The sequence below is a fragment of the Sylvia atricapilla genome, chromosome Z, assembly GCF_009819655.1.
Source record: "Sylvia atricapilla isolate bSylAtr1 chromosome Z, bSylAtr1.pri, whole genome shotgun sequence".
NCBI classification, from domain to species: Eukaryota; Metazoa; Chordata; class Aves; order Passeriformes; family Sylviidae; genus Sylvia; species Sylvia atricapilla.
In genome coordinates this window covers 57,627,241-57,699,329 of record NC_089174.1, presented here as the reverse complement: position 1 = coordinate 57,699,329, position 72,089 = coordinate 57,627,241, and the positions used below count along the sequence as shown (strand labels likewise).

General features: G+C 39.6%; 2 protein-coding genes across 2 annotated transcripts; both read left to right on the top strand.

Annotated features, from left to right (window-relative positions):
- Positions 1-149: 149 nt before the first annotated feature.
- Positions 150-10,002, top strand: TYRP1 (tyrosinase related protein 1). Its single transcript, XM_066340063.1, has 7 exons — positions 150-531; positions 3,336-3,658; positions 4,882-5,086; positions 5,948-6,115; positions 7,501-7,680; positions 9,089-9,235; positions 9,765-10,002. The coding sequence occupies exons 1-7, from the start codon at positions 150-152 to the stop codon at positions 9,968-9,970; spliced, it is 1,611 nt and encodes a 536-aa protein (XP_066196160.1). The 3' UTR covers positions 9,971-10,002.
- Positions 10,003-43,869: 33,867 nt separating this feature from the next.
- LURAP1L (leucine rich adaptor protein 1 like) lies at positions 43,870-64,296 on the top strand. The gene is made up of 2 exons (XM_066338763.1): positions 43,870-44,204; positions 63,436-64,296. The coding sequence occupies exons 1-2, from the start codon at positions 44,007-44,009 to the stop codon at positions 63,808-63,810; spliced, it is 573 nt and encodes a 190-aa protein (XP_066194860.1). The 5' UTR covers positions 43,870-44,006; the 3' UTR covers positions 63,811-64,296.
- Positions 64,297-72,089: the final 7,793 nt, after the last annotated feature.

The window sequence follows — 72,089 nt, the reverse complement described above, 5'->3', positions numbered from 1 at the left end:
GTAGCCCTGAGATTTGTATCACTTGCTTTTATTCTGCTTTTTCTCTCTCCTTCTCTCTCTCTATAGGGGGAGCTGGGTGTCCCACCACAGGAGAGAGACTCAGCGTGTGTGGACAGCCAGCTCTGGGAACAAGCCACTGACCCATTGTCATGCGGATCCCCACGCTGCTCTACCTTTCCCTGATACTGCTTCTTACCATGTCGGGCCAAGCTGGAGCCCAGTTCCCTCGGCAGTGCGCAACTGTGGAGTCCCTGAGGAGTGGCATGTGCTGCCCAGACTATTTCCCTGTGTTTGGGCCAGGTACCGACCGGTGTGGCGTGTCCACGGGCCGGGGCCGGTGCGTGCAGGTGACGGTGGACTCACGGCCCCACGGCCCGCAGTACATCCACGACGGGCGGGATGACCGCGAGCAGTGGCCCATCCGCTTCTTCAACCAGACCTGCCGCTGCAACGGGAACTTCTCCGGATACAACTGCGGCTCCTGCCGCCCAGGATGGACGGGACCCACCTGTAGCCAGCAGATCAATATAGGTAAGTACATCAGAAACACGACATGGAATTCGCCCCTTGTCAGTACTTGCTTCTAAATGTGCCTAGTGGATTTGTTCTCTTTAAGGTACAAAATTCCCATTATGCTTATTTACCAAAGGTATGCTGCTAAAGGGGTCATTAAGGCAGGTGCTAGAGGAGCTGTTCAGCATGTGTATAAATCACATGTACTTACTATACATTAAAAGGAAAAAACCTATAGTCAAAGTCCATTAAAGAATAGAACATCTAAATTGAAAAAAATACATTATTTGGCTTTAAGAGTAAAACAGGGTATATAGGAATTGTGTTTGTGAGTGTGTTTGAGAATAATATGTGCCCCAATATGTTTAATACCTTGTGACTATTTTAAATGTGACAGCAGTTCCTTTCATTCAAAGTCCCTTAATACAATTTAAAACTACGTACCTGGTCTGGTAAATTTTTACTGTCCTTGCTGCTGTCAATATCTTTAAAAACACTCATCATGACTGTGGACTGTTCAAATGAATCAGTGTAGTAAGCCCTTCTTCAGTACTCCAGTTTCAGTCTAGCATATCACTGCACAGATTTTTTTTTTTTTTAAATGGAGATGAAATCCTTGCAGAACTAGAAAAATGTTGAATATTACAGGTAAATTTAAAAAGACAAACAGGCTTGGGGACAGATCGTTATTCTCATCTGAAAACCATCTGAATGGACAAGATTTCATTCTTTATTTTTAAACTTAAACACTTTTAATTTCAAAGATGTTATTGAAATCCTGTAAAATCAACAATCTCCTCAAATGTGCAATGGGTTCTGCTGATCTGTTAAACATGAATGTTTAACATTTAACTGAAACAAATATGCAGTGTTTCTCTCTGCAGAAACAGAAATCAGCACTGACATTTTCACCAGATAAGGGAACATTCTGTGAATGTAAGAGCATGTTCCAACAAAGGTTAACAAAGGACCACTTACCAAATCAAAATTTTAACAACAATTCCTTAATAATAACTTTTTGATGGTCATGGGAAAAATCTTTGCATTTTTTTTCATCCTTTGAGCTTCAAGAACCAAACTGGAAAGCAGAAAATATTAGTTGTGAATTGGGTCTGCTAAGCCAGATTGCACTCTCTGATATTCTGGCCTATTCCATTTTACAATGATACCAACTCTGAAGAACAATCAAGAGATAAATGTTGACACACAAATTTAAAAATGTAAAACTAGAGACAGACAAACAGCAGTTTTAGGTGATTTTCTAGTATGCACAAGAGCACTTTTTACTTTTCTCTCTTTAAATCCTTTACATTGCATTAAAATGCCACACAAATCAGAAATATCATGCATGAAAACATGAGTTTAAAAAACGTAAATTATTTTCTTATTATGCCTTAAGTTTCCACATTGAGGACACCTTTTTTGCCTATTCATAGACCTGGCCCCATCTGCTCAGATTTTAAAATAATTACTGGATTATTGTTCACATATCCATAGTAAATTGCTATAATATGCGGCTTGGTGTCATATCTTCTCAGTTCATGACTTACTCTAATAAGAGGAATTCTTTATTGTGGTTCAGGCACATATTTTGAAAATGAAAATATTAATATGCCTATGTAAATCAAAATTAAATGGACAATTATAGTTCTCTACTTGAAACACTACAAAAAACACCACAAAACAACCAACCAAATAACCAAACCAACAAAATCAAAAAACCCAACAAAACCAAAAAACCCAGCACTTCAGTGATGAGGGTCAGCATGTCAGCTCAGTCCTGCAAAACAAAAAAGCCCATTTCACGATATATAGTCCTTGGATGAAACTCATGTTTCAAGAAAGACTTTATTTAAATTTCCCGGAAGCTAAAATATCCCTCACTGAATCTTCTTTTTAGTGAAGCATAATTCACTTTCATTCTTCATATAGATTCATGTTGGAGATCTGTTGCTTCTTGTATCAACATAATCCACCACTAATTTGAGCAATGACTTATGTATTTTTACAGTGTTTTTTATAGAAACAATAAGAAAATATTTAAAAACAATTGTGAGGAATTCTATATTCATCTTAGTCTAAACTTAGTCTGAAATTTTCTCAGACCAGATCTAGGAAGGACTAAAATGATCTAAACTCAGTTCTCCTTGCTGAAATACTGCTATTTCAACAAGTCAGTTTTCTTCCTAGTTTCCGTCACGATGTGTGGACAATGATATTTTTTCATTATTTTGAGATACACTGCTAAAAAGGACTAATATGTGGTAACTGTTGATAATTTTAATAGATAATGTCAGATTAAAGAGATACTGTATTGTATGAAATTCAGAATAATTCACTGAAGAATCTGCCATTTTTCCTACAAAGGTTCATGAATAAAAAAAAAAAAATAATTCTTTCTTAAATTGCCAATCAGAGAGTTTGATTATTATAAATTGGTTTATAGCGTTCATTTCTTGTAGAGCACTACCACTTCCCTACCACTAAAGGAAACCTTTATTGGATGAAGTTCTGAAAGGTTTGTAGGACAAAGAACTGTCTTTGTCTTTTGTCTAGCAGGATGGAAGGATAAACTGTAACAGTACTCCTAAAAAAACCAAAAAATTGCAAGGTTTGGTGCTTTATTTTAATTTATTTCAGCTTTTCCCAAAATAATAACATCTTCTATTTATGCTCAGTGAGTTTCCCTAATAAAAAAAAGGGTGAATACTTGAAGAAAAAGGGCCTTACCCAGAACTATTAGGAAGGCAATAAATAGGTTCTGTGAGATCAGACTTCAGTGTTTACTACTTTGTTAACTTGCTTCTTCTGTGTTATCACAGTCAGAAGGAACCTTTTGGATCTAAGTGCAGAAGAAAGGAATCGCTTTGTGAATGCGTTACACCAAGCCAAGGTGACAGTCCATCCTGACATCGTTATTGCCACACGAAGACGTGAAGAAATTTTTGGACCAGATGGCAACACACCTCAGTTCGAAAATATCTCCATTTATAACTACTTTGTGTGGTCTCATTATTATTCTGTCAGGAAGACTTTCCTGGGTGCGGGGCAGCAGAGTTTTGGAGGAGTTGATTTCTCTCATGAGGGACCAGCTTTTGTCACGTGGCATAGGTACCATCTATTGCAGCTTGAAAGAGACATGCAGGTGAAGTTCCTGTTAATGTTTACTGGTATTCAAGCTATGTTGCATACAGTTAAAGAACTTCACACCACATTAAAATAGGAAAAAAATTATAGCAATTTTTCCTATGTGTGGAAATTATTCTGCTTCAATTTCAGTAACTCATTTCATATACTAATTTTAATAGAGTGCATTTAGGCTTCAGACTGTCACTTTTATAGAGATGTTAAATATAATATTTTGATCAGAGTAATAGAAAATGTAAAATTTCCATAAAAATCTCTTGGAAAAAAGATAGTCTAAATATAAGACATGTTATTGAACCAACAATGTTATTTTCAGCTGTGTTTTTAATCTCAAGGCCATTATTCTTGAATAACATTAATCAAAGCAGCAGAAATTCTGAAGAAAGTGATGGCCTAGGGATTCAGAATCGCATTTAATTTGTGTAACTGGTTAGAGAAATTAGTGGTTTGTTCTACCCTGTTCCATCAATCAGTGATTCTCTTTCTTTCCTTCTCTTTTGAGGTCCTATTCATAAAATGGGTATAGTATTTTATGGACCATCATCCTCCTTAAAAAAGCAAGAATTAAGTTTTCAAGGTCAGGACTAAATAGTGTCTGAAATCACTTCAGTGTTTACACTAGCTTTAATTGCCTTACATCAGGCTGAGGCACAAACTCTGTTCCAAAACACACATTTGTCATCGCTGGCATTTCTCTGCGTGGAAGCCCTGAGAAGTTCTATCTGTCTCTAATTTAATATATATTCTCATTTATGTCAGTAGACTTCATCATTAGTCAAAGTAATTTTGCCTCACTTCCTCCAGAACTGTTTAACTCCAACCCATACTAGAACCAAACAATGCCAATTGGAAAAGCTGGTATCCCTATTCTTTACATTTTCTTCAGTTCCACAGTTGACATAATTATTATGCGCACTACAAACACTGCATTTGGTGACAAGACATTAAAAATATTTGTCTAATAAGGCACTAATACTGTCTTATTAATGGGGGAGATCCAGGATTCAGTTTAGTAGAACAGCTCTGTTCTGCTGAACAAAAATATCAGTGTGAAGATCTACCAAAAGCTTCTATGTGAACTTTCCATAGAATGGTTCTCTCCTACAAGGCAGGATTCTGACTTTTGCTAAGAAGTATTTGGCTGTTTTAGCATTCTTCTAGCCATAGATATTATAGCTGTCTGTATCACACATTTAGTAACAACATATTTTTGTGGTTTAGAACATGTTGCAGGACCCCACTTTTGGACTGCCCTACTGGAACTTTGCAACAGGACAAAATACATGTGATATCTGCTCAGATGACTTGATGGGAGCCAGAAGCAATTTTGATGTCTCTCTTATAAGCCAGAATTCAATCTTCTCTCAGTGGCGAGTGTTATGTGAAAATGTAGAAGATTATGAAACCTTGGGAACCATCTGTAACAGTAAGTATGAATGATGGACGATATCTGGAGACAAAATTCTCTTAATAATAAATAAATATGCTTTACATTGCAGTGGCTTTTTCCAGCCCAAAGGTCTTAAAGTAGTTTTTGAATATTGTTGATCCATGTTTCATAGGTCTGTTGAGATAATACATACTATCAGGAGCCTGTAGCAGAAGGAAGATTAAATGCTTTCCTTTCCCTTCTTATGCAGTACCAATTCATCTCTTGAACCATAAATAATTAAATCTGGCAATGTTATTTCTTAACTGAAGCTTAACTTTTCTTCTAACTACTCCACTTATCACCTTCATGCCATTCTGCTCCTAAAATGAGAACATCCAACAAATCCCCATAATAACTGTTTGGACTATGTTTTGAAAGCGAGTAATACCAGATTTAACATACATACCCAAATTAAAATAATTTTTAAATACCAGCAAATTTTTTCTACATTCACATAAGCATCATCATGGAAATAGGGGAAAAAAATAGGACCCCCCTCCAATATTGGGTTAGTTATTTACATAATCTTTTCCTCAGCTACTCTACCAGGACATCCTCAATAATCTTGGCCTAGGTCTCATCAGGAAATCACATTGAAAATCTGTAGGAAATTTCCGTGAATCAGTTGGTGAACAACAGACTTCAGTAAGAAGCCTCTAGATTGCTTTTTACATCCTGAAGCGAGAATCCAAAAGGGTCACAGGGCCCCATAAGGTCTGACATCGGGAACTGACCAGCTCATTAAGTGTAAATGTTATTTGTGAGGGATTTCTTTTTTCTCCATGGCTCAGCTACGAGAGCAATTCATTCTGCGGCCTACTGTTCTCCACCTTGTTTTCTCTTTTTTATTTGCAGGTACTGAGGGTGGTCCCATCCGAAGAAATCCTGCTGGAAATGTAGCACGACCTATGGTACAGCGTCTCCCAGAGCCTGAGGATGTTGCTCAGTGTTTGGAAGTTGGTGTATTTGACACTCCTCCCTTCTATTCCAATTCAACTGACAGTTTCCGTAACACAGTGGAAGGTAAACATGGCAAATAAAAAGCCCTGGAACAACACCAAATAAGTCAGGGAACAGACTTGCCACATTTTCCTGTTGGAAGTATGAGTTTTGAGACAGGCTATTGGACAAGAAGAACACATTGTTCTTAGCGTTAAGTATTAGCCCAGTATTATGTGGAAATAAGCTATAGGTAAATTACTTATAGCTTATGCCTCAAAATGCATAAAATGCATAAAAGTCTCAAAAGTCTGCTGCTAAGTAGAAACTAACTTCAGGTCCTTGACATATGATTAGCAAGTTTGTTGAAAACAAACATGCCTTTGTTGAAAACATAGTCCTTGTCTGTGGATTGATGCCTCTGCACCCCTAAATGAAGCAAACAAGTACTTCTAGCAGTTATTCTTGCATCTAAATTAAAACAAATAAAAGAAAGCAAAATAAATTGAAAGCTTTGGTAGTACTTAGCGCAATGGTATTGAAACAGTAATTGATGTCTGGGTACAGGATTTACTGCTAGACATGCTAGACCTACTCTCTGGGACATAAAACTCTGTCCTTCTATAAGCTCTGCACATTTAAGACTAAACTCTCCATCACTGACAGCAGAACACACACACACATCCAACAGAGAAAAGAGCCCAAAGATTTGATTTATACTGTTCAGACAGCATCCTAGCAACTTCTTCTATACCCTAATGAACCACAGCTTTTACCAGGAAAATATTAAAAAGTGACAGTTCAAATCACTGCCTATCAATACCTAGATATCCAAACATGGCTTTAGAAAATTATCTGTATGTATCCCTCTCTGGAACTATTGGCTAAAGCTTGAACACAGGAGTTTTCATGATGCTTCAGATCCTAACATCTGATTGGGGGTTATAAGGTTTTGGGCACAAGTAAAGCTACAGTCTATCTTCACTGAAAAAATAAACAATATCAGACCACGTAAGGCTTCCCAATATGTGTTCCTAGTATGCATGGAAGTGAAGTCAGGGAACCTAACAGCTAGCTCATTAGAATAAATGGCAAAATACATCTGCTTTAGTAAGCAGTTAGAAAACTTATGCAACTATTACAGTATGGTGAATGATATGTAGGGCCTAAATATATACCTCTGTTTTTATGCTCTGATGATATTTTGGTCATTTTTGCAGTAGAACCCAGCAGCTTTGCAGTCCACATTTCCAGCATTCTTTCATAAAGGCTATTTTAATCTGAAAATTATGCATTCCAGGAACATTTCTTAAATGTCAATAGGCAGAGAATTAGCTTCCCATTTGTTTTAAGCAAAGCAACATAACAACATGAAAGTCTTTCAGAGAAAAAAGAAAAAGTATTCATCTGAGACTGCAGCTTCCAAACAAAATCTTCATTGGTATTTTTCTTTTCTTCTTTGTTTGCAGGGTACAGTGATCCTTCAGGAAAATATGACCCAGCAGTTCGAAGTCTTCATAACTTGGCTCATCTATTTTTGAATGGGACAGGAGGACAAACTCATTTATCACCAAATGACCCCATTTTTGTCCTCCTGCACACATTTACAGATGCTCTTTTTGACGAGTGGCTGAGACGGCATTCTGCAGGTAAGATGTTCTCATGGACAGAGGCAGGATGGGTAGTTGTTAGTCTTCGTAATCACAAGAACTCAACTCCTTCTTCTAGGACAGTGAGATGCCCCTAAATTTAGGAGAGAGGATTGGAATATTGAGAGTTAATATAGATAACAAAGACAAAGTAGTAACAAACAAGCTCTCTTCCTCACCCCATTTACATCCAATTGCAGGTCACTCTCTGTGAAGGGACCTGGTCAGAGACAGCAGGCACAACTCAAGAAAACAGTATGTGCGAATACACTATCTTCATAGACCAAAGACATGGTAACCCTGGAAGGACATTCCACTGTTGTGTGGAGTAAATAACTATTTTCTTCTTGTCAAAGGAAGAACAGATGCCATACACATTCATTTTTACCACCTCTGTGATACACTACCAGCATTCAATTGCCATCTCCATATACTTCTAAAGGATGGTTACTCTTTCTGCCCTTGCTTTTTTTTTAAAAAAAAAAAAAAAAAAAAAAAAAAAAAAAAAAAAAAAAGGTAACACAGGAGAAAGTGAAAAAGAGGGAGAAAGGAGGAACAGAAGGAAGGATTTGAAAGGAATGAAGGGGAAAAAAAAAAAAGGAGACTTACGTCAGTGGACAAGGGGGAGAATTCAGTCTAACTCTTATGTCTATGCATCATGCAGCAACTGTATTCCTCCACACAATGCAGCACTTCTATTCTCTTAGGATAATCTATACTCCTCTTCCTTCTTCTACAGAAGACAGCTGTTTCTGCACAACTGAGACTTCTTTGTGCAGCTTCCACAACCCGCCTCACTGAATTTTCCCACATCAGCTCTCAGAGAGCAGTTGTATCCCCTTGTGGTTCTTACATGATCTATCACAAGGTTTGGCATAATCTTACCACAAAGTATTTTCTTTCTTTTATGTTTTGAGTTTTGTTGTAGTTGTTGCTGGTTGGATTTGATTTGGTTTGGTTTGGGGATTTTCTATTTTGGTTTGGATTTTATTTCAGTGGACTTCCTTCTGATTTAGCATAATGTTGAAAAAAAATTGGACTGGAATTTACATCAACTGTCTTCCTCTTCATCACTGCTATGATCAGGCAAAGCAAGAATGTGGAAAAAAGTCTTTGCCATATTTCTCCTTTTCCAAGTGAGAAGAAATAAAAAGCCCAACACAGGCAAAGTTTTTAAAAATTTACTGATGATTTCTATTCAAAACCAGAGATAACATTAGTGGCCTTGGTTTTGGACAATGCAGAGATTCCGCTTTGTATCTGTCACACTAGGAAACAAATTCTTCTGGAAGAATTGGAAAAGAATTCTGGAGAATCCAACTCAAATCCCTGAGCTGGAAACAAAAATTAAGTAGTGCAAGTTATTTTGAACTTATTTACAGAAATGTGGTTTGACTTTCAATTTCAGATATCTCAACATACCCACTGGAGAATGCCCCTATTGGACATAACCGACAGTACAACATGGTGCCTTTCTGGCCTCCAGTAACCAATAATGAAATGTTTGTTACTGCACCCGAAAACCTGGGATACAGCTATGAAGTCGAGTGGCCAGGTAAATTGTGCAGCCTACATACTTCCTCTCCTTTTTTTCCTTCGTATCTTTGTCTCTTGAAGTTTATTCAAATTTCACCAACAATATTTGCTGTCTTTGTAAAGGCCTTTTTCTCCCTTCCTACATTACTTTTCAGATGTTTTTTGGGATTTACAATAGATACCGGTCAGAGATTGTTCCAGCATGAAATTTCCACTACCCATCCTAATTTTAGGAGAAGTTCTCATTTGCATCTTAACCTTGCAGAATGTCCTTATTCCTATGTCAAATATCTTCATTAACTCACTAGAGAGAATGCAAATCCTTGCTAACAAGGTGGCAGAAGAAATGTCCAGAACAGATTTTAGAGTGGATAGACCAAATCTTTTCACATTTTTGAACAAGAATTATCAAACAAAATTTTAATCACTTCTACTCCCCAACTCAGTGAATAATGACAAATGCTGAGTTTCAGTCTGAACCTCTTTTATTTATCCATATACTTGATATTTGCTGTTAATATCTTTGCCTTTTGTTTTTCTTCTTTTAGGTCGGGCTCTCCGTGTCACAGAGATGATAACTATTGCAATAGTAACTGCACTGGTTCTTGTTGCAATCATCTTTGCTGCTGCTGCATGTATTGTACGTGTCAAGAAAAATAAAGATGAGTTGCATCAGCCTCTTCTTACTGACCAGTATCAGCACTATTCAGATGATTATGATGGCATACCAACACCAAGCCAGTCTGTTGTTTGAAGAGTTGGCACTTTCTTTTGCATCTGACTGAAACTGGGGATCTTTTTGCTTTATTTCATAAACGGTGGTCATCCACCTGCTTTAAAATAAAGAGCATAAACCGTCAGCTGTCTCAATATGTTTCCTTCAGGTTTCACTTCCACTTTCATCACACCTAGCCATCAATAAATCATCTTCTTTGCAATGGTAATTCTATGTTGATTATAATAAAATCTTTCAAGGTTCACCTGCAAGCCTTTCCCACGCATATTTCTGTGAAACCTAGCAACCATTAGTTAACTTACCAGTAGCCAGCATCATCTGGCTTCATCTAACCTTTATACCTAGAATTCTTTTACGAGGTACTTTAGTGAGAAGGTCAAGTCTAGAACAGAAGGAGAATATGAAATACAAGTAAACACCTTGGCTAGATGAGTAGAATGTGTTTCAAAATAGTCATCATGCCAGACAGAGAGTGACAATGGAATTCTGAGAAGATTATATTTGAAATCCAACTTTATTCACAAAATACAGTTATGAACTAATTGCTGTTTTTAAGTGGATCTACAAAAAGAGATTCATCATCAAAAGAGATTCATTGTTCACTAGCTGGACACATCGAACAGGTGTTCAAACACAACAGCCTGGAAGAGCATCCAGTTGAAAGGACAGCCGGCAGCAGCCTTTGCTTAATTTTTATTTCCATTTTTGACATTCTCACTCCCTTCTTCTCTCCCACTATCCCCACAGCAGAGCATTCTTCCAAGCAATAAGAAAATTTGCTTCAGTTGTCCCATGCTGGAATTTAAACACACTCCTGTATTTTGAGAGAAGGTTCTAAGTATTAGACTGTAGAAAAGACTTGGAAAAATAGCCTTAAGCATCAGCTGTTGAATTAATTCAACATAAGCCAACAGGAGAGCAACAAACTGACACCTGCCGTTACAGCCTGAAGTAGAAGTTGAGGAATCTGGCTTCAAGCCTCACCTCCTTTCTCTCATCCTAGCTACCAATAAATCATCAGATTGTCTTCCTGTGATCTGTTATTGAATCTAATTTAGTAGCCATTACCTGAAAACAGAGATGTTCCTGGTTTCAGACTGTTGACTCCCACACCATGCACCCAAATTTAATTGAATGTAACACCAACATGTTCTTTGTCTCTCTTTCTGTCTAAGCAGAACTTCACAGAAATGGCAAGTGACTTGGACTGAGCTCCTTCAGTCTGAGGCAGCCCTGCTAGACACTAAGTTACCAGGTAGAAGTAAGGGTCACATGTCATTCTAACCTCAGGGGTTTAAGTGGGTACCAGGTGTGCTCAAGGCACACGCACTCAGTTGCAAGGAGATATGTTGAAAATGATGCAAAAAGGAAGAAAAGTACTCTTGACTAGGCAAGTGGAAGATGGGTTATCATCCCAACGCAGTTTACCAAGCATGAGTTATGGAGAGCAAAAAAAATTTACACACATAGCTGATACTGAGAAAGAAAAACTTCCCCTGTAGCACCCATAGCACAGCTAATTAGAAACAGGAAATTTTTGTTGTGCTCTTGTTTTTACTTACAGTCTAGCCACTAACTATTTCACATACACAAGCAGCAGCTTGTGTTCCAGCTTAAATGCCTTTTCCTGCCATTCTTTCTTTTCCTGACCAGCAACTTAACAAGTCATCCACTCTACTGATTTCAATGGATTAACGTAGGGTGATCCAACACAATTTGGATAGGGGTCAAGAGACCTGGATTATTATTCTTAGCTGTTGCTGACCTGAGGAATGTTCTTAGCATGCACATTTTTACCTCTGTGACTCATTTGATTCATTTATAATCTGAGAGAAAACAGAGTTTCCTTTAAAAAGTGCTTTTACTTCAATACATGAAAAAGCTTGACAGGAGAAGGAAAATGTCAAGGCAAAATCAGATTTTGAGAAGAGGACGTTACTCATTAAAGCTGTTCAGTCCTTAAAGTAAAAGCATACACTCGTGCTTTGAAGAGGGCACAAGTCTTGAGGGTCAGAGATTGAAGACAACTGCCTGCTAGTTACAGCTACCACATCTAAATGAAAGAAGCAAAGTATATTTTCATACAGAGATAAAATAAAATGGACACCAAGCACAGGAATTAGAGAAGCAAGAAAAGTAGAGAACTGTGTGTCTGACATTCTTGATAAAAGTCTCCTAAGTCCTTCATTTGGTCACTATTTGAATAGCCTGGGTGTGGAGAAGCTCCTGCCATTCATTGAAACTGCCTGGTGCTTGTTCCAGAACTAATATGATGAGGAAAGAATAGCTTGGATTTGAAATCTGAGATGGCCAGCATATGAAAAAAATTAAGGAAAATAAATAAAACCCAGAAAATTGATGATGTCATAATTATAGCTTTTTCTATGGAGACAAAAACAAGTACGAAAGGTCACAAGAAGAGAGGAAAGGAAAATGTGGGGAAAAAAATTCTAACTGAGAAGTCCTAGGTGCAGCAATTATGAAACACACGATGTAATTTCCCCCGACTTTTCCTCCGTGTTCTTCTGAAGGTTTGTACATTAAAAGTTGTATAAAGCAACTGTAAAGTATACCTGGAAAAGGTATACTTGGAAATGATGAGAACATAGAGCAAAGTTCATGGTGAACTGATGACTATGACAAAAGGAACTGTGACATAAATAGCAAAAAGTTGGAATCATTAAGGTAAAATGAAAGGAGTCTCAGATTTGGCTACAAGTATAGTTCAAGATATACTTGTAGATCAAAGATTTCAAAGATTTGTCAGGCAGGAACTCCCACACAAATTAGAATTGTGAATTTTCCATAAAATTTGGAGATTACTGAATTAATAATTGATAATAACACTAAGGGGAAAAACCCAGGGATGTAACTGCTGATAGTTACACAAATAAATATTGGCCTAATCCTACACCATATTATTATTCTTTTTACTCACATTGCAGTGACAGTATCACAAAACAAAAGCAAAAAACCCGACCAAATACACAAGCAATTTAGGCCTCTTAAGCATCCCCTAAAATTTGGGATATTAATGAATTTTACATTAATTTGTCCTCTTAGCACCCTAACTTTGGGTTTCAATATTCATTTCTCTTACAGAAAACCAAATTAGAAGACAGAAGCTAGTGAATTTAAACAGTGAAAGAATAATTCAGGTTCTTTCCAGACAACATTAAATTAATAGAGGTTTTGAGAAAATTCAAGGCAAAAAAGGAACTAAGGTCATGAATTTTAGAAACAAAAAGAAGGCTGCCAAAGGTGCACTTGACCTTGGAAAGGAAATACTGAAAACATTCTTTAACCATTTAAATCAAAATGCAATAAATGCAGAGTCAAGATTAGCATGATATAGACACATTTTCCTGTGCCAATGATATTCTAGCTCTGTTATTGTAAGATGAGCTATGCTTCTTGAACAGAAAGAGTTAAAAGTTAATGGAATGATAGACTGCCTAACAAGACAGGCACTAAACAATACATCTGCATCAAGACAGCAGGCAATTTTTATTCAAGAGACTAAAAATTAGTTGTGAGAATAAGTATGTAAGTCCATCTGTAAGGTGTCCTAATAATTTTATCAGGTCACCTGGCATGTTATGCAATTGGGAGTATAAACATTTTGTGAGGGATGGAAAGTATAAATGTTCTGTGCAATTACTTCTTAAATTAGATTCAATAGCAGATAGTCTTCAAAACCATGGAAATATGATTTGGATCTAACATGACAGATTTATCAGAGCAAGACCATACTAGCCAGCTGACCTTTCTTTGATAAGATAAACCAAAGATTTTATTTAGGAATTATATTGACTCTGAAGGCTTCATAAAATGCCATGTGCTTAAGCTTGAAAAGTTAGGAATTGAAAGAGGAAGTGTGTGGACTGGGAAGAGAATTAGTGAGAGGAGAGGTAGAGATGCATTACTTAAAGATGTACCAAGGCTACAGGGCTAGTTCCTGTAGCAGAATTATGAAAATTGAATCAGCCTTATTTAGTTCTTTCAAGAGAGATGTGATGCACAAAAATGCTCTAAGTGAATGGTGATCCCCCTTAGGACAGTACTGGAAGAGAACATACAGAGGCACAATGATAACCTGCAAAATACTTGGTGGACTTGAAATTTGAAGAAAGGTGACAGGGAGCAAAACAGCACAGCAATGTCTCCTTTCTTTCCCTAGATTCCAGTAAGAAGAGTTTCTATTCTCACATCTAAAATTTCCAGTAAGGAATGAAAGTATTGCAAACAAGCTTGCAACAGCAAACTCAATGCCACTAAAGTGATGCTCAAGTGAAAACAGAAAAGGCAGCTGGCCCTAAGATATAGCATTTTTCATTCAATAAATATACTGTATAACCTAGAAGTTTAAAAGATTCCCTGAGTTGGCTGCCCACAACAAAGGCAGCATCTGGGGAAATTTTTTCCTTAAGCAATTGGTATTTCTACATGAAAAAAAGATTTCCAAGGGCAGATTAAAGAATTTAGTGGAACCAGCTAGGTGATTAGGCTGTCCAGTTAACTTCCTCTTCATGGTGGATAGTAAAATCATTACTTTCGTAAACATTTGCTTTGGGGACAAAGCTGAACTATTTTTGTAACTTACAGAAACATTTCTAACTCCAGAAGTCTCACCTCATCTATGTGTGGGATGGTTAAGCAGCCCTTATTAATAATAGCTTCATTGACAGAGGATTAGAATGACTCCTAAAACAAGATTTATTGTCAAAGTGTATTCTGATTGCCACCTTAGTATTTTTAGTGTTCAAAACATGCCCACCAGCTGAATATTTGACTATCAAAAGAATAAATTGCAAGGGAGCCTGATAAAACTGAGACATTTAGATTCAAAATGTTAATTTGAAACAAAATGTATGAATTTCCTCTACAGAAACTAAATTTTAACTCCGTATCTCATTTAACCTCCACTTCAGAATGAAAGTGCAGGCTTTAGCAGATGCTTTGTCCAGGTAAAGTGAAAGGAAAATCACATTCATTATATTTGCTGCTTGGTGCTCACTGGAGAGAATTAAATTAGCACAATTTCAACAAAGAATAAATCTTAGATTGATTACTGTGTATGCTGGGGGCGCCTGTGTTGCCTGTCCGGCCAGCCCTGGCACCACAGCAACACAGTAGTCCTTGGCTTGTCGGGAGTGCAGCGTGGCTGTGGCAAAGGAAATGAAAGGAGGGACTCTCGAGGGGTAAATCCAACCGAGTTTATTGGAGGCTCCAGACGTGCAGTCCTCACCTCAGGACACCAGCCTCAGAGAGAACACGAACCCCTCTGTGCTGTGACTTTTAACAGGGGGTGTGACACAGGGGAGGGTTCAGTCAGGAACCAATGGGGTATATAATATAGTCTATTATGTCTTAACATAATAGACATGGGCAACAACCATACAATACACCATAGGAGGGGAAAGTCTCGATCCTGCCCAATCACTCGACGCCTTCCCTGGAAATTTCTGGACACAGGGAGAGGCCCCAGAGTGACAGACAGGACCAGAAGGTTATATAACCAATGACTGACATAAAACTGAACATGGGGTAAACCATACAGGGGGAAACATAGGGGGTTACAGAACAAACCATTATGTAAAATCTTATCGAACAAATCATACAGAAACTTGAGCAAAATACACCACCACATGCCCCCCTTATTTTATTATTAAAATGAGAAGAATTGCGGTTGAAGTACTCTGAGTTAGGGTACAAGTTCCCAAACCATTGCTGGTTAGTGGGCCAGTTCTCAAAGGGGACTGGCCACTGCCCTTCTTCCTCTGGGACGCGGTTTTCTTTGTCCTCCAATTCTCCGGACGCTTCCACCTCTGCTTCTTCTGGTGCCGAGGGGACTGCAGCATGGTTAACGTCAGGGGGTGTGGTGGAAACGGAAAGCAGTCTATAAATAAGTCTTTTAATTAGTTCAAATGCAATCAAAATGATAATTATTATAAACAAAATCAGAAGTCCAGTCTTTATAATTGAGCCAGTCCAGCTGGAAAGACCCCAGTTCCCAAGAATCTGGTCGAACCAGTCTCCTGTCTCCTTTTTTATGGAGCTGACCATGTTCTTGATTTTCGAGATGGAATCATGGATGTTCTCAGCTTTGGATGATTTGCTTTCAGCTGAGGAACAATCCATGGTTGGGTCAGCTGCAGGAGACTGGTGACGATTGCAGCTCGCAGGAGGTAGGCTGCTCTGGGGGTCCTCATCTGGACTGGTCTCGTTATCGCCAACCTATAGAGAACTTAAAATTAAACACAATTAAAGGGAAGAGCCACACCTGGGGTCAAATGGAAAAGGAACCCTTACTCCACAGAGATCTCCTTTTTCCTCCTTCTCCAGGAGGCCACCGACACCTGGGACACCTGTTTTTCAGAGGCCTTGGGGACGTAGGGCCTCACCCACTTAGCGGGGACCCACTGCAAGCCGGCAGGTGTGGAGACGCAGATGTACCCGCGCCCCCAGGTAACCAAGTCATTTGGTCCCTCCGTTCCCAAGGTCTCCAGGTCCTTGATGAGGACCTTCAGCCTTTCCCGGAGAGCCAGTTGTCCGCTCACCCCAAAGTGCTTGATGATGGGCGGGTTCAGGGACTCAAACGAACAGTTCAGAAAATTTAGGGTGAACAAGGCCCCGGCAAGCCACACCGAGGGAGGTTCGATCTTCAGAACCTGCTGCTGTTGACATAGGACTCTCTTTAGATTTAAATGAGTCCTTTCCACGATTGCCTAGCCTGTCGGGGAGTGGGGGATGCCGGTCTTATGTTCCACACCCCACTGCTGCAGGAAACTGCAGAATTCCCTGGACTTGTACGCAGGGCCATTGTCGGTTTTGAGGGACTTTGGGATGCCCAAGCAGGAGAAAGCCTGAATTAGATGCTTAATAGCATCTACAGACTTCTCCCCTGTGTGGGCAGAGGCGTAGACAGTGCCTGACAAGGTGTCCACCGAGACGTGCACATACTTCAATTTCTCAAACTGGGGGAAGTGTGTGACGTCTGTCTGCCACACCTCACAGCTGTTGAGTCCCTGGGGATTCACTCCCGCACTCATGGTGGGGAGGGCATGTTTCTGGCAATTGGGACAGGCGGCCACAATCGCCTTGGCCTGGTCTCGGGTGAGGCAGAAACGTCGAACCAGGCCTGGCGCGTTCTGGTGGAAGAGCTGGTGACTGATCTTGGCTTGCTCAAAGATGTTCGGCAGTGGGGCCATTTCGGCAGGAGCAGCAAGAGCATCCGCCCTCCTGTTTCCCTCCGCAATGAACCCAGGCAGATCCGTGTGCGACCTGGTGTGCATCACGTAAAATGGGTGCTCTCGGTGGGAGACCAGCTTAACCAATTTTGAGAGCAACTCAAATAACACAATGTTGGGCACCTCCTGCAGAATGGACCTCTCTGCTCTGGACACTACTCCAGCTACATAGGCCGAATCACTTACTAAATTGAACGGTTCAGAGAACCTCTCAAAAGCCCTGACGACTGCGGCCAACTCAGCAACTTGAGGTGATCCCTCAACTTCTGCAACATCTGACTCCCACTGCTGAGTTTGAGGGTCTTTCCAAGTCATCACTGACTTGTGGGACCTTCCGGACGCGTCTGTAAAAATGGTCAAGGCATCCAGAGGCCTTTTACTCTGAACACTCTCTAAAACCAATTTGAATTGTGCATCCTGATTGAAAATTTTATGGGCAGGCCGATGGATAGAAATTTGTCCCGAGTAGTTGTCCAGTGCAAACTGCAGTGCTTCATTCTCTTGAAGCAAATATTCCAACATTGCCTTAGTAATTTGGCCAGATCTTAACCTAATTGGCACGTGAATACACTCAAAATCGCAGCCGGCCAGTTCTCTAATCCGGACTCTGGCCTTCCGGATTAGATCCGCCATCAGCTCCTGTGGCCGCATCATCCTTTTGGACCTCTGGTGGCTGAGAAAGACCCACTCTATAATCAGAAGAGGATCTTCTCCGCCTCGGTCCTTTTTAGGAATGGTGGCAACTTTCCCGTCCCATTGGAATATCACCCCGTGGAGGTGTGGCAATTGTCCTAATATGATGAATCTGAATGACAGGCCAGGGTCACACCTGCTGGCCTGCCTTGTGGATATGGCTGTCTGGACCCTTTCCAGGGCTTTCCTTGCCTCTGGGGTGAGTGACCTAGGGGAACTCGGCCCCTCTCCCCCTTTCAATAAATTGAAAAGAGGAGCTATGTCTTCGGTGGATAGACCCACCAAGGCCTCACCCAGTTTAAAGCCCCACACAGCTGGTGGACATCCGCAAGAGTCATAATTTTGGTTTTAATGGCCAATTTTTGCAGAACAATGGTCCGCTTACCGATTTCCAGCCCCAAGTACTTCCAGGGCGGCATCTTCTGAATTTTAGACTCCTGCAGTTCGAGCCCTGCAGCAACCAGTGCAGTCACTGTCAGGTCAAGCGCATGGGTCAACAGGTCGTAGGTTGGGGCACACACGAGCACATCATCCATGTAATGATGGATAATGGCCTCGTGTGCGGCTGCATGGACTGGGGAGAGCAGGGAAGAGACATACCACTGGCAGGTGACTGGGCTGTTTTTCATGCCCTGAGGCAAAACTTTCCAATGGTACCTCTTCCAAGGGGCCTCTTGGTTAATGGTAGGAACCGAGAAGGCAAAGCGTGGGGCATCGTCAGGGTGTAAAGGAATTTGGAAGAAACAATCCTTAATGTCTATAACAGCCAAATTCCAATTTCGGGGTAGCATGGTTGGGGAGGGCATCCCTGGTTGGAGAGAACCCATATCCTCAATAACTTCATTAATTTTCTGGAGGTCGTGGAGGAGGCGCCAGCTGGTTTTACCTGATTTTTGAACGACAAACACCAGAGAGTTTCACAGGGAGGTGGTCTCCTCGATGTTGCCCTTCTTGAGCTGCTCCTCCACGAGCTCATTAAGCGCCTTCAATTTCTGATTTGATAGCGGCCACTGTTTCACCCATACTGGGTCATTTGTTTTCCAATTCAGTTTCTGGATGGGGCGCTTCTCAGTGACCGCCGCCCAAAAATCCTTGGGAGGGTCGGGTATGTCAATTGTGACCCCCCACTGGGCCATCAGGTCTCTCCCCCACAGAGGTGCCTCATAGTCCAAAACGAAAGGACGAAGGGTTGCCAATTGTCCTTTCGGCCCCTCAATTTGTACCACGTTCTTTGATTGTCTGGCCAATTGCAGGCCCCCTACACCTTTAACGTGTCCAGCCACTCTTTGCAAGGCCCAATGTGACGGCCACAGTTTTTCCGGGATAATTGTCACATCCACCCCAGTGTCTAGGAGACCCTCTACAGTGGTGGTCTCCCCACCCACCGTAAGCTTGCATGTTTCTTTGGGTTTGTCCTTCCCAATCCCCCTTACCACGTTCACCTGCGTGGTGGCATCCACCTCTGCTGGAATGACCTGGGCGATGATTTTCCCCTTGGGGATGAAGGTTGGTGGGTTTAGACAGTGCAGCCATAAGATGAAGCGCTCAGGGTCAGATGTTATCAACCCTGGAGCAACTTCTATCTCCTGAGGTGTATGTTTACAATCCCCAACGACGACAAACTTTCCCTCGATACGATGCCATGTACCTTGCCGTTCTCTGGCCACCACAGCGGTGTGCCAATCCCAATCCCGCAGGTGGAGCGGCTCAACAAGGCTCAACCGGAAAGGCTCGTACCGGGAGTCAGTCGTCAAGGTGACGGATGGAGATGGTAATATTAGGTGTCTTGTCCGGTTAGGTGGATCCTGGAGAGGATCTGTGGAAAGAATTGGTATATTGTCATGTGCGGATTTTTTACCCTCCCCCCACCCCCCCGCCCTGTCTCGGGCCACCCGATTTTGGTCATCGTGCTGGGTGGTCCCGCACTCGCCCCCTAGTTTTTTTGATGTCTAGGACGGTTGCCGCCATTCCTCCCTTTTCCCTTTTTGTCCCTGAACTTATCGAATTCCCTTTTTAAGGGACATTTCTGGCACCAGTGTCCGCCTTTCCCGCACAGCGCGCAAGGCCTGTCAGCAGCTCCCCGGAAGGAGCGCTTCCTTTGGGCCGGAGTGCGTGGGGCTGGTGGAGCATTTGATGGTCCAGCATCTACGGTGGCAGCAGCAGCAGGTCTCCCTTTCCTCTGCTCTCCTGAAGGGCCTATTAGTGGAACTCTCTGTTCGCAGACCTCCAGCATATCGTCCAGTGTGGGAGGAGGGTTCAGTGGCAGTGTGAGTATCGATGCTCGACACTTCTCGTTAGTGTTCGCGAACGCCAATTGCTCCAAGACCTCCTCACAAGTTGCCTCTCTGCGGACTTGGATTTCAATGGCCTCTGTGAGACGCTCCACAAATTGTATAACCGGTTCTGCTGTGCCTTGAAAAATCTTTGAATGGTGAGGGAGGGGACCCGCGGGCTGCATTTTGAAAAAAGCCCTTTCTGCTGTCTCTGTGATTTTTACAAGGATGGGGGGTGGGATATCTGAGGCCTGCACCCTTGCCTCTGCCCACTGGCCTTCACCGCTCAGATGGTCGAGGGTGAGGTCAACCCCTTTCTTGTCTATTGACGTAGCAGGATCCTCTAATAGACTCAGGAGGGTGTCCTTTAAAATACGTTTCCACGATCTCTCCCAAGCCCTATACTCCGTAGCATTCAGGAGGGATCGGAAAAGGTATTTTAGATCATATGGGACTACTACACTTCCGGTCAGCTGAGCATTCAACACTCCCCTGAAATATGGACTATCCCGTCCATATTCCTTGAGGGCCTTACATATATCCTTCACTACATTAGGCGAGAGGGGCTGCCAGGACGGGGTGGTAGCATTTCCACCTCTTGACCGCCAGTGTGTAACCAGAGCAAGAGATGAGATCAGGTCCTGGCCTGAATCTTCCAGTTCCAGCTCATCCTCTTCCAAGCTCCAACCTTGGGAACCGGGAGGGGGAGTGTGGGAACCGGAAGGGCGAGCATGGGAACCGGGAGGGGGAGCGTGGGAACCGGAAGGGGGAGCGTGGTAATCGGAAGGTGGGCGTGGCCTTGGGCACCCAGGGGGAGTGTTTTGGCACCCTGATGACATCACACAAGGGGCCGGTCGATGGGAGGGACGCGAGGGAGGAGACTGCCAAGGAGGAGGAGCCTGGGGGAAGGGTGGAGACAAATTCTGTGAGGTAGGAGGGGCTCCAGAAAGGAAGGGGTTGGTCGGGGAACGAAAAGGGTTATGGGAAGGAGAAGGAGAAAAGGTGGGAAGAGAGGACAAGGAAGAGGACCTTGCCATGCGACCCCCGCCATTTTGAGGACCAAGGCTGAGGGCGCCATTTTGTGGCAACTCACCCCCAGCCAAACTAAAACGAACTCGGGGCTTATTCATGGGGTAGGATCAGGGTAGGGAAAAATCCCGAGTAGCCTGGCCAGGGCTACCACAGGAACCCCGAGCAGTCTGGCCAGGACTGCCCGGGTGGGGGGACTTCGGCATTCTAGGGGAGCCAGGGCTGACGGGGGCTCGGCTCCCTGCTGCTCCCTTGAGAATGCCTGCCTTGGGACAAGGGGGTTCAGGGTTAGGAGAGAGAGAAGGGGGATTTGAACTTGAACTAAACCTGGGAGAATTGCAGGTTTGCCCTTTCTCCACTCCTTTTGCTCCTTGTAGAGCACTCCTAATTTGCTGAGGCCAAAACGAAAATTTTGCTGCTTTTCTGTCCCCTGACCAAGCCAATTCAATGAATTTAGAGCACACACCATCCCAAAATGGAATGGTGCTTACTAATTCAGAGGTGTGAGGGAAGTGGAGGAAGAGCAGCCTGACAAACCTTTTCAGTTCTCCCTTTGAAAAATTAACATTACCAACAGTCAAAATACCCATAACTTTACACAAAACTCCTTTCTGGGCAGTCGAGAGCCTCGCACCCATCTCGGCTCGAGGTTAAAGTTGACCGCCCTTCCGACAGGAAAACTGCTACTACAAAAGTCTTAAACCAAAAAGCAAAACCCTCAACACACTAAAAACTGAGTCGGGCACCTAAAGCCCATGCCCTCAGGGTGTCGGTTGTAACGAAAACAACCAAATTGAGAAATCGAGAATTAAACAAACTAAAGCAAAAGAAAATCGCGACCAGACGGAAGAAACTGCTCAGAGAGGGCAAAAAGGGAAAGGGTCTCCCCCCTTTTTCCTCCCAGGGCCCGCGTGGTCTGCCTCCAAAGGCTAAAAGCCTTGAGGCTTCCCAAGAAGGGTGCTATTACCCGGGGCGGGGGGGCTGCACACACTAACCAAAACCTCCGGCACGCTGACAGAAAGAAGCAGTCCTGTGATTTCCTTGCCGAGGAAGACTCCTCTGGGTGCAGAAGGAGCTCCCTTCCCCCTCCACCAGGAGCACACCCAAAGAGGGCTGCTGCGACTCGTGGTGTGCAGTGTGCTGCTGGCTCTCTCCGGTCCTGGAGCCGCTCTGCAGGGTCCCACAGCTGCGGGGCCAAACTGCGTCAGCCACTACACTGCCATGCTGTCAGAATCACTCCCTGACAGCCCCACGTTGGGGCGCCAGCCTCTGCAGGGGTGCCTGCGGGGGGCGCCTGCGTCGCCTGTCCGGCCAGCCCTGGCACCACAGCAACACAGTGGTTCTTGGCTTGCCGGGAGTGCAGCGTGGCTATGGCAAAGGAAATCAAAGGAGGGACTCTCTGGGGTAAATCCAACCGAGTTTACTGGAGGCTCCAGACGTGGAGTCCTCACCTCAGGACACCAGCCTCAGAGAGACCACGAGCCCCTCTGTGCTGTGACTTTTAACAGGGGGTGTGACACAGGGGAAGGTTCAGTCAGGGACCAATGGGGTACAGTAAGGGTGTGGCTCTTAACATAATAGACATGTGCAACAACCATACAAAACACCATAGGAGGGGAAAGTCTGGATCCTGCCCAATCACTTGATGCCTTCCCTGGAAATTTCTGGACACAGGGAGAGGCCCCAGAGTGACAGACAGGACCAGAAGGTTATATAACCAATGATTGACATAAAACCGAACATGGGGTAAACCATACAGGGGGAAACACAGGGGGTTACAGAACAAACCATTATGTAAAATCTTATCGAACAAATCATACAGAAACATGAGCAAAATACACCACCACACTGTGTAAATTATTAAACATAGAGCATACTGTGCATTGTTTTCTGGCATTCTCCCAAACCCACCCTTAATACCCAGGTATTAAGGTGCTTAGGGGTAAGGCATTTCCAATTCCAATTACATGCATCTCTGTTCCCTCTTCACCCCTCAACTGCTGAGGGCAAAGGACAGGGTATAAACAGTAATTTTACAGTACGTTAGGTTTTCATGCACATAGAAAATGACTTCAAGACCTTTGACAATCAGCCAAGAATGGATTTAGATTTTATAATTCATAACAGGTCTTCGAGGAATAAGACTGGGATCTTGCTACGTCCATGCCCCTGTTCAGTACAAGAGGGACCCATGGTTCTTGCTTGAAGCTAGAAAATCTGCAAAGGAAGACAACAGCGATGCTGTAGAATCTACCAACCTTAATTTGAGGCTGACCTGGCGACAGGATGACTGCCTAAGAGAATTTTTAAGTTGACCATTCAACCTTTCTGTTTACCAGTGATGTTAAGTTTTATTTTGCTTCAGTTCAGAAAGTTTCAGAGAAAACTACTGCTATAGATAAAAGGCCTTATGTTGAAGAGAATTTCTCCAAATAAAACCTTGAGGGGGAACAGAGAAGGTTGATAAAATGTTTGTATAGAAACCTAAAATTGTGTTGTAGCTGAAATGGACTCAGGGTATGAAGCTTGTAGTTTGCAGGAAGAACAATATTACTCTCTAGAACAGAAAATATACTATGAAAAAACCCCAATAAAACTCTAAACCATAAAAAACCGTCCAAACAATATCACAGCATCTAAAGCCTCCAACTTTGTGTTCTTGTAACACCTCATAGGAATCAATACATAGGAACATTTCTCAGTATGGGCAGCAAAGAATGAAATAAAATTAAATAGCATTCAATGATTGCACAATTATGTCTATAATCAAAAGCAAGGGTGGTGATTTCAGCTGTACTTTGAATGGTAAGGATCATCCGCACTTCTTATTTTTTAATTTAATTTAATTTTTAACATCACCTCTGGTAACTGCTACTAAGAAACTGCATTTAATATGACCACAAAGCATAAGTCTTGTTTAAAATAAGGTGAGTTTTACTCACACCACGGCTCCAAGCCCGCAGGCAGTGAAACCCCAGCAGGCTGCAGCCGGCCCCGCAGGGCGCGCACAGCGCAGGGCGCGCTGAGGGACACACAGGAGCGCTCCGCCCGACAAGCCGGGCTGTCCTCCGTGAAGGAATAGAGAACCACCAAACCAAACAGGCACTTCAGGTTCTAAACAGAGTTTTCTGGAGAGGGAGTTAAGGGCCTCCATCTTCTTATTCCACGAGAAGTCTGTCTTCTTTTTCATTGGGACATTATTTATATTGTTGCAGAGTCACTATTTTAGGAACAAAATCTTAACAGAAAGAAGTCATGCCCAAATGTCTTATATTTGTAACTGCATTACTAGTTCACAACGGTAAGTAAACACTGCCTACTCAGGAATGCAATTATTACTGTTGTTGTTATTATTGTTAATAATAATAATTTTTTTTTTGACAGACATAGAGAAGAGATGCCAGTGCCATTTTTTTAATCCCTGCATCTCAAGTGATAAGAAAATGGTGGCCTACGAAATACTGACATGATTTGATATCGGCAATTTAGTATCTGAATTTGTTATTTTAATACTTCTAACTTGATATTTTTCCGGCAGTCTTGGAAAACAAATCAGCAGCTGAAGCAGCAGGGCCTTCAGAGAGAGTAAAACTTCTTCAAGTGAATAATAACTGCCCCCATTTGAGTAACTTTTTCAGATGTTCTGTCATCAGTCTCCTTATCTAATTATCCTTAGTTACTATTTAAAATGTCTTTTCTAGTAGTGGAAATTTGGGGTCAGAGAAAAGAGTACTTCATATTTCACCTTCCCACACACAGAAAATGTGTATTCTGTTCAAAATTGCCCCAAAACTGCTTCTGACTCAGAGGAAAATAGTCATAAATGTTAATTATGGCTCTTTTCCTTCAGGTGTTGGGGAAGTGACAGGAAAAATAAGTCAATTCTCTTAGCTATGGAAAGTAAGATAAGGCAAAATGACAGACAATGAAGGATAATGATGACATAGAAAGCAGAGTTCAAACATTGTTCCTGGTAATCAACCAATAGTGGATATCTGGAATGAATTCTGTGAATTTTAACATCTCGGGGTCATGTACTTTATGATCCTCAGAGGTTACATTTTCTATGATTCTATATTTTACATCTCACAGAGAAGGGGCCTTAGCTTTTACATTTGCTTGAGCCATGTAAGGCTAGAGGGGCTTCTTACACCTGACTAATTGGTGATCAGTGGTTCACCTGCTTTTACTGGTTTGGTTTTATTGTTTTGTTTTGTTTTGTTTTGTTTTTTTTTAATGCTTTACTGCTTTTACTCAAAAAGATACCTCTTGTTCTGCCTCATATCTCAGTCTTTATTCAGGTGAAGCTCAGTAGCACTGAGGCTAATGTGTCAGACAAAAGGAACAGTGAGGGTTTGCTTTTCAAACCTGTCTCCAGCCTGCATATCGGAAATCTCTGCAAAAAGTTACTGGTCATGTCAGTAATGGACAGATGAACAGGTAAGAAGAGCTCCATAAACAAGGGAGAGAGGGAGACCCTAATTACTTCTGGGGGAAAATTTTCTTCAGGCAGAAAATTATCTTTTTGCATGATGTCTGTTCACAGTCTGTATCTTCAAAGAATTTGGGATAACTGGCATCCTGCCTCACTGAAAGCAGGCCCTCTGAATGTATATGAACTTAATCTATTTTGTCTTCTGAAAAAAACATTTTCATCCAAAGTTTTGACTTGAAAATTTCCATCCAAAGTACAATATTAAATGTTTTGCTGACCAATGAAATAAATATAGAAAAGAAAAAAAAAAGATGAAAAAGGGAAAAAACCAAAAAGAGACTATTACAAAAGCTTGAGGAATGGGAAGCCAGAAAGAGAAATGAGAACTAAAACCTAAATGATTACTGCATGTTTTAATAAAGTTTTTGGATTATCTTTAAAAAAGGATGAATGGGTATTCTATTGTGGAAATACCTGTATTCAAATAGCTGTAGATTTTTTTTGCTTCCTGCATGGGTCTTTCTGTTTAAGTAGCTCTTCCAATATAATTCTAACACAGCCTTCTTTTCACGATAGCAGATAATCCTGTTTAGTGTTTCATATCCATGAGTTTCATGCAAAGATAATGTGCTTTGCCTTCCACTAAATTTCTCAAAAGACACAAATCCAAACTGAAAAGCAGCCTTATCTTATCACCCCTTTCTGCAGGCAGTAGCATCTCCTACTAGCCCAAGAGAAGGCAGACAGGCAGCACAGCACTGGATGTCCATGGGTCCTCCCAAGGAGCTGGATGTAGCATCCTGAGCAGCTATTTTGTCCAAGGCCACTTTCAGAGACACAGCCTGGGACTCTCCAGGCCCTCTGAATCCTGCTGTACAGTCATTAACAAGCAGACCAACTTCAGCTCCTGTGCTCAGGCACTTCTAGGCATGATTTCTGGTTTCTCAATCACATTGTGCTGCTCTTCCAGACAGAGAAGAAAATGTAGCCCAGTAATTCTCAAGTAACATTGTGTTGATGATCCAAGTATGCAGAGCCTGAAGAGAAGAGTGGAATTTTTATCATCTACAGCTAGACGTAGGTGACATTGGAATTTCACTTATAGCCACCTGTAGGATGCAGAGGCGGCATTCCCTGAGAAATGAGCACATGATAGGTGATGGTATGTGCTGACATGGCTCCTCCAGCATCTGGAGCAGGGAGACCAAATACTGGTGTGAGATCACAACTGCAGCTTAGCTTCCTCCAGGAACAAGGGTCTGGTAAGACATCTGTGACACCACAGAAATAGTCAATGAGGTATCACATTTTGTTCTGGATTTGCACTTAATTCAGTGACAAAGGTCTATAGATCAACGACTGTGTTTTAAAAATAAAACAGATTTTCAGAGTAACATTCTGGGGCCTCAAAAGCCAAACATTTTCTTGACTATTTGCTTGATATCACCAAGTATTAAGTGAATAGATCCTTCCCTAAAAATTTAGTTCTTTAAAATTGTTTTATCATTGTATAAGAAATATACTGTTAGTCTCTAAGACAAAAGACTTTCTTTATGTCTAAACAGCACATAAAACCAGCCTGTATAACCTTCACATTTCTGTGCCCCAGGCTATTTATTACAGGCATCAACCATGTGCCGGACCTCTTTTCAAGAAGCGTAGAGGGTAACTGCCATACAAAAGAGAAAAATAATTTAAATTCCTGATTAGAATTAGGTTAGAATTTGGGATGACACATTCTTCACCTATGGTTAGGAATGGTGTCTTTCCATCTAAAATTAGTGCTCTTAGCCACCACCTTCCTAGATAGAGCTTATCAGAGAAACAAACATACAACAGAGAAGACCAGCTATAGGAAAGGCTGGTGTCAGGAGATCCTTCAATAACTGCATTTAGGGCTATCTCATGGACAACAAAAGTAAGCTTGAAATATCTCACTTTATTTAAGACCCTCAGCCACCTAGAGAAATTTCTATCTGTTGTAGCATCATCTGGCAGCAATTAACCTGAGCCTGAACTCAAACCTATCTGTAGCCTTAGTCACCTCCTGAGGCTGCAATTCGCCCCTTCTCCTGAGGCAGGTAAACTTTAGTTAGGATCAGGAAATAGCAGGTTATGTGATTCACGCTACAGTCTCTGCTGTCTTCAGAGGCTGTTAATATTTTTACTTGCTTAACTAAAGCAAGCTATGGATTAACCATTTCAATACAGAAGTAGAACCACTTCAATACAGTATCAACTGGAGTTGGAAAGTTGGGCTTTGTAGGGGCTGCCCTAGAATTTAATGCTCACAGGGACTTCTGTTAATGACATGATTTGAGGTCTAGGCATGTAAGCACCACCAGCTAAAGCAAAGCAGTGGGGATGACATCACAGTGCCTCTGAGTGTAATTGCAGATTACTGCTGACAGTCGAAATCCAGCTGGATTCAAATTTAGCTATATCTGCTCAGAGGTATGGGGCTGGACATTGGTAGGGGACTCCAGGTAACAAGAATTACTGGCTTGAGCTGTACTAAAGATTTGATGCAGACTTCAATAATTGTGCTTCAAAAATTTGGAAGTCTACATCCATGCTTTACCTCATTTTATAGAAAATCAATGGGTTAACTTAATACTTGTTCCAGGAGGGAAGACAAGCAGCAAAAATTACTTTTTTGAAGAGAAAAGTTTTCAAGACTACATGTGTGCTTTGTAGAGAGGTATGTGCTAAAGTGTAGAATATGTGAGGAACGGATGTGCTAATATGGATTAAAGTTGACTGTCCAGAGAGAAAAAAATTAAAGCAAATCAATATTAAAATAAGTAAATAAAATAACAAATACTATAATTTACTATGAGATTAGGTTTCAAACCACTAAGGACTGATCTGTGATTTTGGCAGTCAAAATCAGGTTTACCAACTGAAAACATCCCACATGGTAAATCTACATTTTGTGTCTTTGGGTTCAGAGCAAATAATACTGCTAGACCCATGTACTAAATGGCAGATGGAATGGCTAAAAGTGGTTTTGGGCTGACCATTGGGACCAGGAATCAGTCAAAGACCAAGGTTCAGATGAACATGCAAAATTGGTTACTGGAGGTTACTGAGGGTCACTGAAACAGCGCCACAGATTATCCTGCTTGAATTTGCTGGTTGGATGGAGCAGAGCCACTGGAAGGAATGGAGCTGATGATGCTGGAGGTGTGCTGCATGCTTACTTACGTTTGGAAAAGATCTTCACTTCCTGCAAAACCAAAGAGCATCACTGGCAAAGAAGGATATTTTGCTTGACCTCAATGGACACTGGTGATTGCCATTAGTTTGTTTATACTTAATAAGGGAAAACTGAAAGTATTCAGATGAAAATTGTAAGTAACTGTCAGGGTCCGCAAACCTGCAAAATATGCAGGAAACATAATGGTTTGTTTTAAGGATCTCAGAGCGCAAAAGACACAGTGGGGGCCAACTCAGTTTACTCAATCAAAAATGCACCTTTATTTAGTGCCAACAAATGTCATAGTGGGGAGAGAAATAAAGAATAGTAAGAAAAGAGGTGAAGGGGATTATAGCTCCCAAACGTGGAGAGACGAGTCCTCGAGGCCGAGATGCCTATAGACACAATCTTCTCCAGTGGGGTGTACACGAAAGTGAGCAGGGGTCTCCAGAGTTTTTATAGGTTGGTCAAGGCAGGAACCAAAGCGAGGGGCACAGAGCCAAAGCAGGAGTCACCTGTGTTGAGGTTGGGTGCTCAGTAACAGGCTGCACACCGTACATGTCCATACTCTGGTACGGACAGATCAGTTTGGACAAGCAGCCTTGGCTCAGTCCACTGGGACCAGTTTCATTGCTCTCGCACTCCGTTCTCATGGAGATGCAGACCAGTCCTCCAAGACTTGGCAAACGTTCCACCTCAGGCAGGCCAGGGGCTCCTTTCAGAGTCTGGGGTCTCCGTCCTCAATCATTGGAGACAGTTCTGAGGCATATCACATCCTTGGACAGACTCTGACAGTAACCAAGCTGGAAATAGGCTAGGGTTTTGGTGTGCTTTACCAATCTAGATAGGAAATAAATCAACCTAGGAATTTTAAGGCTTTTTACCCCTTGCTCCCTACTCATAAGTGTTGGTGAAGTTATTGTTAAAAGCTCACAACAGAGATATTATTTTTGTCACTGTGTTTATTCCATGTTAAATATTTTCCTGGTAGAACTGGGAGGGATGGAAAGCAATTCAAGACACTTAAAATAATAAGCTATTTCCTCACCTTATAGCACCTAAAGTAATTGTCTTGGGGAGGGTGAAGAGTCATTCCTTGCAATAATTTAATGTGTTCTCTTCGTATTATTCCTTTCAATGATATCAAGGTTGTCTGTAATAAATGACTCTTCTACAGCTGACAGCTTTGAAAACACAGTTCACTTCCCATAATAGATAAGATCAGCCTTCAATGCCACTTTCATTGACATGTATCTTGTGACACTACAGGTTTTTTTTAATCACTGCAAGGCCAAACACAGACCTTACTGTGTTTGTGAGAGATCTTGAGCCTGACTGTACAGCTGCTATTGTGGTGAATAAACATCTGCTCCCTTTACCTGATAAAGCAAAGACTAGTGACATCAAGTGGTGTGCAAGCAAAAATAGAGGGCAGAGGCTGCATGAGCAACGCCTTTAAGATGTTAAGTGAATATTTCAACAGCAAGATAAAAAGTAGGACAGTGATTATGACCTGCTTTGCATGTACTTCCTGACCTCCCATGCTTTTCCACTGTCTGCCTAGGGACAATGAGAAGCTCTGTGAATCAAATAATGAGTGTGGTATCTTTCTAGGAGAGCCCAGAAGATTCATGCCAGATCTGGGTTTGAGTTACTGTCATTTCCCTTGGAGATACTATTTATAAAACTCAGAACTGGCTGAAGAGCTATTAATAGGCCACAAACAAAAGGACTGCTGTTCAGAAGACCCTTCTGCTATTGTCTTGAAGAAATAAGGTTGGCCTTAGCAGCAAGCGAATACATAGTTAATAGCTGTTAATACACAGTATGAAATCTGTAAACCCAAGCAATTATTTTAGCTTACATACTGAAAGAAATCTAATTCAAGGCCAAAATTGGAAGGGGATTTGAGCAACCTGTTATAGAGGAAAGCATCCGTGCCTATGGCAGGGGGATTGGAACTAGAGGTTCTTCCAGGTCACTTTCAATCCTAACCATTCTAGTAGCCTATGAATTCTTGAAGTGAACTTATAAAAAACTACAATCTAGAGGAATTAAAAAACAAAATAATACTATATCTTGTCTCAAAAATTAAACAGCTTCATTAACTTACAACTTTAACATAAAAATTAAGGTCCATTATACTTGAATTATAAATAACTTTTGTTCAACAGAATTTTTTTGGGACAGGAAAGTAAGAAACTTCTAGAAACTTTTTTAACTTCACCTTTAGAAACTGTGAAAATTGACTGGTGGTGTCAAAAACCTTTTGACCCTTTTAAGCCTTCCTTCCACCACCTATCCTTAAACTTTCCCACAATGGATGGGCACAGGAACACTTGTGTTGGAAACTGGACCTATAAATCTGTTTCTTGTTGATGTTCAAGAAAATGGAAATTTAAAGTTAAACACAGAACAGAACAGACTCTCAAAGTTTTCAGCTTTTATCTGGGATCCATGGCCTCGCAAGAGCAATCAAATGTGAGGATGGAAGATCAACAACAAGTCTAGAGATCTGGTGAGCTTCACTGTATGGAGGCCCTCCTCCATAGAAAGGGTTGAGTGGCAGAAGGAAGTAGTGTGCAAATGATCAGCAGCTTTCTGGGACAGTGGGGAGAACTGACAAGAAGTAAGGGAACAATACCTAATTTATGGACTTCACAAGTTTTTACATGGAACTTCGTGTGATGGGAAGCAACTGTAAAAGAATTTAAACAGGCTTAATGGGTGTCTGTGTCAAGCTACACAGCGTCTTCACTGTGCTAAGAGTTTTACTGCATGGGCCTAAATAGTTCATTAATATACAAAGAACTGGAAATTACCCTCTCTAGAGACCGAGTTGGTAGATCTTGAGAATAATACACCTTAGCTCCCGTCAAAACTGTGTGGAGTTCTGGTGATATAGTTTTGCCTTTTACGGTTGTGATTTTTTTTCTTTGAGTTATTTTTGCCTTGAATACATGATCAACTTCTCCTGTTAGGAATATAGCTAACCTGAATCTTTTTTTTTTGAAGTCTAAAAATATGCAGACTGCTGATGATAAATATATAACTAAGAACAAGCCTATCTCCCACTCCTTAACATGACAGATGTGTAGAATACCTTACATCTGTGCTGCAAACAACAAAAATAGGAATGAGCAGTTTGTTTCCTGACATTCTCCTGAAAATGAAAATAGGCACCTTCACATTACCCAGTTTCATAAGACAGAAAAATTTCAGGATCCTTAATGTCATCACTGCTCCAGCCATTAGTCATACATTACAACTGGCTTACAAAACCAGAAAGTTTAAACTGGCTATCCAGGCTGAACAAAACAAAAACAAAAACAAAAACAAAAATACAGAATCACAGAATCACAGAATGTGTAGGTTGGAAAAGACCTTCAAGATCATCGAATCCAACCCAGTCCTAACACCTACACTAGACCATGGCACCAAGTGCCACATCCAGTCTCTTTTTAAACACATCCAGGGACAGTGATTCCACCACCTCCCCAGGCAGATTATTCCAGTATTTAATCACTCTTTAGTGAAAAACTTCTCCCTAATATCCAAGCTATATTTCCTATGATGCAGCCTGAGACTGTGTCCTCTTGTCCTGTCAGTTGCTGCCTGGAGAAAGAGACCAACCCCCACCTGACTACAGCCACCCTTCAGGCAGTTGTATAGAGTGATAAGGTCACCTCTGAGTCTCCTTTTCTCCAGGCTAAACAATCCTAGCTTCCTCAGTTGTTCCTCATATGGCTTGTGTTCCAAGCCCCTCACCAGCCTTGCTGCCTCCTTTGGACGGGCTCAAGAGTCTCAACATCCTTCCTAAACTGAGGGTTCGGAACTGGACACAGCACTCGAGGTGTGGCCTGACCAGCACTGATTATAGGGGCAGAATGACCTCCCTGCTCCTGCTGACCACACCATTCCTGATCCAGGCCAGGAGCCATTGGCCTTGGCCACCTGGGCACACTGCTGGCTCCTGTTTAGCCGGCTACTGCCTAGAACCCCAAGGTCCCTTTCCTCCTGGGCACCGTTCAAAATGTTCAAAAATGCTCAAAAACATTGAATGGCTTTACAAAGTCACGTGTTCTTTATGAACCAATCTAATAAAGAGAATCTTACACTAACTGCCCTTTGTTTATCATTCAGATTGGCACAATTGTATGTGCTATTACTGTAGCTCTCCACATTAATGCTGTCACTTCACAGGCTTTCCTCTTTTAATTTCTACTTCATTTAAATATAACATGAAAAGATGCTTCCATTGTAAATGCTTAAGGGTATGGTATCTACATACTGAATTAACTGGACCTAACTGCCCTCTGCTTGAACCCAATGCTATATAGATGTTTTGGCATTTCTCACACTTCTAGAATGGCTATGCTCCCAGGAATAGTTACTGAGCATAAAGGTTCCTTTTACCAATTCTAGCCCTGAACAGAGTCACGTTTTCTGTGGTCTATGCCTAGCAGCAGTGATAGCCCTTTCGTAAAATACAGCCTTCCTTTCACCTCAGTCCATCTTGGATAAATCACTGAAAACTATTATGCTAACTTTCAAAGGTAAAAACAACTAGTTAAAAGGAAAACTAGTTGTTTAAACTTCTCAGCAACCTACTATATCCCAGAGGTATAACTTCAGCCATTTAATCTAAGTTCTTTCCAGAGTTAAACCACAAGTCCTGAAGCCACAAAATGGTTTGTATTTCTATAAATATATTAGAAACTCTGAACTGTGAAACAATGAGAGCACCAGATGTCTGTCCAGTTCTATTAGCAAAACTTAAACTTGGAACAATATTGGAATCTCTAAAATAGGAAGCTAGATACAATGGGTATCTGAGGTGGCCCAGGGGCAACAGTCATGGCACTGATATTTGGCCTATTGAACACAGCTCACCTGCAGGAACCTTGGGCAACTTTATGCAGTCTGACATGTAGTAAAACAGTAGATTTTCATGGCCCCTACTTAAATAAGGAAAGTTTTAAGAGTGTAGGTTTTTTCCCTCTTTTTTTTTAACAGAGAGGTGGAAAAGATGTGGAAACTCAGAGAAACATTTTTTTTACCATAGGATAAAAGTGGGCGAGATTCTAACAAAAATACACCTAACAAACTACAAATCCATTTTTATTTTGCATGGATAAATACAATATTTTTTTCTTATAAAGTGTTGCTTCTCTTCTACCAACCCTTGGCTTTCCAAGTAAGATACGTGCAATACACCCAAAAAACTTATAGGTATGACTGTTATTGAAAATATTACTGTACCTATGCTCAGCTGTCTTTCTCTGCCCTGAACCCTTAAAGCCCTCAATGATTTATATGCCCTCATGCAACATGTTCCTTCAATGATCAGAGGGTCTTTGCTATGCCCCCTTGAAACCAAATGCAATGAAAAGGTAGGTGCACCCATTAATCCTGTCACTAGCTGCTAGGTCAGTTATGTGACCTTATGCTTGGTTTTGGTAAGTCCAACTGTGTAGTCAGATGCCAGATTACACTCAAAGTAGAAAGCAACTCTTTTCATTTTTACTGAGCCCTCCGAGCACAACAAACAAAACAGAAATGAACAATAAGATAGCATGCCTCAAATCATCCCTGCCTCCCCTCAAAAAACCCAAACCAAATAAAACACAAACCAGAATCCAAGAAGTCAGGTGTAGATTAAGGACACTGGAAGAGACTGAGTGGAAGGGAAACAGACAGAAAAGGAGTGGAAAAGGTGTTATGTGGTGAAAAGTGAAGGAGATTCTTAAGAATTCAGCAGGTAGAGAGTGAACTAGATTGGATCTCGGTTCAAGCAAAGAGAGATGGGAAATAAATGGCTTCTTGGTCTTACATGATGGAGTTCTTAATGACTTGGAGTTACAATGAGGAATTTATCAGCTGACTGACTGTAAGTAAACGAGGAGAAAGAGAAGAAATTAATTTTTAAATTAATTTTGGCAACTTATTCAGTAGAAGGTGCCCCTCCCTGAGATTGGAGGAATGAACTAGGTCTTCTTTAAGGTCTTTTCCAAACCAAATCATTCTATGAGTCTGACATCATTGAACTTCAACTAGCACTTCAGTAACAGAATGGAAATTAGACATCCATTCATAAGCTCAGGACTAGCAGAGTGAAAAAAAGACTGAAACAACAAAGCTCAGAAAAGAGGAGGAACTGAAAGATGTGGCTGAGAGAAATTATGAATCAGGAATTAAATGAATATAAGAAAGAAAGAAACTGAATATGAAAAAGTAAGATGTGGTTGAAACCAAAGCCTATGACCACATAATTAAATGTTATACTGAAAATACCGAATAAGACAATCTGAGCCTCAAAGAGTTGAATTTCTGATACTTTTTGCTAGAAAAGGTAATTTTGCTAACAAGGAAATCGTAACTGAATTCTTCTGCTGCCTTTTGTCTGCCCTTTAATTGCAGTTGTTATGGCATTATTGTTATTTTGTTGTTATGTTATTTTCTCCAAAAACTTGAACCAAAGTTTAAAGCCACTGAGTTCCAGCATTATAAGCCACATGGTTAAGAATATTTTCATCATATGCTACAAGGGTTTATTATTTTGTCATGTATGTTAATCTTGGAAATGGTAAGAAAAACTTATTTGCAAAAGTATGTTTATCCTATTTCCCACCTTCCCAAGTCTTTTTACAGAGAAAAACTTCCTACATAAGAAATGAAGTTGCACTAACAACCATGATAATTCAGATAACTAGTAATTTAAAAATAAAAGTTCAATCAAAGGAACTGTTTTTCACAGTTAAAAAAAAAAAAAAAAAAAAAAAAGTAGAATCATGGAATTGTCTAGGTTGGAAAAAATCTTCAGGATCACCAAGTCCAACAACTCGCAGCAGGCACAAAAAGGAATCTGTTCAACTAAAATTATAAAATAATTTTAGAATAGGTGCTTTCCCCCACCAGTGCTATCCATGTGGGGTGCACAGATGTTGGCAGAGACCCTACTGAGAAAGCAAGCTAGAGCTGTACAACTTATCAGCATCCACAGGCTCTACGGGGTAAAGCTGAAGATCCAACATGCATAGATGGACTGGTACTTTGGCAAATGACCAGGAAGTTTAAAGCACATAACAGAATACACGAAAAACACAGACTGTAGAAATCTCGGTCCTTGGCCCCCACAAAGCTTCATAGCATTCCTAACCCAATATGAATTGGTACAGCATTTTTCACCCAACCATGACCCACTCACTCAGCTGAGCCAGGGCATAGCACAGACCTGCTCATGGCCAAGACTCAGCTGAATAAGGCTGAATTTGAGTATGTAGCACTGCTGAAACACTCTGAAAAGAAGAGGAATTGTAAAAAGACATATAAGGTGTAAGTTTAGTATGTTCCTACGCACTCAGGACAAGCTCTCCAAAATAATTTCTGTTTCATGAACAGAATAGTTTATAGTTTCTGGGACCACCCTCTTGTACTTTCAGCCAATTCATCTGTTCCTTTTCTTTACAAATTGCTAAGGAGATTTTAGATAAACATGCTTCTTTTACTATTTGAGTTTGTCTTGCTAGAAGGACTGAAAGTTATAGCCATAAAAACTAAATACAAACTGTTGCTGCATGGAGGGATATTTTTGGTATTTGGGTGGCATATTTTTGATTCCATGAGCATTATATGCAGAAAGACATTGACGTTTTGGGTCACAAAGGTGGTTGTGCTTTTAGTCACAAGTAAAATCCTTCCCTGTGGACAAAGATTGTATTTTGGAAGCAAAGTACCAGAAACTGAAGTAGTGATTACTTCTGATAATAACAAAATACTTCATAATTCTACATCCAGATAAGCAAAAATAAGGTTTGAAAGTTTCTGAGAGACAAAGTTAAATTCACTCTACATGTAGGAACATGTTCACTCTACAGGTAGAACATGACACATAAAGGCCTGAAGTGATTTTTCTGAGAGCCTCAGAATACCTGGAAAGAGAACTACACTCTTCTGAACACTAATTCAGTATTGTTGATGTACCCTGCTTTTTCCCAGAGGTTTCTTCTCCTCTTCAGGACAAGAAATTATCCTTACATAAAATTTCTGCATCAATATGTAACAGACTAAAAATCGTCCCCACAAATTTTCTCTAATGTGTAAAATATCTTTTACCTGATCTTTCCACTATGGATGCTATTTTCTCACTCAGGCTGAGACTTTTAACAGAATAAAACTACCAGTGCTTGTGTGTAGGTCCAACTCTGTCAGCAGTAAACATGAAAATGGCTCCAGAAATGTGGTGACATTTGGAAGTGATGTCACAATAAAATAACATTCAATTTCATAGCAAAACCATTCCCATATTTAAGCCTTATGTTATGATGTATCTGTGATATTAAAAGGGCAGACAGTCAAAGGATTTATAACTATGACTAGGGAACTCTCACATTTCCTCCTGTAATGTGTCAGAACTGCAAAGAATGAGCATGATTCACAGGATGCTGTTATTCTTCTCCTTCCTTATGTGTCAGATCTGACTGACTCTAGAAGTTTAATCTGGGGTTTTTTTTAATGTAAATGCGATGTAGCCCAATGCTTGGGTCTGGTGGGAGGGTTTTGTTACAAAAACATTAAATGGTTGAAAGTTTTTTGTCCGAAGAAAAAAGACTTTAAAGTTTAGATTGTTGCATTGAGTAACATTCACTTGCTCACTTAATCTATAAAACGACACACATTATTAATTTCACAACAGCTAAAGGACTATGTTCTGTTGGTACATTGGGATCATAGCTCAATGAAACAGTTTTTCAATCAGTGGCTTGAAATCTTTGGGAGGTCTGTGGCCTGTTTCTTAGGGCTTCCTTTCACAACTTGTCTGTAGAAACTACTGTCAGTAGGTTTCAAAATATTGTGCAATGATGGATCTTTCTGCAGGAAAATATTCTGAAGTTCACAATTGGGAAAAAAGATTAAACCACTGAACTTGGAAGGTGTTGAGGTAGCTGCATACTACTAGGTGCTGAACAGAAATCTACACACAATCTCCAGTGTTGCTTACAGCCTCATAAAAATCAATACCACTGTAACTCTGAGGTGAATGTGCACCTTTAAGGGCCTTACACTAAACTTGACCCACAGGTGCAGTATTTAAAAATGCATGTTCTATGTATTTTTAAAGTAAAGTCCAGATTGCATAAATCGTATTTACAATCTCTTCCCTGGGGCAGTAATGGCTAAGGAAATTACACACGTACATAGGTAATGCAACACAGAAAGAATAAGAATGCTTTAGATACACTTATATGCTCCCTGTGTGCAATGATTAATGACTCTGGAGTCAGTGCATAAGCAATTGCTCCGAACACATTGAAAAACTGAACATGTCTTCAGGTCTGATTCATCTGGGTTCTTGTACAAGCCTGTGAAACAGCAAATGCAGCAGTCTCATCTCCTCCTTTTAAACCAAGCCAAGAAAATAATAATCAGTGTTTCTGAATGTTTTTCCTGCATTCCTTTTCCTGCTCTCTTCTCCTATAGCATGACAAGAAGTTCCAGAATGGCATTAATAGCTTTTAGATACCACTGAGACAGTGTGTCAAAACCGACAGAAGTGTCCTGCTACTTTCTTACCACCATTGTTCACATTCCACTGTTCACCAGATTTTGGAGACAGGATAATGCATAGCAGTGGTATTCCTCCTGAGGCTGCTGGAGTGGTAACAGTCTGTAAGTGTAAGCTACCTTTGACAACTATTTCAGACTTTCTCAGTTCTTTTTCTTACACCTGAATACAGTGTTAAATGTGGGGAAAGCCTGCTTTCTCAGGTGAATGTCCTATATACAATGCCCCAGATGGAAGTTCTGACTTTGGTTGCTATGACCCAAACTTCTCCAATAAACATGCACCATTCATTTTGTTAGTGATTTGAGGAATAGTCACCTTGATGATTATTAATTCTTCCTGTTAGTCTACCTGACCATACTCACTTTAGTTCTAGAGTATCTTCACTCCTTCTAAGGGAACTACTTAGGAAGCTCAGTTTTACTCTCCCCAAGTAAAAGTCATGCAATATGACATTGAAGCATGACCAACAAACATCCTTCTCAAAACACCTCACCCTTTTCTGGGTGTTGGTTTGAATTAACTGATAAAGATTGCTTCCTAGAAGCATCTGACAAAGAATATTGGCACTGTGAGGTAACTGGATGAAAGCAGGAAAGGCAAGACTCCTGTCTACCACACCCTATGTTGTCATGTACTTGGAACTCTCTTAACCCTCCTGCAGCCTTTGAAGAAAAGTCGAAGGTCCCGTTTCTGTAGCCCAAACTCCACACGTAAGTTATTATGAAAAGTACATTACCACAATATGAGAAATTACTCCCACAAAACTGGCGGTCCTCAAGAAAATTATTTTCTTTTAAAATCCTTAAGTATCAGTGCCACATGATGTAACTCCAGGTTAAATATCAATCACATTTTAAAATCCTTAAATATCAGTGTGACATGATGTAACTCCAGGTTAAATATCAATCACATTTTTGCTGTATTGTTGGAATCTGCCTGAGAGATTAAGGAACTAGAAAACTTCTATAGGCCTAAGGCACCTGCTGTCTGCCTTTCAACATATTCTTCCAGCATTATTTTTATAAAGGGGAGGCAGAAATGACAGTATCTGAGCATTCAGCTCAGTACAGTAGAGCATTTTATGTTGGCCAAAAGTTGAGGTCTGTCTGATTGTCCAATCAGTCAGCTGAAAACCTTGAGTAGTTTCTGGATTGGGTTAGTATTTCCACATCTCTAAGTCAAACTCATCTTGGACGAATTCTAGCTGAGAGAGGGCGTGACTATAGGCGAATAGCTTTGCATCTGGCTTTGGGAAGTTTCCAAAATTTCAGAATACTACTACAACATTTTTGGTCCTCTAAAACATCCTATGGACTTGTACTCAATATAAATGGAAAAGAAATGTATTATAAAGAGAAACATAATTATTAGAATAAATTATGTAAATAATTTGAGTTGCTCTGCCTGATCCCTTAAATATAACATCACTGTAAATAAATTTGCATTTATGACAAAGTCACCCATGTAGTTGTCCAAGGAAAGGCATGTGGGTTCTTCAATTTTAACAAAGCTATTTATACGGTCTCTCACAGCATCCTTCTGGATGAAATGTCCAGAACACATTATGAACTCAAGTTCACACATAATGAACTCAAGTTCATTATGTGAGCAATCAGCCGACTCAAAGAATTATAGTAAATGGGGTCAATATGAGGCTGGCAGCCAATCACCAGTGGGGTTCACCAGGGCTCAATTTTAGGCCAGTGCTCTTTGTTGTTCTTATAAATTACCATGATGTGGGCATTAAATGTATATCAACTAAGTTTGCAAGTTGTACTAAAATAGGAGGCCCATCAAAGGTAGAGAGAATTTACAGGAAGACGTGGATAAACTAGAGTGATGGTAATCACCAACTGCATGAAATTTAACAAGAGCAAGTGCCAGATTCTCAGCCTGGGACAAAGTAACCCTGGTTATATGTAATTGGTGGATGAGAGACTGAAGAGAAGTACCAAAGAAAGACATCTGATGATTTAGGAAGATGGTGAGTTGGATATGTGTCAACAATGTGCCCTGGCAGTCAAGAGACAGATATGTCATGGGGTGACAGCATCACCAATTGGTCAAGTAAGGTGACTGTTCTGCTCTGGTGCACTGGTGTAGTCCATCTCAAGACCTGTTTGCAGTTGTGGCAGCCCAGGTACAAGGCTATCGAACTATTGAAGTGCATCCCAAGGAGGGTGACCAAGGTGGTTAAAGACTTGGAGGATAAGGCACTCAAGAGCAGCTGAGATCACTTCATTCACCTTGGAAAAGGGAAGGTTGAGGATTTTCCTTAGAGACTACAACTTCTTCACAGTGGGCAGTGGGGGAGGTTACTTTGTTAACTCTGGTGACCAGTAACAGGACATGAGGAAATGGAATTAAGATTCATCAGGAGAAACTCACTGACATTAGGAAAGTGCTCTTTATCAAGAGAATGGCTGGTCACTGGAACAGATTTCCCAGGGAACTGGTCACAGCACCAAACCTGTCAGAATCCAAGAGTGTTTGGATGATGCTCTTAATCATATGGTTTAGGCTTATGTAGTCATACAAGGAGCAAGGCATTGGATTAGATGATCCTTATGTACCTCTTACAAGTTAATGACACTATGATTCTAAAATGAAAACAGAGGATCTGTCCCATGAGACGAAAATGGAATTTACATAGTGTTTACTGGTTTTGTTTACCTAAAGAGAAACCTGTTTCCTTGAAACCCTTATTAGTTTAGCAAATCTGGTAACCTTGAAGATTCAATAAGGTGACTGCAACATAGGCATATCTTTTAATCTTTGCAATTCAAACGTATACACATTGACTTGCTAGCTGCTATACTAATGCACAGTGGGAGGTAAGAATCAGGCCATCAGATGGTAAAGCATAAATTCATGAAGGCACATGTAGTTATGTGCATAATGTAGGGTACATTAAACTACATTATGTAGTTTACTTTCTGGATGTTGCTTATCCAGAATACCAGGACGGACTTCTTTTCATTATGTTTAGATTTGTTTAGAGTAGGATTTGGGAAAATTTTCTGTCATTGAAAAATCTTTTTTCAAAGTAGCATAAATTCTTTATATTATTTTTTTTTATTCAACAAATCACTGAATTAAAGCCCTGGGAAAAATCTCCCTAGTTACAGTGAGAAAAATTTCACCCTTAAAGGTTCATGGGAGCTCTGTCTGTAAGTAGGACTAGAAAGTTTTCTGTTCTCTGTTCTACAGTTGGTTGATTTTTGCTGCAGTAACATACATGTTGGTTATAGTGCTACGTTATTGGACCCTATCCCTCAGACTCCACCCAGATCCTACCTTACATAAGTTGTTGTAACCTGTGGCCTTTGCCCCTTTTGGTGTGCCCCCACGTCCTGTTCGGATTGCTGTTTGTTGTTTTGCATATTAAAACAGTGTTTCTGTTTTGGGTTGCATCGAGGTGGGCCCAGCCTTCTTTATATTATTTTGCACATACTTTTGTTTATTTCAAATCTAAAACCTTTTCAATAAATTCAGATGGAAGCTGGGGGCGCACAGCAGCCACAAGCCAGGGATCACAAGCCAGAAGGATGCAGACAGTAAGTAGGGACGGGACTTGTTATTTCATAACGCATCAACTACCACCTAATTTGGACCAATTTACTGGATTTATCCAAGATGGACGGGTCACCTTTACTTAACCCAGAAAAGAAGCATATATGTTTATACGTGCTCAAAAAATAGCTACTGCAGGTCTTACCCGACTAGAGGTTGCAGACACTGCCCAGCTCTATGATATTATTTCTCTTCCATTTTCATTTTTAAAAGCTTGATAATTCAAGTCATCTGAAATATCTAAAGAACAAAATAATACTTCAGAATTTTTCATAAGTTTCTTCAAACAAAAAGTCTGAATTCAGCTGAACCATGATCTTTTTTACAGGATGCTGCATTTAGAACAAAATAATTCCACGGTTCAAAGTTGTAACAATAGTCAAGTAAACTTAACAAGATGTTCAAAACTCACAGAAGAAGAATTTCAGTGTGATCCCTAATAATTTACAGAATGGCATAAATCAATATTAACATGAGATTATATAGAGGCTACTCTGTAAATACCAATATATTAAAACTTCAGGAAATATTTGGGGGTGGCGGCAGTAAGACAGAAGATTCTCATCTGGTGTGAGCAGTTGGTCATGGCTTTCTTTTCTGAGAAGAATATTAACAGAGTTTTAATATTAATTCATCCATCATATGAATTAAACATTTATCAAAAATATGAGAGAAATAAATGTCTTTTTATATGTCTCTCACACAGGACTTCCAGATGGTTATTTTATCACTATAAAATAAGGGTCCTGCCCTAAAATCAATGCACCTTTTAAATACCAGATACATCTATAGAGTTTTTAGTTGACTGTACTAAACCCTTGCAAAGGTCTCTGATAATAAATCTTAGACATTAAAGTGCTAATGAAATTATTTCACCAGAAGCATCCTCTTTGTTGTAAAACCACTTTGTTTTCCCAAGATAACCAGACCACACTTTGTGATTCTAGCTGTCATAGAGGACCTGATACCTAGAGTGGCTAGCCTGACTTTCTCAATCCCTTTGACATGTGTCAGCTGTAGCTCCACATATGCGGCTATTCATACTTCAATGCCTAAAATGTTTTTCGGTGTCATGTGACAAGGAGAATCAGAGCATATCCAGCACTGCTATCTGCACAGCCAACATCAGCTGGATATCAGCTTGATATCAGCTGGAGCATCTGACTCAGCTCGCAAGCTTTGCTTCTTAAAGAGGAGGAAACAAAAAAATAATAGATATAATAAGGAGGGATGGGAGGAATGCACTTGTCTGGAATAAAATCTGTTCGATGTAGGAATACCATTCACATTGTACTTATGCTCCTATCCCTGTTAGCAAGGGGTGACTCTTTTCTCATTTCCGTTTTTTTCCTCCCACTTTCTTTCCCTTTTTCTTTTCCTAGATATTCCCCTTCCCTTCCCTTCCCTTCCCTTCCCTTCCCTTCCCTTCCCTTCCCTTCCCTTCCCTTCCCTTCCCTTCCCTTCCCTTCCCTTCCCTTCCCTTCCCTTCCCTTCCCTTCCCTTCCCTTCTCTTTATATTAGTTTTCTTCTCTTTTTTCTTTTTTTCCCTTATCCCTTTCTTTTCGGCCCTCCCCGGCCTGCCCGCCCGTGCTGCCGCGGACGCGCTGTTGCCGCCGGGCCGGGCTCCGCAGTCCCCGCCGTGCGGGGGCGCCCCGGGGCCGCGGGCGAGGCGCGCCCGGCGCACAGGCAGCGCGGTGGGAGGGCCGCGCCGCGCCTCTTCCACCTGCCCGCGGCTTTAAAGTTGCAGCCGGGCGGGACGCGCGATGATTGGGGCCGGGCTGTGCCGGCCGCAGCTGCCGGGGCCCGTCGTGGTCTCGTATACGAAGCCGGGCTGTTTTTCTCCATCGCCCTCACTCGGCCGCTGTCGCCTTCCCCCGGCGGTCGGGGAGGGGGCGGTCGGGGCCGGTGCGCCCCGGAGATGCCCGTGCCCGCCGTCCCCGGCGCTGCCGCGGTTCTCCGCGCCTCCGCGCTCTGGCAGCGGCCGGGCGGGCGCGGGTAGTGCCGCTGCCGCCTCGGGGCCCTGCAGGGCGAGCCATGGAGCCCGGCTCCTCGCCTGACCTCCGCGACGTCGAGCAGAAGCTGGGGCGCAAAGTGCCCGAGAGCCTGGCGCGGCCGCTACGCGGGGAGGAGCTCCCGGCCCGCCCCGCCGCCGCGGGCCCCGGCCCCCGCCGCCGCCGCGCTGCCGCCCTGGCCCGTCTGGAGACAAAACTTCAGCTCCTGAGGCAGGAGATGGTGAGTAGCCGCAGCCCTTCCGCACCGCCGCCTCCCGCTCGGCAGCGGCCCGGGCCGGGGAGAGTGCGCTGCCTGCGCCCTGCCGGGCCGGCCCGCCGCGGGAAGGAGTGCCGCCTGCCCGCGGGAGCAGCGGCTGCGCGCATCCAGCTCCCGGTGGGGCCGGGTGACAGCCAAAGCTCTGCTGCCGGTCGGGAGAGCAAGAAGGCCGCTCGTCGGTGCGGTGTAGAGCGAGGGACTTGTCGGCTCTTTTCCTCGCAGCGGGCCAGTTGGCAAAGGACTCGCAGTTGGCTTCTGGTCCTGTCAACTCGTTAGAAGTGCTGAAAGCTGGAGTACCAATAAACGAAATAATGCACTACTCTCCTGTTCTTGTAACTGTATTTTCTGCATTGCACCTGTTTCCTGCTCATGACTAACACCTAAAGACGCACAGGATATTTTCGAGTTGGAAATTTGGCCTGGAATTCAGGGACTTGATTGCTGGATTTTAGTCTTCAGAGACTTAATTAGTTCAAAACAGGCTGCAGATGATGCAGAGTAATTATTGCAAAAACAACTGTTTATACTTTGGTTGAATGGTGTATTTTCTTTTGCCAGTGATCCGTGATGGGACTATGCTGTATGTAGTTCAGGTCCTCAAACTTGTTTACTATCTTAGTGATATATTTTGTATATCACTATCTCAGTAAATTTATTTTGCCATATAAAATGCGTAATATAAAATGATGGCATAAAACTGGCTTAATTTTTTCTAAGCCAAACCAATCGGAAACTCTTTGCAAGCAAATGACCAGTGATTAGTGAGCACTCAGCAGATACAGTCTTGAAAATTCAGGGCATCTCAGATACCTGAGCATAGATAACTTCCGTTTTTATTTGTGTGTGTTATGTGGCTCCCAAAAGACACTTCTTAGTAGCAGTTTTTTTACATAGCTCCTGCCACTATGGTTATTTGAAAATGGGATGAAATTTGATCAGGTTGGGATGGAGATTTTTCTGGCAGAGTGTTGAGATAACTTTATGCAACAGTTTTGGAACTCAGCCATTCACAGTAAATAAATTGATGTAGTCCTGTGTGAATGAGTGTACCATACCACAAGTTCCTCTACAGTGCTACATATAGGTGTATAGGTGTGTGGGCTTGTAAGGGTTTTTAGAGACTAAGTGTGCTGGGCAAAAAGGGGAAGAGAATGGATATTCTGAGAGTTAAGGGGCAAGATGTTAATGTTAATCTTGAGGTGTAAATAATAAATTACGCTTGCTGTTGTATAGCCTCCTGTTATTTAAGAGATTTCCACAAATCCAACTGTCAAACTGCGGAGATCTTTTGGCCACCTTTCAGTACCTTTTGGCCAGGCCAAACAAGAAAGCTAGAGAGGGACTTCTGACAACATGGAGTAATAGAGTGAGGGGGAACAGCGTTAAACTGGAAGAGGATAGGTTCAGAGATGTTGGGAAGAAGTTGTTTACTCAGAGGGTAGTGGGGCACTGGAGCAGGTTGCCCAGAGACGTTGTGCTTAGTATTTGGAAGGCTGGAACTAGATGATCTTTAATGTTTCTTTCAACCAAAACTATTCTGTGATTCTATGATTTTAGGGTAACAATCACTGGGAATTTCAGTTTTAATATTGAGTAACACACTGTCTGCTTCTTTCATGCTTTTTTTATTTTAAGCTTGCACAGTGGTAGTTCAATGACTCACAGGTAGCTTATAGTGCATGGGATGTCGGACTGCAGAGGAAGCAACTAAGGTAGCCAGAGCTTTTGCACAAATGTTATGTGTCAAGACAACTAGGCCTGTTAAGGGAGGGAAAAGCTGAGTCAGTTGCCAATGTCATCTATTCCTTTCACGTTGATCTCTTCAGCTACTTCACACTTGCAAATTCCACATCACAATTTTTCTTTTGCCTCTTCTTCTTCCCACCATCCAGTTTCTCTTTTTTTTCCCCTGCCCTAAGCATAAATATATTTTAGTCCCAAAAGCTTTGACTTCTCCTGTTCTTTTTCACTTTAGTGACTGGCTGGCTTTTCTTATCTGAAATTATTTCTCACACTGCGTGAGAGGAGTGAAGTTACAATGCTGTTCCCATTTGACTTCTGGTCTGTATGTGTCCATTAAACCACCAATACAATGACTAATTGTGAAGTATTGGTACCTTTTTCATGCTCTCAGCTGTATTCTGTAATCCAGAGTGTGAAAGTGAACTACCTTCCTGGATTTTTTTCTCTAGTCTCTGGCATCTTCAGGATTTTACTCAACCCTAAGGGTTGCTTCAACCTCTTAATCAGTCACTTTCCCCTCTGCAGTTTTCTTAGTGGATATATTTTATAAATTTAAGAGCAATATCAGGTAAAAATTGTGGTTCCTCTTTATGTTTCTTCCCCTTTTTTTAACTGCATATAATTTCTAAAATGGAGCTGAAACCTCTATTTTCTTACTTCATACTTCTTTCTAATGCATTATTCTTAGGCTTTGCTGCAAGGCATCAGAGGTCTTGGACATGTAGAAAATATTCTATAGCTGCTGCAGTAGTGAACATTCAAAAAATGGAAAATACTAGAAGTTTGGGAAACCACGTGTTACCCATTAAGCTTTCTTTTTCTAGTTATACTATGATGGCAGCTTCTACAGCCCAGTTACTGAATTTTGGATAGACTTACCTCTGTTTTTTTTTACTTGCTTGTTCCAGACTTGAGACAAACTTTTTGTAAACATAAAAAACAAGGTTACTCGGGTGCTTCTTTTCTAGTGGTATATGAAAGAAGATGATATTTGACTTGGAAGTGCTGGGTTTGACTGTGAGCTACAGTACTTGATAAATAGGTGTGGTGTGTGGCAACAGGCCATCTGTTGGGTGAAAGACTTGAGGCTTTCCCTTGCTCCTTCAGATTCTTTTGCTGTTCAAAAGGGTTTGTTTCACTTCACACCTGATTTTGCGTAATGATCTCTGCAATCACACAAAGCACACAGAATACTGTTCTTGAAATATGGACCTGCTTAGCAAGGTTTACTTCCTTTTTCTTATCCTCCATTTTCCCATGAAGGCCATGGTTGAGACTACCTTGGATCCTGAAAACCTTTGAGTTTTAAGTCCATAAATTAGAGGAGAAACAAGATGTAATTGCCAGCATGAGTCAAAACACTGTGCTGTGGTCAAGCTTGGGTGGAATGAATACCTCTCACTATTTGACCTTTGATTCAGTATGAAATTTGTCACAGTGCTACTGTTAAGATCTTTATTTCTTTGGTCTTTTAGGTGGAACATTCTGTTGGGGAGTTGATAATAAACCTTTATAGCTGCGGCCTTTTTTCTAGTCTGCCGTGCTCCTGAGGTCACCATTCAACACATAACACCTTCACTGCAGTAAATAATCTTTGAGGCTCATTCTGCAGCCAGAAATGATACTGCTGCTAAAGCCTCATTTGTCCTTCACAAGTTCTGGGGTTATTCAAAGGGAGGTTTTCTTTAACGGTCAAAGAATGAGATTGGGTGGGGTTTTTTTCCTTTAAATTCAAAAGTTTCCAAAATCAACTCAGTAATGCCTCTTTGCAAGCTAGAAATTTAAACACATACATAAAAAATATGGCCCACATATAATAATAATAAAAAAATTTACAGCTTTTCTGCTTTAAGTATTTTTATGTATCTTGGAAGTGAGAGGTGGATGGCAGTGCTGGAACTTTTAATGAGATTCCTTCCAGTGAAAGCTGCCGAGAATCAAATTTTGTTAGTGGGTCCGAACATCCAGCTGCGTATACTGAATGTTGCCGTTTTCGGACTGAAAGATAAAGTAATTGAAACAATCCTATTTCCAAGGAGCTGAGCATTCCAAATTTAAGCTAAAGCCATTTGACATAGAGGCATATTCCTATGCTAACTCATTAACTGAGTTTTCTTCTCCTTTGTTCTTCTAGTTTAATTTTAGTGTAACTATTTTTTAAAGGCAGTTAACATTGATCCTGACAAAATGAAACTGGGATTAAGGCAAATGGGATCATTACAATGGTGTAATTGCAACACCTCCTTGGTGTTTTGATGGTTTGGTTTGTCTTGTTTTCTTTATGCTTTTTTTATTGTTTGTTGTTGTTAACTGTCCCTAGCACATTAATGAAGTTTCAGGTTGGAGGGCAGAGCTGTTGTAACCCTATTCTTCCAGATCTAAGGCGTCTGGCAAACTTCATATTTGCTTAGATTTGTTAGATCTGTAGTTGTGGGGGATCTGCATTTATTAGTTTCTTTGAAGAACTGATTTTAAAAAGTCTACAACTGTGACTTGAAATACCTCTTTAACACATGCTGTAGGTGCAGGCTGCTACATTCGCTATTTTGTTATGATAACATCAGCCGTCTTAACTGAAGCCAAGAACTGGCTCCAGTGTGCCTAGTCAGTAATGCAAAGCTGTGTATCAGATGCTGGTTTTTGATCAGATTAATTGTAATGTTTGGTTAAATACTTGACTGAAGATAAAATCTTAAATATAAAATTGCTAGTGGCTAAGCCTCAAACCTGTGCAGGAGAGTTTGATTAACCCATGTTTCTTAATGAGCCGTTATTCAGTGAATCCCTGAAGTGAGGCTCTTAGACATACAAAGAAGGCATACAGAAATAGAAATTAACTTGTTCCCCCAAGTCCTCCTGAAGTTGACTGAAAAAGGGGTTAATCCTGTGTCTTGTTAGCAAGTTCGCTCCATACTCTCCAATTTGCACGATGTAGTAGAGGAGTTTGCAATTTTTGCATATTACGCAGATTGGGCAGTGATCAGAACAGTGGCTCATGTTAAAATGGAGTTGCAGGTTGATCCTTAGGGAAAATAAATCTAATAAGGAAAACCTGCAACTTACAGTGCCAGGACTTTGCCAAGTTCTCCATCTTTTCACTGGAAAGGATGAGGCGACCAAGGTTATTTAAATTAATGCATATTTAAACATATGTTTTGACTGGCAAATGCCTCTCAGTGCCTAACAGAAGGATTTGTGGAACATCTTGATGTACTTAGTCAGAGTTTATGTCCATTCTTACTCAGCTAAAGCAGCTGCTGAAGGGTTTAAGTCCCCAAGAGGTACAGAAGAATGAATATGTGCTTACATTATTAGCTGCTGTATGGCCAAGAGTCCATGAAACAATGCTGGTACCTCACTGAGCAGCATCAGTGTGAGATACCTTGATACATGTGCATCTGTCTGGTGTGAATGATCACAGAGTCAGGGATACTGCCATCAAGACTTCCAGCTAGACTGCCCATGTGCTGTGAGACTTTTTCCAGCATTTATTTCAGAGATTATAATTTCATGATTCCTTCCTGATTACTTTTTCAAGTGGAGAAGAATCATTGAAGTTGATTTTTGAAGTCTGATTCCTGACAATTTGTAATGAGACAAAGTGAATACTAAACCGCTTCTACAAAATTTTAGAGTTTTAGCAAATAGATTTTAACCTTTCTGATGAAATCAGCTTAATAGCATGGCTTTCATAGAATGGCCTGGACAGGGTGGGGTGGAAGGGCTATTCCATAAACGGACTTTCAAAGACTATATGATTTCACCTTTTGAAGGAAAGGAAGTCTGGGTGACATTGTGAGGCACACTGTCGACTTGAAAACCTCAGCCATGTAACTGGAGAGGTTGTTCTCCTTGTGTTTGCCTTCACTGAAAAAAAAATTGAGCTTGTTTTAAGATGAAACCTCTCTTAGTCCTCTTGTATCCGCCCAAATTACTGGAATGCTCTGAGGACATACCCCTGTTCCCAAGACTTCTTTAGGGAGAAAAGACTACCTCCTTAAGTCTTTCCTCATATGGCAGATTTCCAGCCCTTTGATCATCATACTTTTGTGTGGATGCTTTCTTTTATGTGGTTACTTATGACAATGACAATTTAAAATTACCTTTTGTATACAAGCAGGAAAAGCTTGAAATGCACAGTACCATATATAAATATATAGAGAGAGAGAGAGAGCAGAGGTGGTGGCCAACAACTGCATTTCTACTCTTCAATACTTTTTTTCCGTAACAAAAAAAAAATAAATACTATTAGTAAATACTAAAAGAAAAAGAAAGCATTTTCAATTCATGTTTTAAAATTACTAGATTATTTGTCTATTCATAGTCAAAACGTAGTAAACTTTTAGCAGTGGACATGTTTATTTTCCATGTGTTTATTTTCTGTGTCCTGGAAGGGAAGCTAGTTACTGGAATGTGAAGCAGATGAAGATGAATTTACAGGAGTAAAAAGACAGAGGATCTGAGCTGTTGAAAAGCAATTGGAATTCAGTTAAACTGACTGCAGTTTCTCTGATGGATTTAACTTACATTTATAAACATGGAAGTTACACTAAGTATATGTAAGCAGTTCCAAAAGATGGTTCTCAGTTTACTATTCATAAAGATGAAGAACTCTGATTATAAATTTACAGACAACCTCATTGTTAAAAGGGAAACTGTTTTGTTGTGAAGACAGACTTATAACCTTTGTTATCCAGCCTTACTCCCATAAATGTAGCTTCTAATTATAGGCTTTTTCCCATGGTGGAAGTGTTTGTGGCAAGCAACTGAAATCACCCGTAATCTGGAGGGTGACCAAAATAAGGGACAAAAAAACCCCAGAGGGTCCATAAGCCATCTTGAATTACCTCTTTTAAAGATATAAACAGCCTAATTTAAGCTTTCAAGTTTTTTCAGATCTAGAGGACATTAGGACAGCCATTTATTTCACAGGTCATTTGCTCTGTGTTTCAGTGCTGAGTCCCTCTGGTGCCTGGCTGCAGATGAGTGTGTGGAATAAAATGTGTCCGAGGAGCCTCCTCTTTGAAGTCATTCTCAAGGAGGTTTCTCTTCTTCCATAAAAGAAGATAGGGAAGGACTCTAGAGCATGTATATATGTTAGGTATGTAAAGTCAGCTTCTCTGTTTTGTCCAAATATGCAACCCCTGGAGCTTCCACACTGGAAGGTCAATACTGGCCTCAGCAATCCAATCCTTGTCTTTCCCCACCAACGTAGCCTTTCTTAACACTTAACAGTTTGCCAAGACAATGCTATGGCACATTTCTTAGTTGACTGTAAACACAAACTAACCAAGTTGCCAGAGAAATTACCCGAATGTTTCATTTGCTTTGCTGTACGGTAAACTCCTCTCAGTGCTGTATGGCTCTGCTGGGTACAGTGTCAGATGAAGTGAAAGCATTTAGTGACTTTAAAGCAATGATAAATTTCTATTTAACTGGTGGGGGGCTCAGATTCTACAAACACTTCACTGGCATAATTTCTGATTTTGTTTGCTGCTGTTAGATATCATTCATGACTCAAATGCTTCCAGAAGAAGAGTCATTTTACTGCATTCTGGTTTGACTATGAAACCTGCTTCTCTATAGGTATGGAAGGAAACACATCCAAGAATTATAACGCAACAAGTGTTTCCAAGCTCGCGCATTTTTATTTTTATCCCAAGGTAGAAACAAAAATAGAACAGCTTGATTGCTTTGTATTTTTCTTTCTTTATTTTTTTCTGTGTTCCTACCAAATTTCCATTGGTTTAAAGAAGTGTTGTATTTGAGACAGTTGCACTCTTTTGTTACCTCAGACACTTGCTTATGAGATACAGCAAACATTGGACTTTCTTAATATTCAGTTTAAAATAATTTGTGATTTAAAAACTTCATACTCAGACCTTGATCCTTCCAGTAATTATAAATGACTAGACAAAAACAGTCCTGACACCGAGGAGGAAACTATAAAGCATTTCTGTGGAAAGAGAAATAAGATCTGCATTGTTTAGCCACCTCTTTAGAAAACTTGCAAAAATTATGTACACACCCTACCTCTACTCAGCCCTGGTAGATACAGGCCATATCTGGAATGCTTTTTGGGGATCCATTTTGAACTTTCCAGGGAATGGAAAAAAGACAAGGAATTACTGGAGAGCTGGTCCAGCAGGGGACTGTAAAGGGGTCTGGAGCATCATCTCTCTTATGAGGAAATGCTGAAAGAAACTGGGCCAGTTTAGCCTGGAGAAGAGACAGCTGAACAGGGATCTTACCAATGTGTACAAATATCGTGAGGGTAACTGGCAAGAAGATGGGACCAGACTCTCTGCAGTGCTACTGAGTGACAGGACAAGGGATAATGTGCACAAGCTGAAATACAGGAAGTTCCATCCAAGTATAAGGAAAAGGTTTGTTTTTTTCTTTGAGGGTATATGAACACTGGAATAGGTTGCCCAGAGAGGCTGTAGAGTCTTATCTCTGGAAATTTTTAAAACCTGCTTGGACTCGATCCTGTTCAACTTGCCATAGCAGTGATGTGGGTTTAAATGATCTTCTGAGGTCCTTTCCAACCCCAACTCTTCTGTGATTCTCATTCTGAATATCTAGTTCTTCCTGGAGTGAGATTAGTATGTACCTTTATGAGAGTACCTGGCCTGTTCTGGTCACATTGCAAGGGTGAAGTTTGGCAGCTAATACAGACCATTTTCTTTGTTAGACAAAGGCAAATGGTGCATGTTTAGAACAAAATGCTTAATAATAAAACAGTGGCAATGTAGGGGGTTTATGTTGGTTTTGGTGTTGAAGAAACGTTTCCATGGGCAAGAAGGTTTTCTGACTAATGGGGTTTAGATGGGTCTGCACACAAACATATCAACTTGGGGAAGTCATTCAAGGAGTCATTGTAAACTTTAGGATATTTTTCTGGTCAAAACTATACAGCTATAAGAGGAGCAAAAATGAAGCCAGAATGATAATTTTTACAAGATTTTTCCTGTTATGTGACTTAAGCTACATTTTGCCTTCACAGGACTATTTCAACCACTGTGAATGTTAATGACTTGTCCATATGTCTTGGCAGAATTGTGCAGTGCACTGAAATATTTTTTATTTCAGGTGGTGGTGTGTGGCAGGGTTCTAGTGTTGCAGGTTTGTAGGAGAAAAGTGTAAATCCTGCTACAGCAGAGAGAGGAGAAAGCCTCTTTGCAAGAGAGGAGCAGTACTACTAGCGTACCAAAGCAGCAGTGATATTCTTCAAAGGCCTGTGGAATTTACATCCTCCTTTGTTAGCACCTGGCGCTGGTTGCTGTGGCTGAGGCAGGGGAGTGAAGGCACTGTTGCTGTTTTCCAGTTGAGGAAGCCATCTGTGACGATAACTTCATAAAGCTATTTAGGCATTCACCAGTGCAGAGCATCAGTCCATCTGTTTCAGACAAGAAATAAAATGCAATCAAAGCAACACTATGATCTTTAATATTTTGTAATTTCTCTCCTTCATTTTTATTAATTTGTGCTCCGGTGAAGTTTAATAACAAAATTAAATCAGAAGAAGAGTTGTTACGAGCCCTTTTCAAATGCAGCTGAACTTCTCTTGTCCAAATCTGCTGTGTTTTCCTTGACTAGCTCTCTCTTTTCCCAAGTTACCCTTGATTCGCAGAGGCAATATTTGTCTTTTCCTAGCCATGTTTTGCAGGTCTTAAACCTGTTCTTAGCTAAGATTTCTACATAGAAGAGCACTGGGGCATGGTGGTGTGATTTTAGTTCAGCCAAGAATGTTAATCATAGCTATCAATGCAGTTAACAGATGAGTAGATTTAGAAAGAATCAAGGTCATTGCTTACATTTCCCATATCTTCTTCTACTAGCTATGAAGCTAAAAACACGGTTCTAGTGTAAAAACAGCACTCTATGAGCTAGAGTGGTATAGAAGAAGCTACACTGTAGCTTCTCTGAGGACTGAGCTGTAGTGAGGACTGCACTATATGGCATGGATAATAGTTATTGGTGAGAGAAGGGATCAAATAATATGGAAAGAAAATGTTACCTTGGGTGCCTGGTTTTGCCTTGCAGATAGTTCAGGATTGATTACTCTTACTACCTTCTCACATCTTTGTCTGGAAGCATAGGATGTATCTTTGTTTAGTTGTTAATATATGTGGATAATCATGCCTTGTGACCTCCGGAATAAATTGTTGTGGTGTGTTCTGTGGGAAACAAAGAGGTGTGTGGGTTTTTGAGCCAAAAGGGCTCAAAAGATGCAGCCTGTGTAGTTTTCAACAGCCTGCTTGGCTCGTTGTGTTGGCCCATTTCAGTGTTTTGACTTGATAGACATGTTTTTAGCCTGTTGTTTACTCCTAGATTCTTAATCCGTAGATCCCAGATGCAGGTTAGCTGCTAGCTGTTTGGTACCTTCTTAGTGGTTGAGAAAGAATGAAATTACTTAATTTTTTGCAGATACCAGGAAGTTTGAAAGGGTGTTCTTGTTTGAAAGACTCCAAATAGGCAACTTGGTGTTATCTGAAAGACAAACATGCTAGTACTTTCAGAGATATGTAAAGACTCTGTGTAGGGACCATATTTTAGAAGAATGATGATTACACCGCTGAGGAGATTTGGATGAACTTTTGCATTAAAAACAAAAATTAAGCTGAATTTCAAAGACATGGAACTTTAAATAGGTCACAAAGTAAAATAAAGAAAAGAAAACAAAACTCCTTATTTTTTAAGACACTGACTCAATTTTGTTCAAAAATTTAGTATGGAAACATAATGCTCATAATGTTTTAATACGGGAAATATCACAACGATCAGCAAATCGGTTTCTAGGACTACTAAAGCGTTTTTGGGAGTACATGTGATCATTTATAATACCAAAGCTGTCTTGAAGTTTTTTATTCTTATCTAGATAAACCTTCAGTAAATAGGACTGCATGTTGGCTTTGCCTAGAGATTTGATTGTTAGATTAAAAATATGCTTTCAATAGGATATACCCCCTCTCCAGGAATACAGAACTGTTTCAAACAGAATTCCATTTTGAATTCTGGGGAGATTGAGACAAAGATTTAATTTATTTTAATTGTATGTGTCTCTCCAGTGGTATTGTGCAAGCAGACTTGAATTTCAAGAGAGTTCAGAATTCTCCCTAGTATTACTATTGTTGCATGTCAGTTGTGATTTAATGAAATAAGTTGGGTGTTTTGATGAGGATTTTTTAAGGTTTGGAAGTTTTTTCTTTTTTTTTTTTTTATGCTTTAAAATGTTTTCAAACTTAGCTGTTATCTCTATAAAGGGAGTATTTTCAAACTTTGGATATACCTGTAAGCAAACCCCATTATCTTCTTTTATTTTAGTTACATGCTTTTGAGTATACTTCCACATTGCCAGTATTAAAAGTAATTAATTTTGAAGGGATTAACAGGTATGGAGTAGTTATTATATTCTTTCATTTTTTTGCATAGTGTTGCTAAGACTATGTTTTGGTCAAGACAAACATGAATAAGGCAGAGAGTGAATTCCATTTAAAAAAAGAAGAAATTAGATGTGTTCTTGAGCCCCAGCGCTGTCACATATTGGTCAGAAGACAAATGAAGTCCTGCATTGTATCTGGTGTCCAGAACACTTTATAGGGATACTGTGATCGTCCATCTGCTGTAACACTTTCTGACGCACACAGCCAAACGTTACAGCTTCATATTGACCTGAATGTTTGCAGTGGAGTTATCTTGTCTGTCTGCAAATGTGGGTCCATATTATGGATTGTTCTGGACATGTTCACCTTTGTCATAGATTCATTTCTAAGGTCAGACAATGCTTTTATGTCAGTAGTATGGGATATTTGAAAGCATTCAGTAAAACCTTCCAGCAACATTAGAATTTTTTCCTCTTCACAAATCCCTACATTTTGTCACTGCTCCCTTTCAGGTTAATTGAACTAAACTTGAAAAGAGTCAGGATTTTCCTTTTGTATTTTTCATCCTTCTGAGACTGTATCTTTGAAATCTGTAGTCCTTCCATTTCTTTAACATTTGTTTTACTTGGACAGGAGGTGAGGAAATAAGAACCTGACAAACTTCTTTTTTCCTTCTATTTGCTCTCACTTGTACATCATGTTTCTTTTTGACAATCATTGTTGTATTTACTTAGGAGTTAAATAGTTTGTTCTTTTTCACAATGAAATAAAGAGATGGCCAAAACCCTAAAACAAATAAAAATTTTTTTAAAAAATTTTTTTTAAAAAAATCGCCTGGGGATTTTTTTGTTACATTTAAACATACAAGATACCTCAAACAGTATAATGTTAAAAGAAAGAAATATACCCTACTGATCAAATTATTCCTCCTAATCGTTGATGTTTTATTATCAAAGGTATTAATACACTTGGCAGGCTGCCCACACATTCTCCTCAGACAAGGACCCTGCGTATTTCAAGGCAGTGAGAAAAGGCCTTGAAATTCACTTTTTTTTTTTTTTTTTTTTTTTTTTTTTTAAAAGATAATATGGCCAAACAATTGCACAACTTGTTGGTGTGTATTTTCTTTATTTTCTTGTTCAATATAAGGGAAATCATTAGTATGCATAAAATTAAAATATTAAAATAGGGTGTTATAAGAGAAATGTAAATCGCCAATACTGTAATTTCCTGTATCAGATTATAAATATTATTAGCATGATATTTTGTTCATATATTTGCAGGAAATGTTCTTGGAACCTACTCATTGAGTTACTTACTCTCACTGCCTACTGAACGAACTTGCTGTCTCTTGAAGTTGCTCTGTTTCCTAATCATTCTAGTGTATTCGCCTACCTTATTCCAGTGGTGGCTCAGACCTGACCTGCCTACTTCTTTACTTCAGCTAGTGGGTTGGTAAGCTTTCCTTACAGTAAAATCCTTTTGTGACTGATGTGGAATCACAAGGTCTCTCTTCCTCCTTCCTAGTCAAAAGTCACTGTGTTCAAAGCTGTGTTATATGAATGCCAAATTTTACAGACGGACCTGTGGAAATATTTATTGCAAGGACTTGGTGAAGGGTTGCAGTGGAAATGCAGGAACTTGAAGCAGGACAGTGACTAGGCTAGAGCCTCTGTTTAAAGTAGAGAAGAGTGCAGACAGAAACTAAAAACCCAATGACTACTTGCTTTATGAGCAGCTGAGGGTTCAGCAGTTGTAACAAATTCTATCTAAAAAATCTCATATGAGGGTTTTAACAATTTTGGAGTCTTCAAAAGATGCAAGAGTATAAACAATCTCTTGCAAAAGAAGTCAAAAATTAAGTGATCAAAATTTCTGGTCTGCCACAATATTTTTATTGTGACTCATTATGGAAGAGCATGAGTCAGTGTAACTTGCTCATTTGGCAGAAAGAAAGGAGATCAGCAAAGCATAACTACAAATCAACAATGGATCACATAAATTTAATTTTCATATATATGTAAAAATACATATGTATATGTAGCTTTTGTGTGTGCTCTCTCATTGTCTGAAGCTTACGATAAGCCTAAAAACCAGGAGAGAAGAAATGGGAAAATGATACAGGAATACATTATAACACAAGTCCATGCTGAAAGAACCCAGATGCAGAAAAAGCTGTTGATCTACATTTATCACTGTTGACTGAAATTTAATTTAGCTAAATCAGTGTGAGGTAAATCACAGTGAAGAGACATAAGGCATAATGATGAACATTGCAGCACCTACCTCGACTGACAGTCTCATTCTCTGCCAGGCTTTGGTCTGTTTTGAGAGAGCTCATACAGAGTTTCAGTTGGGTTGGTTGGGTTAGCTTGAATTATTGTGGTGTCTGAATTTACCACAGTTAGTTGGCTTTGCCGTGGAGAGCATGTGGCGCATTCCCACAAGCAGTTTCTGTTTCACTGGTGCATAGAGGATGCCTTCTAGTTGATGACAGTAAACTTGTCTTTTTATTCCCATGTAAAATTCCCTGCATTTGTAACAGGAAATCCTGAAGATTTAAATTCAGGAGCAGTTGAAATTCAGAAGTCAGCCTAGGTATTCTAATTTTTTTCATCTTGATCCTGAAATATCATTGCCTAAAGCAGCATAATTATATGATGAAGCCAATGCAAACCCCTTTGAATCAGTAGGACATTTTAGAAGCAAGCAAGAAGTTTAAAGACGTGCACTTGCATATGTTTTAATTTAAGTAGGATGTAGCTCCTGCACAGCCTGTTAATCATTCTGTGTGTTAAAGGGGCAGACATCTATTATTTGTGGGGGTTTTTTTGTTGTTGTTGTTTTGTTTTTTTTTTTTTAATGTGTTAAATACGAAAAAAAAAAAAAAAGAGCATCTATTTTACTCACTGGTGTTGAGAAGCTGTTGTAGTATCACTTTGAGCCTGCTCACCTTCAGATGGCATGCTTCATGTTTAATAAACAAATCCTATCTGTGTCAGCGGACTTATCTCTGTTGTGTAAGCATGTTAGCTTGGTGACTGCAGTTAAGTAACACTTGGATTTTGGATTTGAATAAGTTGCTTGTGGTGTTTACCTTGTTATGGTCTCACAGAATTAGTCAATGAGGTCTTATTACAGACCAGTTGTCTATCCTTATATATCTCCTTACTATATTCGAATTATGATAAGACTTGAGTAATTGCTAACCACTGTTTTATTTTCCTCACCCTCATCTTTTCCCTTGTAAACTAGTTACTATGAAGGTTGTTATTCAGTGTTTCTAATAGTAAAAGTAACACTAGGTGAAAGTGGAATAAGGTTAACTTTTTTGAAGAAGAGACATCTCAGTATGGAAAAGAAATTATTTGGAATTGATTGTTAGATTTTTTTGATTGCATGTTGATTTAATGTATGGAATTTACTATTTTATGAGAAGCTGAGGTAATCTCCCTTTTAAAAATGAAAAGGGAGGTGGGCATAGCTGGCAAGCTCTTAATGATATGGGAGCTAGAAGAAACTGAATAGGAAAGCAGGAAGCTATCTCTGAAACATCCTAGGAAGTGGAAACAATAGTAGCATTAATACTCCTGAACTGTAGTGGTCATGCACACCTGTTTAGTATGGAAAACTTCAGCTGGTTTGAAATTCTGTTTGTAAGAAGTGTGATAGAGATGAGTATTGTAGCGTTTAGCAACAGATGGAATTGGCTGCACTTAATTTCATCTAACCTCTTCATATATGTGTTATCTTCTGCAGGACTTCCCAGGACTGAACCTGTGGGGCCTTTCCCAGGGCTACTGTACTTTGCTGCTGTTTCTATCCACTTCCACTTATCATGGAATTTGTGCCCAAACTCAAGGTGTTTTAGAACACAGATTCCAGAGCAGCCAACCCTTGATTCATGTTGAGATTTGGTGCAGAGCAGAGCTCATGATCTGAGTGACTTAAAGAGCTCCCTGAATGCATTAAGTTTTAAGTGTAAGATTTTGTCTGTTGTAAGGACTTCACTGTGTTCTGGCTAAAAGACATATCCTGAAAAAAATACCTTACTATTTAAGTTTGCTCACTTATTTTCCTTTTACTAGTGGACTCTTTACAACACAGAACATAAAAATGTTGAGAAAAAAATGAAACTGGAATAATTTAAACTTCAGGATATCTTTTTCTCAAACCACTTTTTATGGTTGTCATTAATATTCCTGCAGAGTTCCTCTAGTTAAAAGAAGAAAGGTGTGAATCCAGGAATTTAAAAGAAAGCTATCTGCAGGAAGAAACTAGGGTTTCAAACAGCTTTTGCAGATTAGAAGGGTATATTTAACAGACATTTAAGCTTTGCCATTTCTGGAGAGGAGGGTGACCCTCCGTGCTTGGAGCTGACTGGAAGCTACGTCTGCAGAATATGCAGCAGCAAAACACAAGGCCATTTTGCTCAAATTGTGACTACCTATGTGACTTCTACCCAAAAATAAGTGATCAGGTTAGGGGCAGCTAATGCACTACTTTGGGTGGCTGCCAGGAGGCAATAATTGTTTTTGTTAGCAGTCCTGGTCATTAAGCATTTTATTCTAAAAGCAATTACCTAATCAGGTTCTTTCTCAAAAACAATGAATTAGATATAAAAATGGCATGAATATTTGTGTATTTCTCTGCGTGTATACATACACAAAAGCTTTTGTGTTGTGTATATATCAATTATCTTGAATAAATTATGACAGTGTTGTACATATTAGAACACCAAAATAAAGGAAAAAAATTTTGTTAAAACAAGTATGAGAGAGAGGCATAGACAGGTGTTTAGTCCAGCTGTTCCTTCTAGATTATAGTTCTAGTTCTATCTGAATGCTATTCTGTGCACTTACACTAGAGTGTATTACTTGAAAGATGCTGACACTTTAATTTCATTATTTGCCCTTGCTGTGACTAGCTCTTAATGTTAAACATTTAGTATCCTTTCAGCATTATTGCAAATACACAGAGCAAACGTACGCAAAAAATACATTCATAGAACTTAACCTGTAACAGGAAATAAGTTTTTACTCTCTTGTAGTTTAATACAGCATAAGTTTTTGCTGAAGACTGATCCATAATAACAGACACTTTCCCTGTGGTCGTCCTGTGTTCTACTTTTAACTCAAAGGACAACTGTAAAAACTGTTCTGAACAACCTGTGTAGCTATGATACCCTGTTTAGATTATTCCTGAAATGCACCTGTTACTGTGCATAACAAATGGAGCTATCAAACATGGTGAGATTTTATTGTGTTTAGTCCTGTTAGCTGAAGTCAGTCTTGTTTACTCCAAAAACACTCCAACTTGTATACTCCAACAACTTCCAAGACTATACAAGTGAGTAAAAGCTAATGTGATTGTGTCTGTGTTAAAGCACAGAAGGAGCAAAAAGTGTAATTTTGACATTTCTGTGTTATCAAACACAGAAGTAAACCATATTAAAAAAAGATGACACTTGTTAAACTACTTTTTAATATTTGCTTTAGGAAAAGCACACTCTTGATATCAGAGACTTGGAATGACATGGTAGCTAGGAGGACAACTCTAGTACTCAGGAATGCAAAGAATTGCTTCCAGTATGACCATTCCACAAAAATGCTGAAGCTGTTGCTGTATTTAGAGAAAAAAATTATTTCCTGTGAACTGAATCTGAAATACATAAGATGTCTACTTTATCTAAAAGGGACTGTTTTGGTTGAATCATGTTTGCACTAGTTCTGTTAACCATTTCCTAAATCAGCCTTTTGGGAAACTTGTCTCCAAGCATGTTTATATTCAAGTTGCTGAAGTCTGTAGTTGCATTTGAGAAGTTGGACAATCTACTGCTTTCATGACAGCCTGGTTGCTGAGCAAATGGCTTGTAGTGATTTATTGGTCAGAGTGGAGAAATTGGCTTGAGCAGGAGAAGTACAAAATGGTCAATCTGTTTTCATAACCTCACTTCTGAAACAATGATAGATGGGCAGTACTGTTAAAAGTGAATGAATGGTAGGTGGAGCAGTTTTGCACAATACCAGGTTAGCTTTGTTCAATCTTGTGTTACTGGATTGAGAATAATTCGGAAGTCATTCTGGGGACTGGGGAAGGACGCTGGGATTACATATGACAGTTACACAAGCAGTCTGTTACTGGCAAAGCTTGAAATATCTCTGCATTGGGTTGTCCCTGACCAGTAACTAAGCACCCACCAACTTCTCACTCACTTCCTTCTCCTCTTCCAGTGGGATCAGAATTCTCAGTGGGAGAGAATTACATGAACAAAAAAGATAAAAACTTAGATTGTAATAAAGACAGTTTAAAAAATGAAGGAAATAAATGAAATGAACAAGTGATGCAAAGTCAGTGACACCATCTCCCAGCAGTAGATAAACCAGCCCCCAAGCAACAGCTCTACAGGAATGATAAAATGCAATGATCAAATGTTTTCTTGCTGGGCACAGCATTGTATGGCAAGAAATATCTGTTTGATGAATTCTGGTCAACTGTCCCATCTCTGTCCACTCCAAGCAGCTTTCTCAGTCCTAGTCTACTTTCTGAAGGTGCAGAGTGAAAAACACAAAAAGCTTTGATTGCCCTCAATGCTCAGCAAGAGCTGGAACACTGGAATGCTACCAACATGGTTTAGTGACACTTACAGAGAACAAAACCGTATTGGCTGCTAGGAACAGTCCAGCTGAATCCACTACAAATCTTCTGCAGTGTCTAAGAGAATAAAAATATATTAAAATAATTTTTGAACTGTACCAGCTCAGTGAAATTTGGGATGCTGAGAAGAGGGCATTTGAATATGGAAAGGATCATGTTCAGATTATACTTGTAGCAAAACATGTCTTTGCTTCATGAGAATACTGATTCTGTTCCAGTCCACTGTGCATGAACAATACAGGTGCTATTTTTCTGTACAACAGTTGTGGACTTGGAGAATTCTATAAAATGTCTATTATCTGATGTAATAGATCTTGCCTTTTTTTTTTTTTTTTTTTTTTTTTTTTTTTTTTTTTTTTTTTTTCTGTTAAGTGAAAGACTTTCAAATTTTCAATATGGTACATAAGACAGGGTCCTAGATTTTTTCTTTTTCCAGTACCTATGATGTTTCAGATGAACAGAAGGAAGCAGTGTATATAAACCTTAGGTCTCGCCTTTTATTTGTCAGCTGAAGTGACTTAAAAAGTGTCTTATACAGTTTGCCTATTAAGGAAAACATTAAGATGGTTAACTCAAATATATCTGTGAAATGTAACACTGTAGTATTCCACTGTCTGTTACTATTAATGATTCTGTGTGTTTGCATCGACCACCACAACTAAGTGAGAAAGTAGGTGTTTGTTCTTAATGTCCACTTTTTATTTAGTTAGCTGCAGCAAATGCTTGCTCTGTGTAACACGTGGTTAACTCTGAACTTCATCACCTTCATCTAATGTGGGTTTAAATAACTAAAAGTTATGGTTGCAATAAGTTAAATATTTCAGCTCTCAGACACTTATATAGCAGATTTTCATGTCCACTCAGGAGTAGTGTGAGTAAAAGTTGAATATCTACAAGCTTTTTTCCAAATTATGCAATGATAAATTAGGTGTTATTATCTGAAAATTTTAAGTTGCCCAAGTAGCCATAGTAAGGATAACATGGGATGAATGCCTAGATGTCTGTAGCTGTAAGTAGCCTAGAGTAATGGTGAATAGCAATAGCTTTGTGTCTTGATTCTCTCATTAGTGAAAGGCTATCCCCAGGAGTTGTCATAGCAGCTGTGTTTCTCATCTAAACAGTGTTGTACCAGTGTGCATAAAAGTTTTGTCACTGACTAGCACTCCTGTTAATGCAGTCAGTGCTTAGGGAGGCTGACCAGATTCCCAGATGGCCTTCACAGAAAATATTAGTATAGCTGTGCTTTCGGGATTTTTTATTTGTTTGCTTGTGGGCTTTTTTACTAGTTACTGAAATAGGTTTGTCTAGATAGGAAAGCTGGATTGTTTTGTTTTCTTTTAACGCATTCAAGCCTGCTCTTTGGCTTAATTATTAAAAGAGTAATTTTTTAAATTATTTTTGCCTTGTAGGTTAATCTCCGAGCCACTGATGTGAAGCTGATGCGCCAGCTCCTTCTCATCAATGAAAGTATTGAATCAATCAAGTGGATGATTGAAGAGAAAGCCATTGCCAGCAGAGGCAGCAGTTTGAGTGGAAGCCTGTGCAGCTTGCTAGAAAGTCAGGAGACATCCCTCCATGGCAGCTGTAGCAGTTTACAGGACTGTAGTGATGGACTGGATGGAATATCAGTGGGGAGTTATTTGGACACCTTAGTGGATGATGTCCCTGGTCACCAAACCCCATCAGATATGGACAAGTTCAGTGATTCTTCTATTGCGGAAGACTCTCAGTCTCTGCATAAGCATCCCAAAATTGATTCTGATGAGTACTACTGTTTTGGTTAATAAGAACAAGTTCCAGTGGGACACAAATGCACTTGTATTTATCCTTTTTCTTTGCTATTTTATTTCATGTGCAAAACCCCCAAAGTTCTCTTGGAATGATAATGTAATACGATAACTTAAATTCTGTTGCATAATTTTTCTATTGCTTCTCATGCATTTTCTCCTTGTTGCGTTGGGTTTTCTCCTCCTCCTATTTTCTTAATTTATTGTCACAATTTTTTAAAATGCTGTATTTACAAGTCTGTAAAGTGGTGAAGGAAAAGCTTTATCTTTAAAATGAAACATCAGGGAACGAGAGTAACATTTTTGTATTTGTTATCAATAAAATATCTTCTAATAAATATATGTTGTCATAAATTTCTTGACCAGCAGGTCTGGCCTTTCCCAAGATACTGTTCTTATTGAGCCTTAAAACTGAATCGTGGAAATACCTGTAAAATATTTTTTCTAAGCAATGAAATTTGATTCTGTTAAGCTGACTTTATTTGAAATTTAAAGTATTCTTACCTTTTCTGTGTGGGATTTCTTTCATTTTCCAAGTGAAGGAAATGCCATACAGAGAAGTTAAGAATACTTTATATTTCTTCTTGTCTCTTGTGTAATTTTGATATTAAATTCTGATTATAAATTTGTTTTCTTTTAAGTTCAGCAATGTTGCCCTGCTTTTTCTTTCCTGTTTTACACCTAAGAGTTTGCATTAACTTTTTTGTACCTGCTGATGGAGTTGAGAGCTGCAGCTAATCAGTTATACTGGAAGTAGCTGAGAAGTAAAACAGTAACTGTTGTATGTAGTCTCTGGCTTTGTGGCTGTCCTGGTCCCTGCTTTTGAGCAGATTAGGAGGTAAATTTTTCTGTTAAGTGCTTCAAAATCATAAGAAACCCCCCAAGATTTTATACTCCTACAGTAAGAAAAAAAAAAAAAAAAAAAAAAAACAGAATAAAAAGCCATAAAATTGAATCAGACAGTCTAACAGATGATGAATGTATATTTCCAGCATACACACAGTGAGATGTTGATACTTGCACATCATCTAAAAGTGCTCTATTTCACCAAGTTTGACAGTATTCCAACTGCCAGTGAAGGCATAAAATTCCTTCACTAAAGTAATGTTTACTAAATATAAAGCAGGCTTCCATTTATTGTACATGTTCTGAAGGAATACAGGTACATGCAGAAGTTGATGTATATGGGTTTGGTTCATTCTGAGATAGTCCAATAAGATTCTGCTCATCCAAGCCACATTTCCAGGGATCCATCTTGTCTAGTCTTGGGCAACATCAAGTGTGAAGAAAAGGTAAAATTAAAAAATTGAAAGTAATAATTTGTTCTTTGTGACCAGTTCCATCACTTCTCAATACAGAAGATGTCTGTGACTCTCAGAATTGAAAAACAAGATGTATACTTTGTTCTGGTCATCATGATTTATCAGATAAAGAGATAGTGAAGAAATGTTTGGTTGCTAAAAATAGGCCGCCTCAGTTCTACTTTGAGATCAACCTGAGTATTGCAGGTAGCTTGAAAAATGAGGCAAGACCTCAAAAATAGCAATGCTGTGCTGATTTGACTTTTCTAGGGTTTATTTTAATTCTTAGCACACCTTATGACTGCTACTAAAATAATAAAGTTTTAAGAAAAAAACTTGGCAAAAAATTCTGCTCAGGGTGACATTAAGTAGAATATTGACAAGGAATTCAAATTTTTTTTTTATTTTCAGTTATTTTGATCTAGGAACAGAACTAACTCCCTGATATAAAAGCATGACTCTCTTGGAAGTTTTTCTACCTTTCTTGCTTGGCATGGGAGTTGAACTTCAGGATGTATACTCTCTAAATCAGATGTGAATGTGCAATATGCATTCTTTCCTTCTTCAACTGAGGTTTTGGGCAGTAGGCCAACAAGTACCTAAATTTTTTTCACTGTGAAGAAAATAAAATAATATTCTTAACATACCTTCTCAAATATCAAGGTATGCTGAAGTTACTTGAGGGAAAATACAGGCTGTAGCTGTCACCTCTTTACTCACAACTGTAACACTGGAAGAGTTACTTAATAGTGATAGATTTATGACATTATGATTGAAAAGTCCATTTAAATGAGAATCAAAGCTGGGGAAATGAAAAGTAAGAGCTATATATGATTAGAAGCTTTTATTCCTCTGTATCTCTTGGCTGGAAATGGGGAAAGAGTACAAGTGCCAAAATAAAGATGTCAGAAGACTGCTGGAAGGCAACAAGTGTTTCCATGTGTTGTGTTTCTGATATCAAAGAACACAAACATTTTTTTATTTTTTAAACTAAAAATCATCGAAGTTTTACAGTGACTTGTATTTCTTAATTGGAACTAGCTAAGGATTTCATAGTCAGAAGATAATTATATACTCTTGGCTTGCCACTTAAGACAGACATGAAATTTTATCATCTCCTATAATTAAATAACTAAAAATTGAACTACAACTTGGCTGTTTAGACAATGGAAAATGCAATGATAATTTAAAAAACTATTCCTGTTGACTTGTTAACTTCGCTTTTAAATAGTTTACCTTTTTTTTTCCAGCTTCCTCTTTACCTGATTGACCTTGGTCTTGCAGAATCCTTGTGTGGCATAAAGGAATCTGGATGCTGTCTTCCAGCATGGACTTCCTTTTAGCTTTTTATCTGATTTACAGAATTTATGAAAAAAGAAGATCGAGTAGAATAGAGGAAAGTGTGTGAAAGCACTTTACTAAGCTATGTCTGTTGCAAATGGATAAAAGCAACAGAATTTTTTAAAAATGGATAAATAGTAAATATTATTCTGTGTCATTTTCCATCACCTTAGCTCTTTTGAGACTTAGCTTGCTTTCAGGAATGACAAACAATTTCAGGACACTTTGTAAAATCCCAGGAGATGAGCAACACCCAGTCAACTCCTATTTCTATACCACTGAAGTTTTGTCGTTGAAAAACATTCTGCTGTGTAAGCTGTAATTCAGAGACAATAAGGGGCACTCAAAAATAAGGTAAATTTGGTACACTTTCTGTTTTAGGATGATTGTTTCCTGTTAATGGGAACCAGCTAGCTAGTAAATGGATGTCCTCTGGTCCACAAAACACCTATTGAAGTAGGGGAAAAAAAAGCTAACATTTTCACATCTGAAAACTGGGCCTTTAAAGATTCTGCCAAGACAGTCTATGACATTTTGAGGCATTTTCAAAAGAGCAATTAAAATTCTTTGAAATCTCCCTGCCAGTTGCCAAGTCTAGTATTGATCTCAAGGTTGTGTTGGCTCATGAACAACCAAGTAGGAGCTCTTGAATTATCCATCAGGAGGCCAGAGACGTTGCACTAGGAGACCAAAGACAGAAAAGCATCTCTGCCTTTAGAAGGTGAAGTACCACTATCCTATAGTAGAAACAAGATGCTTAGAAAGTGCAGAAACATGGTGCATTTTTTCAAAGCAAACCCTGACTTTTGAAGAGAGTGGTAAAATGCTGGAAGTACTATTGAATCATTTGAAGTTTAAAAAATCTTTCTCTGCATTTCTCTTTGAAAAAGACAACTAGTTAGTCAAAGTGTGTGAAGTCTGAAGTGATGCCTGGTAGATGCATCTCATATAACGCTATGTAATCTACTGAGAAACTGTGGAGGTTTTGTTTAAAAGTCTTAAACAGTTACTAAACTGTAGAAAAAGCTTGTGCTAGTATTTTTCATCTTGCCAACACTTCTGAACCAAGTTTGAAAGATGTGTCTTTGATTTAAAAAATTAGTATATATATATATATATATCAAATAAACATGAGATCAGCCGAAAGCATCAATCACCTTACAGCAAAGGAGGCTTTGTTTTGCTTTAGATGCACTTACAGCAAGTTGGTCTTTCTCAGAATACCTATGAATTCTATGAATTTACTATAGAAACAGTTTGAGAGCATCCTACCTTGAAACAAACAGAAGCTTTTCCCTTATATAAATGTAAAAAGAGATTCATGCTGCCCACGCTTGACCTTGCCATTGGCCAAAGATTAAATTTCCCTAAGTATGTCTGGAGTGAAAATTTCTTTCTCTCCACCATGGAATTTTCTATGCTCAGGCATACCACCAATTGGGTAAGCAATCTTTATGAAGTCCTTTTTAAAGCTTCAAACATGTCTGGTCTTCCAAACTGGTATTTCCTTATAATCTTGCTTGGTTATGTTGGCTGAATCTCAAAAGAAGGATGTTTGGTATGTCATAGTTGCTGTTAGGGGACCACGTGATACAAATACCTGATAATAAATATCAGTAACAAAATTTTTGTTTAGTGCAGGGAGGGAGGGGTTGTTCTTGGCTCTTTGGTTGGATTTTTTCCTGTGGTTTTTTTGTGGTCTTTTTTTTTTTTTTTTTTTTTTTTTTTTTTTGTTTGCTTGTTTGTTTGTTTGGGTTTTTTTGTTTTGTTTTTTGTTTTGTTTTGTTTTGAAATTTTTTCCACCATTTTTTGACGTTCGTAAGGAGAGAGAACAGCAAGCTTGAGCCCAGAGGTTTGAAATCATGCTATTTTTACCTGTGAACATTTATCCTCAGAGCAAATTTGTCAGCATTGCTGGGTCCAAAATTTTACAGCTAACCAATATAACATTATTATACTTTTAAACCCTTTCACATGACTCTGCTGCTTATCTTCTGGAATACTGTAAGACCATGAGAACCTTTCAAATTTAGAAAGGATTCTTCTTTGGTTTTTTGAATGAAAGTGTTATTGTTAGAATACAGAAAATTATGAATTACGATCTCAAAGAACAAAGTACACAACAAAAGTAAAAATATTTTTGTTAGATCTGTATTGTAGAACCCTATGTTTCTCTTCAGTGTTGTTGGAGACTGTTCATCTTCAATGCATATTATATTCCTAAGGAATAAAAAACAATTTACTTTTTTCAGATTGTATTATGTGAGGCTTTTTCAGAATTATTTAAAGTTATAAAAGCATCAAAACAATGAATGAAATACTGAATTAAAAATAGACTTAAGATTTAGAAATTATATCTTTAATTATTCGTAATATGGCTATTGCTACTAGTTTCTTTTTGAAGAAAGAAAATCTCTTTGGGGTTCTAAAAATACTATTTTATTTGCATTCCAAGTAAGTTTCCAAGAACCAACACTACAGAAAGAGAACAATAAATGCTGTCTTGCAAGATAAGTTAAAGAAAATCACTTCATTAATTCTTTGCTCAAGCTTTACTGTCAGAAGTGTTCCCATCATCTCACTGGATGAATGTCTAAACAATAGTATATATCTTATCAGGCAAATCAGAATTTAGGAATACAGCATAAAGAAGTATTTGTAATGAAGTGATAGTGCTGTCTTTTTAGGAGGAAAAATACAAAAGAAGTCACCAAAAACAAACAAACAAAAACAAGCAAAACCCAAACATTTGTCTAGGAAAGGAAGGAAGAGAAACAATAACAGAGTAGTTATCTATATACCCCGTTCTTTGTGCATTGAAATGATACTGAATCTCAATATGTCGTGGACAAATCTGACCCTATGGCCAGGCTTGCAGGAGGCAGCCTAAGCATTTTATACATAGAAAACAAATTTGAATACTTCCTCTGCATTTTCAATTTACTGAATTCTACCTAAAAGCATTTGTTATCCCAAGGGAAAAAAAATTAACTTGGCTGGGGGAGTCTGTTTTTCCAGATTGCTTATTCTATCCTTAAGACATACTGATTGCCAGGGAACTCTTCTTTTTGAAGAAAAACTGCTACAGTTATATTAAAGTAGTGCATAAATATAAAAAGCTATTTACAGTAGTTCATATTTATTTTTCCCCTATTCGTTTTCTGAGAGCCACTTTTTTCTAAAAGGCAGGCTTTTCCAGTGAAAATAAAAGAACTTTCATATTATATTTTACAATCCAGTTATTTAGGCAAAGTTATTAACTACCCAGTTGATATCACGAGTGATCAAATCAGGGAGAACTTCACATTTTGTGCATCTTTGAGAATTTAGATTGCTCTGACCTTTTCTTTCTCTCAGAAATACAGTGCCCTTTGTTCCTGACAACTGGCTATCACAGTTTGCACAGTCAAGTAATCGTAAAAATATTTTGATGAGGGGGGAGGAGAAGAGTAATTAAGATGCTTCTCTGTTTTTGCACAGAGAAGCTGTGTTTGGAACAGTGACATAACTCTTAGGACAAATATGGCTTTCATTGTGCCACCCCACCTCCCCGTTGTCAGAATCAATGTAAATATTTGCTTCAGTCCATGAAGCTACCCAGAGTCATTGCTGGGTCACTTTCTTTTTGGTATTCAACATGCTGATATCAGCACAGAGATTTTCAGAGTGAGTCACAGAGCTATATGGGAAGCTACCAACTTGTTTAATCTTCAAATAAAACTGATTGATCTTCAGCACACCATCATCAAGAAAGGTAGAGTTGAGAAAGGCTTTCAGATAGTAATTATTTTTTAAAAAATAATAGTGTAAACCTAGGGTTTTCAGTCTTATAATTCCATTTGTCTTAGAGTAGCTTAAAATTACTCTGGCCGCTGATGAAAGTTGAAGGACAAGTTTCAGTTTGTAAGAGGAAGACTGATTTATTGATGACCCTTTACACTGAAACACATATGAAAGAGAAAGATACTGTCAAAAATGTTATGAAAACATTACCATTATACTTTTTGTTCTGAAATAAATTAAAATTTAGAATGTTGCCCTGGACTTCCTGAAGGACATTTTTTTTTCCATTCTTTTTATCTCAGAGAGGTAATATAAGCTATCCAGGTAGCGCAGTTCTTGGTGAAGTGAAGCACACAGATGAGGGAGTGACTGAATATGGATGCAGTATTTGAATAAAGAGACTATGTCATTGATCCCCATTAAGTATCCACTAGCAAAGGTCCTGGAAGACAATTACAATTTGACTAGTTTCCAGAAGTGAATCTTAAAAACAACAAAAACTTGTACTGATCTATGGTTTAGGAGATCAAATACCTTCCCTTTTCCTGTCTGTGATTTCAAGTGTTTGGCAATTAGAACCACCAAGACATTCATTGAATAATGTTAACACCATGCCTGGAGTTGGACTTTCTGTTAAAATGCTGGCATTTCTGTACCTTTAAATAAGCATGCATGAAGTATTTTAGTATGCATTTGAATTTCCATGGTAGGAAATCAACTTGACGCAGTTTACTAAGGAAATCAATCCTGGACCAAGGTTTTCTTACATTTCTGCGCAATATAAATTCATTGAATTTTTTGTAGTTCACTTTTCCATAATGGAATAAATCGAGGATATAGCAAATTATGCAGCCAGGGATGGGGCACTCCCTTACCTTTTTAATTTGGGCCAACAAAATTCTGGCAAGCCTTTTAAAGCTTTGTTGTTATTTCTTAAAGATTTTGGAATTATTTAGAAAGACAGATTTACTACTTTTTTCAACAAGCTAAAAAATAGTATAGGACTTTATGAGGCAACATCATTATTTCAGATCCTTTACCATAGCAATTAGGGCAGTAAAAGAAACAAGTTTGGTTTTCTCCACATTTCTAAGTGTATGAAAATCTTGACATTATGACATAAATATTTAAAGCCAGAATTGCCAGTTTTGCTGTGACATCAGGCTGATAAACTGCTGACAAGGTAAACACAACTTATTGACATGTTTTAAGACTAGGTGGCATATGACCTAGCCTGGGAAATGCTTTCAGTGAGGCATCTTGGGAATGACTGACCTGTGCTGCAAATCCTAAATTGAATTTTATGCTTCTATACTGATGAATATTAATTAGTAGGACCTGAGGTGGTATCTGGAATGTACAGTACACAGAAGACTGTACCATTAGAGACTGTCATGAACAGTGTACAATTAATTAAATTTATTAATGCTCTGTTTCCCCTTCAGGCAAATCGTTTCACTGCTGTGTGATAATAGAGGGCTTCAGTCAGATAGTTTTGACAAACTTGACATGTTATTGAACAGGAGCCAAATAAAAACCCACAGCTTGCTTTGCTGGGTTTTCTCACAAGCAGGCCTGGAAAAGGAACACACATTTCCATCAGCACCAGCTTATTTTATGTGAAACTTAAAGTTGTCGTTTGTACGAAAATAAAGAGGAATGTTTAGTGAGAAAGATTAGGAGCTGGAGAGGGGGGAGAGAAAGGATTATACCACAGCCAGCGTTAAAAGACACTGTGTGATTTAGGTTCCAGATGCTGGTTAGGAACCAAAATCATGAAGCAGGATCAGTCATGAAAGACAGGAACTGGCAAAACAATCACATCGCCTCAGTCCGCTCTATCTCCACTGC

Excerpts from the sequence above, each read along its gene's own strand:
- TYRP1 (XM_066340063.1), top strand. The coding sequence starts at position 150 with ATGCGGATCCCCACGCTGCTCTACCTTTCCCTGATACTGCTTCTTACC. Across the intron at positions 7,681-9,088 it reads GCTGAGACGGCATTCTGCAG|ATATCTCAACATACCCACTG; the intron begins GTAAGATGTTCT and ends TTTCAATTTCAG. Across the intron at positions 9,236-9,764 it reads CTATGAAGTCGAGTGGCCAG|GTCGGGCTCTCCGTGTCACA; the intron begins GTAAATTGTGCA and ends TTCTTCTTTTAG.
- LURAP1L (XM_066338763.1), top strand. The coding sequence starts at position 44,007 with ATGGAGCCCGGCTCCTCGCCTGACCTCCGCGACGTCGAGCAGAAGCTG. Across the intron at positions 44,205-63,435 it reads AGCTCCTGAGGCAGGAGATG|GTTAATCTCCGAGCCACTGA; the intron begins GTGAGTAGCCGC and ends TTTGCCTTGTAG.